This window comes from Schistocerca piceifrons, chromosome 2, assembly GCF_021461385.2.
Source record: "Schistocerca piceifrons isolate TAMUIC-IGC-003096 chromosome 2, iqSchPice1.1, whole genome shotgun sequence".
In the NCBI taxonomy this organism is placed as follows: Eukaryota; Metazoa; Arthropoda; class Insecta; order Orthoptera; family Acrididae; genus Schistocerca; species Schistocerca piceifrons.
The window spans coordinates 18,171,320-18,243,408 of NC_060139.1; positions in this window are offsets into that span (position 1 = coordinate 18,171,320).

Sequence of the window (72,089 nt, forward strand, 5' to 3'; positions counted from 1 at the left end):
GTAGGACACGATCGTACGAACATCTGTTGACAGTTTGTATGACCATATCTTCAATTAGACTCACGATGAGGACATTGTAGTTCATTGCTTTAATTTTATTCACCAGTGTAGGTACAAAAAAAGTAACTGCGAAGAAACCAACTGCAACAGAAGAAATACTTTGACTAATCGATGAAAGAAATGTTCAGGGAAATTCAGGAATACAGAAATAAAAGTCACTTAGAAATGAAATAAATAGGAAGGGCAGAAAACTAAACAGAAATGGCTGCAGTGAAAATGATTGTCACAAGGACTGACTCAACATACAGAAAAGTCGAAATAACATTCCGTGAAATTAAAAGCAAGGGTGGTATAACATTAAGAGTGCAGTGGAAACTCCACTGATAAATGCAGAGGAGAGAGCGGGCAGGTGGCAAGAGTACACTGAAGGCTTCTATGACGGGGAAAAATTGTCTGGTGTCGTAGAAGAAGAAACACGAGTTGATTTAGAAGAGATAGTGGATCCAGTATTAGAATCAGAATTTAAAACAGCTTTGGAAGACTTAACGATCGAATAGGGAAGAAGGGATAGATAACATTCCGTCAGAACTTCTAAAATCAGTGGGAGAAGCAATTAAAAAAGGCTATTCACCTTGGTGCGTAGAAGTCTAACGATATACCATCTGACTTTCGGAAAAGCATCATCCACACAAATCCGAAGATTGCAAGAGCCGACATGTGCGAGAATTATTGCACAATGAGCTTAACATCGAATGCATTCACGCTGCTGACAATAATAATATATAGAAGGATGAATATGAAAAGAGATGATGGTTAGATGACGATCAGTGTGGCTTTAAGAATGGTAATGGTAAGAGAGAGTCAGTTCTGACGTTGCGGTTCATAATGGAAGCAAGACTAAACAAAACACAAGACACGTTCATAGGATTTGTCGACCTGGAAAAAGGGTTCGACAGTGTCAAGTGGTGAAAGATGTTCGAAATTCTGAGAAAAATAGGGATAAGCTATAAGGAAAGACGGGTAAATATAATATGTATAAGAACCAAAAGAGGACAATAAGAGTGGATAACCAAGAACGAAGTGTTCAGGGTAAAAATGGTGTAATGCAGAAACATAGTCTTTCGCCCCTACCGTTAAAATTATACATCGAAGGAGCAACTGCGGAAAAAAAGAAAGGTTCAAGAGCGGAATTAAAATTCAAAGTCAGAGGATACCAATGATAAGATTCGCTGATGACATTACTATCCTGAGTGGAAGTGGAGAAGAGTTACATGTCTGATGAATGGAATGGACAGTCTAATGAGTACAGAATATGGACTGAGAGTAAATCGAAGAAAGACGAAAGTAATGGGAACTAGTAGAAATGAGAACAGCGAGAAACTTAACACGAGGATTGATGGTCACGCAGTAGATGAAGTTAAGGAATTCTGCTACCTAGGTAGCAAAATAACCAATGGCGGACGGAGCAAGGAGGACATCAAAAGCCGACTAGCACTGGCAAAAAACGGCATTCCTGGCCCAGAGAAGTCAACTAGTGTCAAACATAGGCCTTAATTTGAGGAAGAAATTTCTGAGAATATACGTTTTGAACACAGCTCTGTATGGTAGTGAAACATAGACTGTGGGAAAACCGGAACAGAAGAGAAGCGAAGCATTTGAAATATGGTGATACAGACGAATGTTGAAAATTAGGTGGACTGATAAGGTAACGAATGAGGAGGTTCTGCGCAGAATCGGAGAAATGGAAAGAAAAATGTGAAAACACTGACAAGAAGAAGAGACAGGTTGATAGGACATCTGTTAAGAAATGATGGTTCTAAAGGGAGCTGCAGAGGGCAAAAACTGTAGAGGAGGACAGAGATTGGAATATATCCAGGAAGTACTTGAGGACGCAGGTTGCAAACGCTACTCTGAAACGAAAAATTTGGTGCAGGAGAGGAGTTCGTTTCGGGGTGCATAAAAGCATCAAATGAATCACAAGACTGAGGACCAAAGAAAAGAGTAAGTTCTCAGATGCTCGTACAATTTCATATTGCTTTGTAACATTACGCCCATTTATTTATTTCAACGACATGACTGAGTCGAGCAGCACGATAGTAATGCTGTATTCGAAACATTATGGGTTGTTTTTCCTACTTATCTGCATTAACTTAATTTTCTCTTTACTTAGAGTTAACTGCCATTCATCACAGCAACCAAAAATTTTGTCTAGGTCATCTTGAATTCTCCTTTACTCCACGGCGACATCTTCCCATACATCACAGGACCATCAGCAAACAGGCGCAGTGCTATTAAAAACGTAAGCAGTGCTTTTACATCTCTCTCCTCTCAGGAGGGACATGTACAAGATGTGACCGTAGTATGTCGTATGGCGGCCTTACCACTTTACCTCTGGCCTGTAGTGACGCCACGGAAAAATATTTCTCTGATAGACATTTCGGATATTTAGCTGCTGTTTGGAAGTAATATTTACGTACAAGTCTTAGAACATTGCCCAACATGTGTACCAGTACCATACAGGATTCAAAGGTGCTGTTAAGCATATGCAAAGAATGGTGTTCCGAATGATCACACATTTCTTTGGCTCAGAAGAGAGGACCACACAAATATTGAAAAATCCTGGATTAGTGGAATCTTGAAGACAGATGCCAATTATCCCACGAAAGTCTACTTATATAATTTGAAGAACCAATAGTAAGAGACCAATCTATAGATATCCTTGAGCCGCCTATGTACCACTCCGTTTGGGACAGTGAAGGCAAAATTAGACTAATTACACTATGCACAGAGGCACTTATGCAGTAATTATTCCCATCCTCCATACGTGATGCGAACGGGAGTAAACCTAACATGCTTTTTTATCACGTCAGAGTGATTTTCAATGTATGTATTTAGGTGCTGATGTAGATGTGTAATAAATCCCGAGCTGGCATTGATTTTGTGTCGGCGACATACGTATCACTTCATTTAAAAATCTTGGACGTTTGGTGCTCCGCATTATGACCTGCACTTAAAATGTTTATTTTCCAAACCGGTATTCAGGTATACAACCCATGGTGAGAGCAGTTTATGGCGTGTTTGGCATATTGTGGTACATTTACAACGTACATACGCGTCAGTTGTAAATTACTAGGATGTTCAGCTTGAAGTGCATACAAAAACCAAACCACCATATGGCTACCTAGAGACCAACTAACTGCGTTCTAGGTATCCACATGGTTGTTTGCATTATAGATGCACACCAAGTGTACATCCTAAAGAATTTGCAACTGGCACGCACATCGTTGTTACAGAGATACATAACACGCCGCTGACGATGGATTATAAACACTAATACTGGTTTGCCAAATAAACATATCAAGTGCAGCTCATGGTGTTTACATAAACTTTAATAAGTGCCATTTCATTTTCCCATGTGGATGTAGAGCTTTTCAGCTGAAGGCAATTTGACTTTCATGTGATCGACAGCTTAATTAGTGTACTGCGGTGAAGTTATCTTGAACAATGATAAGTTATTGATCTTAAGTCCAGGCAGTCAGATGTATTTTCCTTCTGAACTTAATAAACAGTACAAACTTTAGTGACTTCAACTACCATTACTCCAGTTGTAAATGTTTCACAAAAGTCACTCGTATATTGGCATAATACCTAACTTTTCACAGTCCGTCTTGATTATCAATTAACTTCATCGCATCCAAGGACGGAATGAAATAATGTTTCCCAGATCAATCCCGAATAAGCCCCTTTCACCCGCCCTAAACTTCATCATTAGAATTTCGGCTACTTTCGTGCCACCCTAAAATATTACTGGCTCCACAACAAGCCGGAAATTGTTGTTCAAAACTTTTACATATCAATTAATTGTAACAGAATTGTCATAAGAAATGCATGAAGAGATTTGTTGTTTGATCCATATCTGTGGCGAATATTTAAGTTTTATTATCCAAGTATTTCGTTTCGCCACTTTCGCGAGATGCGAGTTACTATAGTAAAATCGGTGAAAGACGATCTCTGATAGTTCATGTTGACTCTTGAGGACTGCATCGCCCCTTTGCCTCAACATGTCACATGACGCAATTTCGTGTTCGTCACTCATAGTCTACTCTTGTTTTCGTTTGCTGCCGTTTGCACAGTGCTATACTGCAGCTCCGATCAAACGTCTCACTCTGACCACTGTCCTCATTGTATCGCTACCGTAACACCTACGGCAGAGGTGACGCCTGTGCATGTTGTCTGCGGAAATGGCCACTGGATGCTCCTCAGCTCCAACCCTGCTGGCATTCGTTACTCTTAAGACTTCAAAACGCTCTAACAAAACAATGAAATAGCATTTCGTGACGACAGCCATTACAGCAAGTACATTCAAATAAGCTATAAATCCTGACCACCAGTAACTAAAATTTCAGTAAATTAGCAAGCTACTGATGGTAGAGGAACACGTCTGGCCGAGAAACCCAAAGTAAGATGGCGTGCTGGAAACTACTGCCTCCGAATGTTTTATATGAAAATTCTTACCGCTCTTTAAATAAATCAGTTTTTTAACATGCTGCATCTTTAATATTCATCTACACATATTTATTTCTCAACACAGTTGCTCTGGTCACGAACCCACTTCCCCCATGAGAGACCAAATGTTAATATCGACTCTAAAGGATGTTTGTTGGACTTTACTGACGGAACTACAACCTCGCTTCTGCTTGCACAAGTTCATCACCGTCGAAGTGTAGTCCTCGAAGGTGTTCTTTAAGTTTTGGAATCAGATGAAAGTTGGAAGGGTCCAATTCGGGACTGTACGGAGTAACATCGATGACAGTCAACACAAAGCGACGGACTGTTGCAGATGTCGCCGCACTTGTGTGCGGTCTTTCATACTTCTATGAATTTCAATGGGAGGCACATTTTTGGAGGTCAGAAACTCGATTACAGCACTATGGACCGACATAGTTACATTTCAGTCCGCCATGTTGCATGCTGCAGTTCAAAGCCCTCTAGCATCAGAGGGTTGGAACTTGCGCCATCAAAGCGGGAAATTCGACCGAGTAATATGCCTGACACGTAATACATCAGCCGGTATAGAGAACGGAATGAAAAATTCGGAGGCAATACTTTTCAGCACGCCTCCGTAGCAAGAATTTGTGTGTTGCAATAGCAAGTGAGCCGAATACTGCAATTTGTTCCCCAAACACGGCTGCTTTCAGACCATCAAAAGTTGAAAGATGTTTGCTTCTCACTGTGTTAATTTTCTTCGCAATCCTCAGGCTAAAGTTATGAGGAACTGAAATTTTTTGTACGTGATACGTCTTTAAAAGAATGTAAACAGGAATCTGTGAACCTTCTTCATTGAACTGAGTGACGTAAAATGTTTATACGTGAATGACGAGGTAGATCTGAATATAGAGGAAACATACAAGAGATAAACTCTCGTTGCAAAAATTGGTGTTTATTCTTCGAATCGCAGCGTGCATCTGATGGCTGTTTTGTAAGTAAAGCTTTGGCAGCGTGTGTATGTACAAATTCGTAAAAACTTTAGGACCTTCCAAAACAGTAATCTATTCCAATAAAGTATGAGTTTGTGGGACGAAAATATTGTACACAATTTATGGAAACATTCCCTTGAATTGGTGTGGGGCAAATAAAATAAGTAGGTACGCTGTATGCAATATCACACACATTAGGAGAAGAATAGAAAGTGAAAACGTGGAAAACGAGCACTGTCAGGAGGATAGGATATCTGGATGCACATGTTTCTGGCGTTTGGAAACCTGTCCACTAGTATAAAGGTCAGCCGCATAATTTTATGAACTGAATCCGTTCGTTAACCCCTCACAAACTGCATTTACAGGCCAAAGGGGAGCAGCGAAGTTTGAGTGAGCAAAGAGAATTCGCAATGAGGCAGCTGTGTGCTGTGCGAGTGGCGTTGTAATTAGCAGATGTTACGCTTAATCAACATTTTATGAGTGTTTATTTCAACCGTCGAGATCACAAGAAGGTTCGTCGTTTGAGTTTAAATTAACATTTCGGTGGGACCACGGTATGCATATTTGAGAGGTCATGCAGCGTTTCGATATGCTGGTTCCGAATAGCCTCTCAGAGCATTATAACGACAGCAAAATTGAAAGGTTTCTACGTCAGTGAATAATGAACGTACATGCCGTATCACAAGTATAACATACTTTTAATGATGGACTTATTTCTGTATTATACAATAACAATTAAAACTTCCACGGTAAAACAATGGATGGCCCAGGAAGGACAGTAGTCGTTTGGGCGTTATGCGTAGTTGCTTGAAGTATTCAGTTATCTGTGGAAACAACATATACGAGCACATAACAGATCTGATTTTTTTTGTTAACAGTGCTGTGTTAATGATGATTTTCGTCAGGTAAGTCCCGCACTCTGACACGTTAAGACCCAAGTGTCATTGAATAGAAGATATGGTTCAGGTGACAAACTGAATATTAATTTAGATTTAACTACAGCAAACAGAAATACTTCAGTGTCTACTCTGATCGTTACAGTTAGTTTCATGTTCCATAGGTTGTTTGGACGATTCTTCCATCGAAATGATGTGCAACGAGTCTGTTTACAGAAATTATTGTGATTATTGTTTTTTTTTGTTTTTTTTTTTTTTTTTTTTTTTTTTTTTTTTTTTTTTTTTTTTTTGGTACTTTAAACATAGCTGCGCTATTACTTTATCCTTTGCAACTGGTCGGCTGTTCTTAGTCTGATTTTTTTTTTTTTTTTTGCAAATAATGATGAAGTTTTGTTGCTGTTTACTGAAGTCCTTTTGAGCCTATGAAAGGTTTAATAATGGGTAACACAGCGTTGTAGATGTGGATATCATTGTTCTTCTCAAATTGTGATTGGTTATTTATGACGAATGCCGTTAGCTAATAGATGTATTGTGAAGGTGCAGCTAAAATCCCTAACTCCTAGAATAGGTACCTACATCGCAACTGCCAACGAACATCACTTGTCATTTTTACTGGTCCCCTTTGTGAAATCAATACTTTCTTTCTAAGTAGTGAGTTACTCCAGGAAATTGTTCCATAAAACATTGAGTGAAAATATGCAAAACATATCAGGAGGTCGATCTGTTTGTTTCCAAGAATAGCAATTATACTAAGAACGAAATTAGCTAAAATTAACTACTTGAGAAGCTCAGTAATAAGCTTCTTCCAATTCAAGTTTCCATCAACATTCACATTTGGAACAATACATCCTGTTCCCTGACTCCTGCTCATGCGCTATATCTACGCTCATGGTATGACTATTTCTTGGAAGGAACTGAATCTGAACTCTGCACTTTCAGAGAATCGCTTAATAATTCTTTGAAAAACACAGTTAACAATCACTTTGTCGCTTTCTCTCTAACGGGATTTATTACAATGTCAGTATCATCTGCCGAAAGTACTAATTCTCCTTGTTCGTGTACGTGGAAGTTCATTTACATATATAAGAAATAGAAGTGGAATTATAATTGAAGCCTGTTGGGCTCCCTTTGTGATTTCTCCCCCCTCAAGAAAATGTTCTGCCCCTCCAACATTGTTCGAGTTGTTCAGCACAACGTTTTACATTCTGTTTGTTAAGTATGATTCAAACACGTTTTGTGCAAAGCCATCGATTCTAAGAAATTAGCATGATCTGCATAATCATCACCTTGGGAAGATCCCAAAAACTGCCAGCTGGCAATATTTTGTTACTGAAGATTTGTAATATTTGATAATTGGGTGTGTAAATAGCATTCTCAGTCCGGCAATTCTTGTAGAATCGAAACTGTGATCTGCTGAGTAAATGGTTTCTACTTAAATGTGAGACTGCTCTTGAGTACGTTTCTTTTTTGAATATCTTAGAAAAAATATGTTCGTAAGGAAACTGGAAGATAATTATTTACGTCTTTCTTGATATCTTTGTTTTGAAGAGATTCAATAATCGCATATTTTAATCTATCTGCAATAATTCGCCGTGCCAGTGATGCATTACACACATGACGAAATATTTCGTCAAATTAATAAGTTAGAACAGCTTCTAAATTCCATTAATACCGTATGAACTTTTGTTTTATAGAATTTTTATAACCCTATGAATTTCAGTGGAGGATGTTGAAGCTGCTTCGAGTTCCTTCATGTTTTTACTTAATCACGTAAATTTGATGTGGACTCAAAAGACAAGGTTCAGAGTTGAACCGTCACATACGGTGGTGGTCTTACGAGGTAACTCTCAATGCCTAATATGTTTCCTTCAATTACTTTAAGAAGTACCCTGAATTCGGTGGTTCGGCACGCTTTGTACATTGTAGATTAATTGTCAGAAATAATTGGACTTACGGTGCGTTATTACAACTGAAAATTTATATCATTACGTCGTGTGACTGATTCGTGTATCATAACTATAGATAAAAAAAATATTTTGGACACGGCATAAGATTTTCTTGTGTTTTTTCGGTTGTCCGGCAACATAACTAGGGCTGTAGAAAATTCGTTTGGCTTTAGCTTTTGACCGAGAGTAACACAGTCTGTTCAGGTACGCTGCGTATATGATTATTTCCTTAGAAAAAATGAGTATCCGACATGAGAAAGATATTTTGCGTTTTTGTTAGAAGTTGAGTTGCGTTCGCCTTTGGGATAGCAGCAACTGAAGAGGCCAGTAAGACCGGACGGTGCAAATGCTCATTCACGTTTGAAAGAATACGAGTATAAAGCCTACACCCACTATCGAGCCAATGACATTTAACAGCAGTGTGTGTGCACGCACGCACACACACACACACACACATTCAAAACTAATTTAAATTTTTCAGTGGGACTATTGTTAAAATCCTTCCAGAAATAGATTAGAATGGTTCCAGCCCCTCGATTCCAAGGTAGGTTTTTGTGGTGTCACCGCCAGACACCACACTTGCTAGGTGGTAGCCTTTAAATCGGCCGCGGTCCGGTAGTATACGTCGGACCCGCGTGTCGCCACTGTCAGTGATTGCAGACCGAGCGCCACCACACGGCAGGTCTAGAGAGAGACGTCCTAGCAGTCGCCCCAGTTGTACAGACGACTTTGCTAGCGATGCTACACTGTCAAATACGCTCTCATTTGCCGAGACGATAGTTAGCATAGCCTTCAACTACGTCATTTGCTACGACCTAGCAAGGCGCCACTACCAGTTTATATTGAGATTGTAATTATGTATCATCAAGAGCGATGTTCTCCAATTATGGATTAAAGTTAAGTGTTCCAGAAGCTATGTACTATTTTTGGCTACTATAATTACTTTACCTTGTTCCAGACCTCACGCCAGTCTGCGTGGGCTTAAACGCGTGCATTTCGGCTTCCTCCAAACTCCGTGAATCGGCTCCTGCCAATTCACAACAGTTTTTAGGAGGTTCCTCTCGATTGTCAAAGGACTGCCGGAATTGGAAATCTACTCCCAAAAATTTCCACTTGAAAATGTCACTCGCAGCCTACTGGAATGCTTGGATGGAAAATAGTACAAAGTTCTACATTAGCCTACTGAGATAGCATGAATAGGGAAAGGAAAAAAAAATTGAAATTAACATCTATCGTTCACCTCCACGCCTCTGATACCGATTTTGAGTAATCAAGCTTAGAATTTGGAGATATGTAGTTTCCTTGAATTCAGTATTCTGTTATGATTTTGTTGTGCTCCCTGTCGTCCGTAAAAAACAGAAATATTGAGTTGCGTATGTCAATATACATATTCCCGCTTCTGACAAACACATTATCAGCTGAGTAGTAATGGCGTAGTAATACGTGTTTATTGAATCTGAACGTGCACTGCGAGGGAAACCTGGTGCTGCCGGTTCAAGGAGGTTAGAAATGTACAGTCGTGGACAAAACTAGCGAGACCCCTCGCCTTTTCGTTATGCTGATCCGCACAGCTTTACAGTCTGCTACACAGCATACAAGGCAAGGAGACGAAGTGCTACCAACATACTATGCACAGGAGTTAAATTGAAAAACTATCCGAACTTTGTCAGACAGTTTTCAGTTACGTGTAAGACTATATTAATGCTGGTTACTGTGTTAAACAACATGTAAATAAAAGATATAAATGAAAGAAGAAACGCTAATTAGTTTGAACTGTACTAATAAAAGTGAATTTCAGCTTATCGAGATAACACAACTGTTTTAGTAAGACAAAGTACCCCAGATGGTTACGAATTAGCAAAATATTATGCGCATTCGGCCGCAAAACGATCTGTGTCAAAGTTCAGACCAGTCATACCGGATTACCGTTGCTGACCTACCATGAAAGTGTGCAGATTTAGTAAAAAAATTCAGTTAAAAGTCATTCAGTTCCACACTTAAGACAAGTCATTTATTGACAGAAGCGGAAAAAGTAAGCAGTAACAACTCTGAAATTCTAAAAGATTTCCATATTTACATCCACAGGGCGCCGGTACATAATAAAGGTAACAATAAAACGTATTGTGGGGACGAGAATTCCTTACAATTGCTTTACTGATAGTCTCTCTGCCTCCATTGAGATTAGAACCGAAAACAAACCTGACCTCCCTTGCAGTAGGAAACACCATTCACTACGCTAGCAGACAACCCAGGAAAGCAGCCCCCTATTATTACCCCACACACGAATAAGCAGGCACTTTCGCACTGAAAATGGCAAAATGATCCGCAGCTTCTGTTGCATAGAGCTTTCTGTACTCAAAAACATGAATTTTCTACCTTTATGTCACCGCTTATGTGACAATCATTCGGGCTGTTTGTCGAAATAACAAAATACTGTTATTAGCGAGTAAATTTAGTAGGATAATTCTGCACCACGCCAGGAAATAAACGGCTACATAGCTGCCAAACGTATTCTACAATGTTTCGAATTCTCCATTAGACTCGCCACAGGCAGAAAACGTTCATTACCCGAAGTGTTTCTTAAGCTAGCTAGCAATGGGAATGCTCGCACTTTTGAAACGCGGTGGCATTAATACTGGGATCTGAATTACCACATGTATAGGCAAATGGATTTTATTTGCTTTTCTGTAAACGTTATTTCGACCGAAAGCGTAGCTACGGTTAATATGCTGATGTATCGACTGCAACTAGAACATTTCGAATGATTAGTAGCGGGATTTATTTATGCGGCCCTCATCTTCATTAACTGCTGTAGCTATTTTCGTCGTTAGGATTTCGTCACCTAAATCGGTAAAAATGGAGCCCTACTAGTCTCACTTTCTTGACCGTCTGTCTGTCTACCCAACCCTTAAAACCCGTTTACCTCGAGTACAGGTAGACATAATTAGCGGAAATGTATCGCACTTCCTGCGGTATACGGTCCCTTGGTTGTGTAAAAAATTCATTTTTATTAGTGGAGTTCATACTAATTAGCGTTTCTTCTTTCATTTATATCTTATATTTACGTGTTGTTTAACACACTAACCAGCATTAATATAGTCTTACACGTGACTGAAAACTGTCTGACAAAGTTCGGACAGTTTTTCAGTTTCACTCCTGTGCATAGTATGTTGGTAGCACTTCGTATCCTTGCCTTGTATGCTGTGTAGCAGACTTTAAAGCTGTGCGGACCAGCATAACGAAAAGGCGAGGGCTCTCGCTCGTTTTGTCCACGACTGTACAAGCTTGGATTGTGAAGAAACAGACTGTCGGTCTACCTGAAGCTGTTCGAACCTGACAATATCAGTAACATTTCTGAAGTTTTATTTCAAGTAGTATTAAAGTGATAGGGAAATTGTTGAACACTCTTAACAATTAATTACATTTGCCAGTCCGAAAAAAGAATGCAGACAAAACGAATCTTGATTGTAATAAATCATTCAGATGTGAAGAGAGACTGTGAACGAAATTCTCTTGAAATCAGAGCCAGAAACTGATTCGCTGCGTTGGTTACTCGCTTCGGAAGCCTCTGCGGGATTTCTCCTTCAACTGCGGCGACGGGAGAAGTACTCCGACGGACCTCATTAATTCAATTTTAATGAAAAGCGCTGGTGCGGAGGAAAAGGGCAATTTCTCTGGGACAAAATGGAAAACAATCGTAATGTATTCCAGACCTTTTCAGAGCAGCTGTGCCCCAGCGCATACCACAAGAATCCGGTATTCTCACAGGTCCTAATTTCGTTAGACCTTAGTAAGAATCAATATTACACAACTAAATAGATCTATGCTATGCATAAAAGTTTCCAAATATATCTAAAGCATACTAGTTTGTGTTCCAGTTATGATTTATTAAATACCAGAAGGTGATTTAGCAACAGCTGAGCATATTCTAGGAAAGTGAGCACGAATACTCGTTGACGCTAACAAAGAAGGTTAATTTAATCGTCTCACGTAAAGACAGATTTTCCGTTAATCCGTTTATGTCTAGATTCTGCTAGACTGAACAAGACTGCACATTCTTCTTCCAAGCCGTCGATAGTCCGCAAATGCTTCAGTACACGATATAACGATATTTCTACGGATTTTAGTTTGGAATTTTCCCATGACTAACTTATCTCTCAAAGATTCTTACCTGTAATTACGCATTCTATTAACCCACTTCAACAGTCAAACGTTTCACGACAAAGAATGACTTTTTGATCACATTCCAACAATACTACGTAAACGAACATTCAGGAATATTTTATCACAAATTCGTGGACAGAAAGTGCCGAACGTGTTCACGTCTTACATTCTTATTATTTTATTTTTTCTCCGTGCACAGTTAATGAGAATATGATACATTGCAGTTACGATTGTGCAATCTAACCTGCTGAAACATACTTCTCTTTCATCTGCCAACATTTTCCATCCCTCTTTTTGGCAATGTTTCGTTGTGTATTCTCTGCACGTAGTGTAAGTGGGCTGTTTAGGTTTTTATGTTGGTAACACCATGTAGCGCTCTGTATGAAAATCACTGATTGTGCTGTGTGCAGTCTGTGACTGGTTGGCATTGTTGAAATATTAGCTATTGTAGTGCTGGACAGTTGGATGTGAAAAGCGCGTAGCGCTGCGCAGATGGAGGTGAGCCGCCAGCAGTGGATGTAGGGAAAGAGGTGACAGAATTTTGAGAGCGGACGATTTGGACGTGTGTCCATCAGAAAGAGTAAATTTGATATGAGGTTTGAATATTATTAAGTTAAATACATTGTTTGTTCTCTATCAAAATCTTTCATTTGCTAACTGTGCCTATTAGTAGTTAGTGCCTTCCGTAGTTTGAATCTTTTATTTAGGTGGCAGTATTGGCGCCCGCTGTATTGCAGTAGTTCGAGTAACGAAGATTTTTGTGAGGTGAGTGATTCATGAAAGATGTTGGTTATTTTTAGTCAGGGCCATTCTTTTGTAGGGATTATTGAAAGTCAGACTGCGTTGCGGTAAAAATATTGTATATCAGTTTAGTGTTGATCAGAATAAGTAAAGAGCGAAATGTCTGACTACGTTCAGTTCTGCTCAGCTGTTTGAAAATAAAATAACGTAAGAGGTTTACCAGCACAGTCATTTATAAATTTTCCTAAGGGGAGGTTTCAGTAGTTCCCGCACTCGTTTCAGTAATCAAAAATTTTTCTTCTAACGTCCGCATGTTTTATTGTTGCCCATGTTCACATTCATTATTCTCAAAAATTTGCAGCCTGCACTTCTTTTTATATCTTGCTTGTTCTCTAGAATTTCATCATTTTATCGTCCTCGATTTAATACTCTCATATTATCAATTTAGGTTACGCCACGCTGGTGTAGCCACGCTTTTCTGTCCCTCGCCGTCTGTATCATCAGTTGTTTTTTCATTCCTTTAGCTGCGCTAACTAGTTAAGAAGGTATGTGTGCAGGCTCTTTTCATGTGAACTGTCAGAGTGTTGGCATATAAACAGATCATAAATACACCTGCAAATTGAATTGTTCGTCACCGTTAAGACAAAAATCGCCCGTGTGGAATACGGAATATGTAGCAGTCTAACTTACGGGGAGGCCGATGACCTGAGTAATGGGACAGTGTACCTCCTCTTCAGATATGGTATCTCAGATTTTTTGCAGCAGGCACCAGCGAATTACTAAAAATATAGAGCGTGTAAACCACAAGGAAAGACAAACATAGAAATCTGTAGTACAGAGTGATGAATAATTTGTATTTTGTGAGTTTGCAAGGGTTCAGAGACAGGCGCAGAGCATAACGGAGGACACCAATAAGCAATCGTTAGCGACCAATTCAACGAAGACAAATACCCTCATGAGTAGTAGAATTAGGTATGGTAGCTAAGCTTAAAACAGATCACTTTTTTCGCTATAAAGTGTTGGGTTGATTCAAGTGGCGGGTGTCTTCAAACTGTCTTACAACAAAGTGATCAGCAGACTGCAAAAACGCCGTCACTGAACAATGGAAAGAAACCTGGGTTTAAGTCATGCCGATGGCATGAATATATGCAATTGTTGCCAGATGGACAACGTTCAGGCACATGAAAGAGCTATTCTTGAATGGAGATGTCTTCCGCACGGACATTGGGGTGTTTCCCCATGTCCTACGTCACCTGTCCTAAATACACTGCCTGACAACATAAATGAAAGGGAGGAGGAAACGAAATGAAACTTTTCGGGTTGTGAGGATATATGATATTATTGCAGTCATTACAAAATCGAGTCAGATTTGCAAAGAATTTGGCAGTATGAATCCACTTATCAGTTTAACGTTTCAACCCTTCTGGCCTAGGTAAATGCACTGAATCGTTTGGGAAGAGTGTCATAAATCAATTTTATCCTCTCCCAAGGCACGTTGACCCTCAACCGTTGTAACTGGTCCTTGAGCTCATGGATACTGGCACAGGTATGGAGTTGACGTCCGAGTTGATGCCACACATGTTCTACCGGGGACAGATCTGGAGATTCTGCCGGCCACGGCAATACCTCCACATCACACATCGCAGACACACATGTCATTTGTGAACAAACATTGTCCTGCTGAGAAATGGTGCGACGATACCATCAGGTGAGACGCAACACATACGGACGCAATATGTCCATTAGATATCGTTGTACCTTCAGAATTCCCTCAGTCACTAACAGCCGTGACTTGAAGCCATATTCGATGGCTCCTCACTCTGTGATGCCGGGGGCAGCACCACCGTGCCTCTCCAAATAATTGTAAGAATTGAACTTGTCCATCAGGTCGCCGCCATATTCTCCGACGATGGTCCTCCGGGGTTGTCAGAGCCACGATTTAACGCTGAGCACAGTGAGTCGCCATTCATGACTGGTCCACGCTTCACGGTCGTGGCACAACACCCAACAGAGCGGTTTGTGTTGCCGTGTTAACGGCGACCTATACTTGGTATGGAAATTCCCTAGTCCACCTGCTGCTAGCCTCTGGTCCAGGATTACCCATCCAAGAGCAATAGGCCTCATTACTTGGCAGCCGTAGATGTGAAGGGAGGCTACGATGTGCTTGATGTACAATGCGGCGAGTCTGCCTTGTGATGGGCAGGTGTGTTCGACTGGAGCCTTAACGACAGGATGCTCCTCTCACATTAAAATGCAACCAACATCTGCCCGGTGTCACATCCAGATAGCTCCCCCAAAGCTATTTACTGCGCGATTCGACCAGCCGGTCAAATGGAGACCGACAGTGAAGCCTGTAACGCCGGAAATGCATATCCTCCTATTTCCATCTATTGTACTATTATTTTTTTCCTTGTTTTGTCACCTCAAGATATGACATTTCTGTCTCTTTATATATTGTAATTGTTTTACTGTTTGTATATATATATTTATGCACTTATGTCGATGTATAATTGGTTTGTTTCGTAAATATTATTTGTATTTTTACGCAGGGTCTTGCCTAGGGAAAACTGCTATCGAACGATTACATCGATGGGTCGTGTGAAGAATCAAAGTGTGTAGGATCTTTGGCTGTGTTAACTCTGCCGCGTGGAGCGCGGGGAGAGGGGGTCTGGCTGGAGTAGCGAGTGGAGCAGGTGTGTTGTGTGTAGCTCCCGCGAGTTGCCGCGCTTTCGGGGTTTGGCAGCATGTAATTGCGCTCGACTTGCGATAATAGTTTCTGACATGGTGTCGCGGACGGGAAGCATTAGATGGCGCACATCAAGAGCCCGTTTCGTCTGGTGACCGTGTTGAGAAGAAGGCGCGCCAACATCCAGCTTATGCAACAGCGACGGCCGACAATGAGTGACTGTCGCCACCTCCTCGATCGACGGCTTCAAACCTTCAATCAACCAACAAGGAAGACTGGAAGCACGTAAAGTTTGAGAACTGTATGGCAGACCTCAGCTTTTCAAATTGTTCCATTTGCCTCGCAAAATTACAGCAACTTAGCATGAACCTTTGTTGCTCATTGTCCCAATTGCATTACCAAGCAGGGTCCCTTCCTTTTCCGAAATCAACCCGAGTGTCGTTGAAATTCAGATGCCAGCATTAAAGTACAATCATTCCATTTCACTGCTTTAATTTCAAAGTTCAGTTTAAGTATTCATAGCTGGCTACAATATTTAGATTACGCAAGCACAAATTAAGAGTGCGAGTTTAGTTACCGTATTTTAGCTTACCTGTGACTGCAGCTCAGCTTGGTACGTACTAAATCTTACTATTGTAAATTGTTCAGAATCATTCAATTCAAGTTCAAAGCTAAATCTCTTATTTCTAAATTGCGTAGATTCAAGTAGCTTTTGAAATGATTGTTGAGGTAGTCCAAGACTAACCGTATTTTACTGATTTTCGATGTGCTTAAGAAAGAAAGCTTCTTATTAATTTCAGTCACTAAATTAACTTTCAGTTTTCTGGTTTTATTAATTCTTTTGCTAAATTAAGTCAGAGTGCAGCGAAAGTTATTACTTCTGACAAACTTTCAGTTTTCACACTACACGTGTCAACCTTCAGTTGCCACGCTTCTAGTGCTAATTATATGTGTAATCACCTTTCTTTTTCAGTTACTATAGCAATTGTCCTTAGGACTGGCGACCGTAATTTCCCCCAAATCTCAAATATCTAATTACCGCTAGTTAATTGTTAACGTAACGGCCGCACATTTACTTTCTTCATTAACTTTACCCCTTTTCAAAATTAATTTCCACCAGTTTCATTTGCATTTTTCCTTTCATTTAGATGTAACCCTTTCCTCCCTCTTTACCGACAGATTAACTTTGGTGACGATTGCTTTTTCCCAAATTTCCATTAGGTACACGCAGTTTAATTTTTCACTGTCATTAAGGTCGATAAGTGAGGGGGAGGTTACACGTGGCGACCTGGTGACAGGACAATCTTCAGTTTTGAGGTTGTTCTGGACACGAATTTTCTATGGTGCAAATCTTGTAACAAAGTACTGGTTACGTACAGGGCGTTACGTCAGCGAGAATAAGTAGTGGGAGTAATCCTAATTATATTTGAGATTTGGCATTTATATTGAAAATTATTAAAATGAGTGAAGGCAACAATTGCCAAAATTTGGTAGACTTGGTTACGGAACAATCGGTCGAACAGTGGGAAACGCGCACCGCGGTACCCATTGTTCAGGGGCAGGCGGCTAGCATGAAAGACGTGACCGCCGAAACGCAACAAAGAGCAGAAATGGAATTCCAAACTTTAGAAAATGTTTCGGAATCGGAAGTGAAAATCAAATCTGAATCACTTGATGACGAATACGGGGGGGGACAATTAAAGAGGAAGCCGCTACGGAAGTAAAACCGGTAGTTTCCGGGAATTTAACTGATTTATTGAATGTTTTGATTAACGAAATCAAGAGTCAATCGGCCAAGCAAGAAGATCAGGCTGCCAAGCAAGAAGCTCAGGCTGCCAAACAAGAAGCTCAGGCTGCCAAGCAAGAAGCTCGGGCTGCCAAGCAAGAAGCTCAGTCTGAAAAATTTGAACGGATGCTAGACAATGAAAACAAAGCTATTAACGTTGTTATCAACAATGTTGGAGTTGTTAACACAAAAGTTGATAAAATCAAAGAAGATATTGTTGTAATTAATACCGAAATCGGTAATCTTAAACAGGAAATGATAGGCGTTCAGGCGGAAATTGCGAGCATAAATACTCGTTTTAATTCCGAAATTAGCAGAATCGAGAAAAGTGTAGGACAATCAGTTGCTCCGATCATCGAGAATAAGGTGACGGAACAAATTCAATTAGTGAAAAAAGAGGATCAAAAGAAGGTGGAAACTTTAAAGGCTTTAGTATCCGAAGTAGATACCAAAGTGACGAAGCTGGCTAATACCTGCGAAGAGAAAAAGAGGGAAGTGGAAACGCTTGCGACAACCACTTGCCAAGTAATTACGAGAGTGTCGGAATTAGAAAAGAAACTTGACGAAAAACAGAGCTACGTGCCAATCTATGCACATAGTTCGGAATTGTTGACGAAAGAGGAGCGGTTCGACCCCTTGAAAAAAGGCGGTATACACGCGACGGATTTCATTAAGAATTGTGAAAGTGTTTTACCCAGATCATGGACTGATGAGAGAAAAATTAATGCGATTATTGATGTGTTGGCTGGTGATGCCAAGCGTTGGGGCTTAAACCTCAACATTACGAACCTGACTTTTGACGAATTTAAAAATTTGTTTCTGGCTGAATACTGGTCAGAGCAAAAACAGCAAAGTGTCTGGCGCGAATTTGTCGTATCGAGGCCTTTCGATGCGAATTCGCGCGGTTCGATGAAGGAGTTTTGTGAGGGCTGGATCCGCAAGTTGGAATACTTGCGTGATCGCCTCACGGAATCCGAAATAGTCTGGGAACTCTACAAAAAGCTTCCAGATGATACAAAACGCTACGTAGGAAGCAATTACAGGACAATAAGTGATTTCGTGGAAAGAGTGGAGGACGAGGACAATTGGCGCAATAATCGCGACAGTGGTAGAGGCCGTGGTAACAACAACGGGTACCACAGTAACCACAACAACGATAACCATGGGAATAATGCATACCGCAACCATGGCAGCAATAACAATAATGGTTCGGACCGTAATAACAATCGGTACAATGCAAATAATAACAGGAATGACGGAAACCAGTATCATACTAACGTGATACGGGCTTCACAGAATAGTAATAACGCCAGAGGGTGTGATCAGCCGCCTCAGCAGCATCCGAGGAGCGTATCTGCTGGGACGAGACAGGGAAACCATTAGCCGCGCCGGTGAGGGGCCGACCGGGCGTGGAGAAATTTTGGCGGCCCAATAACAGGAGAAAACTCAGGTGTCGTCGTTATGAAAATTCCGTATGGAATAATCAACGGCGGGAGAGTGTGCCAGTGTTAAGAGAAAGGAGTGCGCCCACAAGTAGTAGATCAGCTGTAGACACGGCAGTAGAAAATACATTCACTGTCAGTGAGAACAATTTAAGTAGTGTTCCGGAAATCGATTATAAAGTGGCAGCTGTAATACCCACAGCGGAACTGGAGATTGAGTTTAAGAATGATTCGCAAGTGTTGAGAGAAGATCAGATGTCGGATAAAACGTCCGCCATCGAGCGAGGGGATGCAGAGAGGGATGAGGTCTGGTTAAGGCAGTTCGGTCTCTTATACGACGAACTGAGAGATTATAGGGGCCTGTATGGGAGAAGTGTTTATGGGGAGCACGTGCAGGATTTTCAGCGTCTCGTCCCACAGGAAGATAGTGTTTGTGAAATGATAGAAAGTTCTGGCCCTAACCGGCAGACTTTACTAGAAATAGTTGATGTTAATGGGGAGCACGAGCAAGATTCGTCGTGTCTCGTCCCACAAGAGTTGGATGTTGAAGTAATAACGGAAAGTTCTGGCCCTAACCGGCAGACCTTACCGAAAGTCGTAGTGGTAGAAGTAGCCAACCCATCCGACGCAAACCTCCAGTTTAAACATTGCAAGAGTATTAAGGAGAAAGATTACAAAAATTTTAGTGATAGCCGGACACGATTGGTAGAAAAGCACATAGATTACGGCGTGTATCAGGTTAGAGCTGACGTTATACGGTCAGAAGGTAGCAGTGTGGGTTGCGCAGATCCAGAGGAAGTAATTTCAGATGCGACTGGGCACATTCCTCCAGGTAGATTGGCAGATGAGATCAATCTGGCCAAAGAGGAATCAACAAAGGTGACAATTAGTGAATTGATAGCAAAGCAACACTCACTAGTTGACAAGTTACAGGAAAAGGTTTCGGTATTGGAGGCGAAGCTACAGACTAAGCCTCAGGACAAACGTGTTGAAATTAAAACTGTATGTCAACAGAGGCTGAAAAAATCGCCAGACAAGCCGAATTTAGGATCAAAGCCGGATGGTTTTTTCTGGAATGACCTAGATATAGACGGGGATTTACTGTGGGAAAATAATGAAACAGTCGAGGACAAGTGTGGACAGATAGTAGTGTCTGTTAATCTGCACGACCTACAACTAAACGTGTTGATTGACACCGGTGCAGAATTGAGTGCTGTATCTGGGAAAATATTTGAGTTACTGAAAGACAGACCCGGCATCGTAGTTATGCCAGTAACAGGAGTGAAAATTATCGGTGCTACTGGGAAGGCCAGTAAACCGGTCACAAAACAGATTTTTGTCAACTTCGAGATATGTGAGCCACGATTTGAGCAAGAGTTTGTCGTCGTGCCAGACTTAACTACGGAAGTAATTATCGGGTTAGATTGGCTATTAAAGTACCGTGCAGTGATTAATTGCGAAAGCAAAACTTTGACATGTACGTCCCAAGATAAAACAATAGTAGTTAGTTTTGACGAGGCAGGAGAAAGTATTGTAGACGGTGTGTCAAACGTAACACACGAACAAAGACGAGGCCTGTATGAAGTAATAATCAGGAATAAGAGTGTGTTTTCAGACAAACCGGGACTTGTGGAAGGATATAGATGCAAGTTGCATGTAATTCCGCACGAACCATTCTTCGTGAGACCGTATGCTATACCGCTGTCCAAAAAGGAAGCAGTGCAACGGGAGATAGATAAGATGATCGAATGGGGAGTGACTGAAAGAAGTACGAGTCCATACAATAACGGTTTGGTCATTGTAGCAAAACGGGATGGTAGTGTGCGTATTGTGATTGAAGCACGCACGTTGAATAGGGTCGTTCAACGCGACACAGACCAGAGAGTATGGAGGAGATTTTGCAACGTTTTCATGACGTTAAGTTCATGACTAGCCTCGATCTGACGGCTAGTTACTGGCAAATAGAACTCGAAGAAGAATCTAGGCCATACACCGCCTTCTTGTTTGCGGGCAGGTGTTATCAGTATAGAGTACTGCCGTTTGGACTTAATATATCTGTGTCCGTATTCATCAGGGCCCAAGATAAAGTGCTAGGACCGGCTTTGAGTTCAAGATTAACTGTATATGTTGACGACCTATTGTTGGCCAATGCCACTTGGCATGACCATTGTGACCTGTTAGATGAAGTTTTTAGAGCATTGCGCCATGGCGGAATGACTCTAAAGCTAAATAAATGCGAATTTGTGAAGCAGGAACTGAAATTTTAGGGCATGTAATTACCACTGCTGGTATTACGAAAGACCCAGAGAAACTAGAGGCAATAAGGAATTATCCTCCACCCAAGTCTAGGAAACAGTTAAAAAGTTTTCTAGGGCTCACAGGATTTTACCATAAATTTGTAAAAGGACAAGTGTTTAATGATGAAAATTTGAATAACCTCTTACGCAAAAATGTTCCGTTTGTGTGGACTGACGGGTGTCAGACCGCTTTCGAGAGATTAAAAGACGAGTTGTTAAGATCTAACATACTATTTCATCCTGATTTATCGCTACCCTTCCATCTGGGAACGGATTCGTCGAATTACGGGGTGGGGGTAGAACTGTTCCAAGAATTTGGTAAAGGAGAGGATAAGGAACACCGGACGATAGCGTTCGCGAGTCGAACTTGATCAAAAAGTGAGCGAAACTACACGATTTCTGAGAAAGAGTGTCTCGCTATCGTGTGGGGATTCAAGAAGTTCAAGGGTTACCTATGGGACCGTAAGGTGATTGTTCATACGGACCATAAGGCGCTCACTTATCTGACGGATTGTAAACTACTTCACGAAAGACTGACTAGGTGATCGTTGTATTTACAGCAATTTAACTATGACATCTGTTACGTAAAAGGGACCGACAATTGCGTAGCGGATGCGCTGTCGCGGTTGCCCGAGTCTAATCAAGGTCTATTGAAAGATGAGGCAGATGGAGTGGTCAAATTGTACTATTTTAAAGAAGTTGAGGGACGTAAATTAATAATGAACATCTGTAAGAATCTACGTCGTCATCAGAACGAGGATGGTTGTTTAAATATGGTGAAAACCCGATATGATGAAAAGAGTCCAGAAGGAGAGAAATTAAGGAAGTATTACAAGATATACGATCATATCTTGTACATACGTAAGGGTGAAGATAGTAATATTTGGCGGGTATGCTGGCCCACCAAATACGTCACGAAAATAATAGACTACTACCATTTGGCGTATGGTCACTGTGGACCAAAGAAATGTGCGGAAAAGCTGAGTGAAGTAGTGCATTTTAACAACATGTTAAAACGAGTTACTGACAGAGTGAAAACTTGCGATTTATGTCAGAAGGTGAAGGTTACCAACTGTACGAGTCGTGGTCCTATGCAAAGTATAAGGCCTAACGACACCTTTGAGTTACTGTGCGTGGACTTGTACGGACCTTTGCCCAAGTCATCAGGAAACTTTGCCTACATTTTAGTAGTGCTAGAAGCTTTTTCTAAGTTCATCAAACTATACCCGATTAGGAAAGCTACAGCCAAAGCGGTCTATAGCAAGCTTGTGAACGATTATTTTGTTCATATTGGTAAGCCCAAGGCGATTCTATCAGACAATGGGGCACAATTTACTTCTAAGTTGTGGAATGAAGGCATGGAAAGTAATTGGGTCGAGGTGATCCATATTTCAGCTTATTGTCCGGCTGGGAATCCCGCTGAGAGGTATATGCGCGAGCTAGGCCGACTTTGCCGTACCTATTGCCATCACAACCATAGGGCATGGGGCAAATATGTAGCAGTATTTGAGACAATTATGAACACCTTGAGACATGAATCTACGGGATTTTCTCCAGAGGAAATCCTATTGGATGACAGAAGTAAAAGTTTAGTGGAAGAGATAATCAAATTCCCTCCACGGATTGACATTAGTATTGGTGTGAAAAAGGATCGTTTGCGAGAAGTAATGAAGCTAAAAGCCGATGCTCGCATACGTCGTCATGACGCTAAAGTGCGTTTTGCTAAGTTTGCAATCGGAGACTTAGTACTTGTAAAAGCTCATGAGAAATCGAGCGAGTTAGACCATGAAATCTCTAAATTTAAGTTTGTTTATAATGGACCATATAAAGTCATTGGTATACCTCACACAAATGCTTATTGCTTAGAGTATCCAAGCTCTGGAAAACTATTAGGTATACGAAACATTGTAGACTTGAAATTGTACCAACCTAGAATCGATTAATACCACACAATGGGTAATTTATACAGTATGTAAAATAGAGTGTAAGATTTAACGATTTGCTAGATTGCCATGCTTTTGACTGAGCAAGGTCATTAAAGAAGTTGTAATTAATAAGTAATTAATTTTGATTAATCAATTTAATTTTAATCAATTTAATCATGATCTAATCAACTGAAAAATCCAAGCTGCTAGTTTAAGTTTTCAGCTGAGTCACAGTAGATTAAGGAATGTAAATATGATTTTGTAAATAGCTGTAAGATTTCATAAATATGTGATTTACTAGTCATTGCCGATGTACTTAGACGCTGTTTTAAGTTTCAGGCTAGTACATGCGAGTGATGGTGGACAGTGTTGAGTTATCCACTGTGATAGTGTTTATGGACTCCTTGAGATTACTCGGGAGTGAGTTTTTCCGAAAGAATTAAGTGAAACGGATGTTCTGGAAACGCTGTTACACAGGCGAGTGAGATCAAGCGTGCCGCACAGGCGGACGTAACAATACTGGCGAGGCGGAGTCGCTGTCGGCTCTTGTGCCGCTGTCGGCATTCTTTGTACTTGCGAGTACGGAAGGCGGAATTGTTTTTCTTCCTGGACAGCTGAAAGAATTCTGCTGTTAATATTTATGTTTTTGTCGATCTGCTGAACATTATTTTCTTGTTTAGCGTTAAATAGATTCTCGTGACGAGAATATTAATTATGAAAAGGTTATATAAAATGTGTAGTCTATTTAATTATTAATTTGCGTATTTTGATCTACCTGTTTTTATGACCATGCACTCTAATTAATTTTGGAAATAGTATTCCATTTCTCATAGTGTTACGAATTTTAATGATTTTGGAATAGCTAAACCATTTTCTATATTTTCTATGAATTTTAATATGTTGTCAACCTGTTTTATTTTGTGCAAGATGACAGAGTGGAATAAGATTAGGAGTGTCTCCACTCAATTATTATGGTCTAAAAATTGATTTATGGTTAATTAGACGAATGCTAAACTTTGTTGATGTTTTGAGCATATGCATTTCCGCTGTTTTTTTTTTTTTTTTGGGACATTTTCAGAGTCTCTTTACGTTACACGAACATCCTCAGACAATGTGGGGCACGTGTAACGCCGGAAATGCATATCCTCCTATTTCCATCTATTGTACTATTATTTTTTTCCTTGTTTTGTTACCTCAAGATATGACATTTCTGTCTCTTTGTATATTGTAATTGTTTTACTGTTTGTATATACATATTTATGCACTTATGTCGATGTATAATTGGTTTGTTTCGTAAATATTATTTGTATTTTTACGCTGGGTCTTGCCTTGGGAAAGCTGCTATCGAACGATTACATCGATGGGTCGTGTGAAGAATCAAAGTGTGTAGGATCTTTGGCAGTGTTAACTCTGCCGCGTGGAGCGCGGGCAGAGGGGGTCTGGCTGCAGTAGCGAGTGGAGCAGGTGTGTTGTGTGTAGCTCCCGCGAGTTGCCGCGCTTTCGGGGTTTGGCAGCATGTAATTGCGCTCGACTTGCGATAATAGTTTCTGACATGGTGTCGCGGACGGGAAGCATTAGCTGGCGCACATCAAGAGCCCGTTTCGTCTGGTGACCGTGTTGAGAAGAAGGCGCGCCAACATCCAGCTTCTGCAACAGCGACGGCCGACAATGAGTGACTGTCGCCACCTCCTCGATCGACGGCTTCAAACCTTCAATCAACCAACAAGGAAGACTGGAAGCACGTAAAGTTTGAGAACTGTATGGCAGACCTCAGCTTTTCAAATTGTTCCATTTGCCTCGCAAAATTACAGCAACTTAGTATGAACCTTTGTTGCTCATTGTCCCAATTGCATTACCAAGCAGGGTCCCTTCCTTTTCCGAAATCAACCCGAGTGTCGTTGAAATTCAGATGCCAGCATTAAAGTACAATCATTCCATTTCACTGCTTTAATTTCAAAGTTCAGTTTAAGTATTCATAGCTGGCTACAATATTTAGATTACGCAAGCACAAATTAAGAGTGCGAGTTTAGTTACCGTATTTTAGCTTACCTGTGACTGCAGCTCAGCTTGGTACGTACTAAATATTACTATTGTAAATTGTTCAGAATCATTTAATTCAAGTTCAAAGCTAAATCTCTTATTTCTAAATTGCGTAGATTCAAGTAGCTTTTGAAATGATTGTTGAGGTAGTCCAAGACTAACCGTATTTTACTGATTTTCGATGTGCTTAAGAAAGAAAGCTTCTTATTAATTTCAGTCACTAAATTAACTTTCAGTTTTCTGGTTTTATTAATTCTTTTGCTAAATTAAGTCAGAGTGCAGCGAAAGTTATTACTTCTGACAAACTTTCAGTTTTCACACTACATGTGTCAACCTTCAGTTGCCACGCTTCTAGTGCTAATTATATGTGTAATCACCTTTCTTTTTCAGTTACTATAGCAATTGTCCTTAGGACTGGCGACCGTAATTTCCCCCAAATCTCAAATATCTAATTACCGCTAGTTAATTGTTAACGTAACGGCCGCACATTTACTTTCTTCATTAACTTTACCCCTTTTCAAAATTAATTTCCACCAGTTTCATTTGCATTTTTCCTTTCATTTAGATGTAACCCTTTCCTCCCTCTTTACCGACAGATTAACTTCGGTGACGATTGCTTTTTCCCAAATTTCCATTAGGTACACGCGGTTTAATTTTTCACTGTCATTAAGGTCGATAAGTGAGGGGGAGGTTGCAAGCCCTTTGAAACGCTTTGTCACTACGTGTCCTTCACAGTGATAACTCAACATCTGAAATTATTCGCGCCCCTTATATAACCTACCAAAACGTAGTAACAGCATTAAACATAAACAACACCAAACCACTCTGTTGGCCGTTCTACCTGCCACAGAGAATTGCAGCTCCAGTGGTTTACATACCCCCCGATGGTGTGCACTTGTATGAAGTTAAATTGACATCCGACCATGTGTTCTGCGTGCCTCAGTTGTATTTGTCTGGCAGTGTATAACTGAGAATTATAACGTTATTGACTCATACGTGGAAAATGGTTACGACAGTTCCCTAGTCAAAATAGATTTGCAGAACGGCGTTGTTTACCAGAAGTATGTGGAGCCTGGAACTCCGGTTTTTGCACCTTGAAAGGAATCTGAGCTTCAGAGGGGGCGATGCAGTGGAAAGCGACCACAGGAAGCTGCTCCAGCGCGCAGAGCCAAACCACAAGAGCGGAGGTCGTGGCACTGGGAGTGGATACCTTACGCACCTCTGCGAGAGAAAGTCAATCCTACATAGTGTCAGCTTCACACCTCTTGAACTCTTACGCGCCTGGGGTTATTCAAGCAAGGTGATATTTTCACATGGTGGAGAAAATTAGAGTATTGTTGCGTCACAGGATATCCTGCAGAATATCGTATCTGCTAAACAGGAAAGAAACAGTATCAGTAGAAAAGTGTGATGCGTTAAACTACCAGTCCTCATCTCATCTAATTACATAGGGTTCGATATAACGGTCTTAACTTTTTCAATGTTTTTATTCACGACCTTTCAGCAGTGATACTATCAGATGTTTATTGTTTACAGATGATTAAAAGTTCTCATAAATTGTAAATTAACCGTAATTTAGAAAGATCTGGTCACTGTCTATACATTTAGAATAAGAAAAGGCACTTTGGTATGTGCACTTCAGAACCTGCAAGAGGTTTCCATCCAATGTACGCATAAAATAAAAGGACATGCAGACAGGAGAGGTTGGCAGTGATCAAGTATTGAGATTAAAACTTGACAGGAAATTCGATTGTGTGGAGCTTACAGCAGAACTGCTAGGAAGTCTGCACAAGTCTTCATCTGCAAAGTGGATGTTGTCAGATATTGTTCTTGTAAAATTGAAAGAGCTAGAATGTTTTCCTTTCGGTCACTCTATAATTTCATTCTTTATCATATTTTGGGATAACTCAATATGTCTAGCTTACGTTTTCTGATTCCAGTACGAACTATTTTCAGTGTGAATCCAAGGACATCTTTCAGAATCCATTTTAAGGAACTGGGTGTACTAACTAGTCAATTTATGTAATAATGGTGTTATAGTCCACTGATGACTTGTTTAGTAGAACTATAACAACTATTCCCTATGAAACAAAACAACACACTGCATTTTCAATGATTAATGTCAAATGTAACGATAATTTCATATATTTTGTATGTTCTTAAATCCATCACTTTAAATTTTTGATTCAAGTGCAAATGAAATTTAATGCATCCTATAAATCTGGTTTAATATTTCATATAGTTTTACTTGTATACAGTTTACACGTAAAGAATATTATTTCTGTTTTTAAGTGTACATGAAGTTTATAATTGTACCTGTATAGTTTTATTTGTATACAGTTCACATGTACAGAATATTATTTCTGTTTTTAAGTGTACATGAAGTTTATAATTTTACCGGTATTCATGTAAGAGTGAATGTGTGCATGTGTGACAGTAGCCTTGTATTGAATTACTTTAGCGAAACAGTGGCAAGCAAAGAGGTAGCATTCTGGGTGTTGGATACCGGTAGTGCAAGCAGATAGTCATTCTAGTGTACATCAGTATTACATGAACATACAGACGAAATAGTGCAGCGTCCTTAAGCAATTATTCAGTAATAGTACAACATAATATTACATTACTCTCCTATTTCGACCGTTGTTTTATTTGCTAACGACAGTGACAGGAACAGCAAAAGAGGTTCAGTGGTATTTCAATGTCGCTTCGTCCAGCTTTCTTCATATTATTTGGCCCTGTTGTTATTTAGGCAGACAGTAAATGCATATAATTTCAAGTAAGTATATCTACTTATTCAGCTTTTTTTAATCATTTTACAACTCTGATCTATATGTTTCCTTTTGACTTGCCTCTGGTACTAGTGATGTGGGATACGATCTAAAGTGAATTTCCAGCTGAGGGAGACAATGCGAATAATCTCGGGAACACTCAGGGCCACCCCCTGTGCATGGCTTCCTGTACTAGCGAACATAGAGCCTCCAGAAATCAGGCGATCACAGTTAGCCCTAAAAACCTACAGGAAAATTATAGACAACCCGAACCTTCCTATTCCACCAAGATCTGACACCGACAAACAGGCTTAAATCCAGATCACCCTTTTGGAAAATCGGTGAAGAACTACAAGCCTTTGAGCCGAGAACGGCCTGGAACGAAGTATGGTCGGCAAGTAAATTTAAGAACAAAAATTTAGTACACAATCCGAACAAGAAGATTGATGGCTTCGACCTACCAAGAAGAGTGTGGACAGCTCTAAACCGGGTCAGAACGAGTGTTGGGAGATGTAAACACCTGATGAACAAGTGGGGCCTGGCAGACAGCGCTGTATGTGAGTGCGGTGAAATACAGACAATGGACCATGTACTCGTGTGCAAAGTGTATGGCTATGGTGGTGAACTCATGGACATACATAGACTGGGTGACTCAGCCATAGAGTGGCTCAAAGACATATCTAATATAGTGTAGAATCATATTGTTCTCTTTTTTAGTATGTTGTTGTTGTTGTTGTGGTCTTCAGTCCTGAGACTGGTTTGATGCAGCTCTCCATGCTACTCTATCCTGTGCAAGCTTCTTCATCTCCCAATACCTACTGCAACCTACATCCTTCTGAATCTGCTTAGTGTATTCATCTCTTTGTCTCCCTCTACGATTTTTACCCTCCATGCTGCCCTCCAATGCTAAATTTGTGATCCCTTGATGCCTCAAAACATGCCCTACCAACCGATCCCTTCTTCTAGTCAAGTTGTGCCACCAACTTATCTTCTCCCCAATCCTATTCAATACCTCCTCATTAGTTACGTGATCTACCCACCTTATCTTCAGCATTCTTCTGTAGCACCACATTTCGAAAGCTTCTATTCTCTTCTTGTCCAAACTAGTTATCGTCCATGTTTCACTTCCATACATGGCTACACTCCATACAAATACTTCCAGAAACGACTTCCTGGCACTTAAATCTATACTCGATGTTAACAAATTTCTCTTCTTCAGAAACGATTTCCTTGCCATTGCCAGTCTACATTTTATATCCCCTCTACTTCGACCATCATCAGTTATTTTACTCCTTAAATAGCAAAACTCCTTTACTACTTTAAGTGTCGCACTTCCTAATCTAATTCCCTCATCATCACCCGACTTAATTCGACTACATTCCATTATCCTCGTTTTGCTTTTGTTGATGTCCATCTTATATCCTCCTTTCAGGACACTGTCCATTCCGTTCAACTGCTCTTCCGAGTCCTTTGCTGTCTCTGACAGAATTACAATGTCATCGGCGAACCTCAAAGTTTTTTCTTCTTCTCCATGAATTTTAATACCTACTCCGAATTTTTCTTTTGTTTCCTTTACTGCTTGCTCAATATACAGATTGAATAACATCGGGGAGAGGCTACAACCCTGTCTCACTCCTTTCCCAACCACTGCTCCCTTTCATGTCCCTCGACTCTTATAACTGCCATCTGGTTTCTGTACAAATTGTAAATAGCCTTTCGCTCCCTGTATTTTACCCCTGCCACCTTCAGAATTTGAAAGAGAGTATTCCAGTTAACATTGTCATAAGCTTTCTCTAAGTCTACAAATGCTAGAAATGTAGGTTTACCTTTTCTTAATCTTTCTTCTGAGATAAGTCGTAAGGTTAGTATTGCCTCACGTGTTCCAACATTTCTACGGAATCCAAACTGATCTTCCCCGAGGTCGGCTTCTGCCAGTTTTGCCATTCGTCTGTTAAGAATTCGCGTTAGTATTTTGCAGCTGTGACTGATTAAACTGATTGTTCGGTAATTTTCACATCTGTCAACACCTGCTTTCTTTGGGATTGGAATTATTATATTCTTCTTGAAGTCTGAGGGTATTTCGCCTGTCTCATACATCTTGCTCACCAGATGGTAGAGTTTTGTCATGACTGGCTCTCCCAAGGCCATCAGTAGTTCTAATGGAATGTTGTCTACTTCCGGGGCCTTGTTTCGACTCAGGTCTTTCAGTGCTCTGTCAAACTCTTCACGCAGTATCTTATCTCCCATTTCGTCTTTAGTATGTAGTGATAAGAATATCGTAAATTATGCCTCTGTGTTGCCGAACGAGTAAAAAAGTGGGATACGAGCCCTCCCTCGGGCATGGGTGTGTGTGTTTGTCCTTAGGATAATTTAGGTTAAGTAGGGACTGATGACCTTAGGAGTTAAGTCCCATAAGATTTCACACACATTTTTGAACATTTTTTTTTAACGTTCCCTAAGAATGGGAACTCACAATCATCCAGTGATTACCGACGAATTAGCATCTTGCCTGCCGTATCCAAGGCTCTGGAGTATATTCTTCACGTCAAAATTACTGAATGATTACGAAAATACAACTAAGTTGACGTATACCAGTCTAGTTTTCGTAAAGACATGAAATATACTCGCAACTGCGAATATGGGTCACAATCAGCTGTATATTGGATTGACAGCAATGAAAATTTCTGCCGGACCGGGACTCGAACGTAGATTTCCCGTTTTACGCGGGCGGTCGCCTGACAAACTTCGGCTATCCGTGCACGAATCACGGCCAGACGCAAACATCCTCATGTCATCGGCCATGTGTCACAACCTGTACTCGTGCTTTATGTATACTCTCGCACGACACAATGTTCCTTCGGAAATGCATGAATATCTGAAGGAACATTGCATCGTATTTCTTAATAAACAGGCACTGCTGTTTCGTGTTTCGTAAACACCGTAGCACGCACATTGGGTTGAGTAACGAAACTGATGACGTGAAATACGTGACGAAAAATCGTCAGGCCACAGTACTAATACCAACGCTATCAGTTTACAGTATAGCATTTGATAGCCTCAAGTTTGACATACCGCTCGGAAAAAGGCGGCTGTTAAAATTTTCAGATAGTATGCTCAAGTGGTTTCAACGGTCCTTGAAAAGTAAACAGCAAGATGTAGTCTGGGGGAATGAAGAGTCATCGTGGAAGCTTGCTCTCTCAAGAGTGACACCAGAGTTAATCTTGTTTTCTTCGTATGTAAACGGTACTTGAAAAGTAAACAGCAAGGTGTAGTCTGGGGGAATGAAGAGTCATCGTGAAAGCTTGCTCTCTCAAGAGTGACACCAGAGTTAATCTTGTTTTCTTCGTATGTAAACGGTATCTCGTCGGTTCTCTCCTGTAAATATCGCTTCTATGACGAAGACCTCCAGCTTCATCTAAGCTGGAGACTTGAGATATTAATAACGTGACCGTCCAGATTAACGATGATCTCTCTTTAGTTTAAGATAGGAACAATACCTGGCACTCAAATGAAACGCGATAGAGTCCCATGTAATCCTAGTATACCACTAGAAATAAATATGTGCAGAATCCACGCACAGATGCCTCTTGCTCTTCTCGACGGTGTTCCAGTATCATATCAAAAACTGTGAAGAACTTGGATGTAACCTCAGTTGAGCGTCTAAACTGGGCAAAGAATTCTGTCACCACGAACAGGAAGACTACCACTTGGCTCCAGACCTTCAAAAAGTTTCGGAACTTATTTCCACAGGATGTGGAGGATAAAATTGAACTATCATTTGTGCAAGCGAGTACGCATTGTAGTGATCTACTCCAACAGGACACGAGTAATGGTAACACTAGACGGTTAATACTAACTGACCATGAATGCTTGTGCGAGTTAAATCTTCGATATCTCTCTATATGACGATTTTGGTCCCTCATACGACCAGATATACTGATTGGGACTCATCCCGGTACCTGCAACTGTCTTCTCATCGCAATATAAACACAGGTCAAAAAATAACAGGTCAGAACGCTGTTGCAAAAGCAACTAAAATGTATGCCAAGATTAAAAGAACCCAAAATCTTAAACGCTTGGTGAGTTCTGCTGAATTTTGAAACTTAGTGGGAACTTCCATGTGAGATGCTTTTAATATTTTCCACAACGAAACTCTGTCTCGGAATCCGTCAGGAAATCCAAGGAGATTCTGGTCACACGTAAAGCACTCCAGCGCCAAGACACAATCAACACTTTCGGGAGCACAGTTATTCAAATACGCGTCAGGTCATCCAGGTTAAGGTTGTCTGTGATTTCCCTAAATCGTTTCAGGGCAATTCCGGGATAGTTTCTTTGAAAGGAGACGCCCGACTTTCTCCCCATCCTCGAATCATTTCGAGCTTGCGCTCCGTCTCTGATGACCTCAATGTTTACGGGATGTTAAAAAATAATTTTATTTTTACTTACATTTATACCTTCACTACGTGCCAGCAGTCGCAACGTTACCGGTGACGGTATCAGTAAAGCGGAGTTCCAAAAACAATTTTTCGAAATTTCTTCATCAAAGAAGACGATGTACATACTCCAGAATTAAAACGAAGAACGGCTTCCAAAACCAGTTGCTTAGAATTAGGTACCCTCAGCGTAGCGAGGCGGCTTAAATGATCTAATAAAAGCAAGTCTTCTGATTCAACGTTTGTATGACTTAGGTTTGTTTCAGAGTATGCTGATATAACAGCCCCATATTTAGCATTCATGTACAACTGCTCGCACGACGGAAGATCCGTACTTAAAGACTGGAATGTTACAAAGGTCACATCAATGCTTAAGAAAGATACAGGAGTAACACCCTAAATTACAGACACGTATCACTGATGTCAATTTGCAGTAGCGGTTTGGAAAATATACTGTGCTCGAACATCATGAATGGCTCTTCAGATAGGGCACAGTTCATGTAATCGACGGAAATTCATCGAGCAAAACAGAGGTGATATTTGGTGTTCCCCAAGAAAGTGTTATACGCCCTCAGCTGTTCGTTATCTAGTCGTATATACACGATTCAAGAGACAATCTTAGCAGTATTCTTAGATTGTCAGGAGATCTTGTTGTTATCCACCGTTTAGTAAAATCATCAGCAGATCATAAACAATTGCAAAATGACTTAGACAAGATATCTACGTAGTGAAATAAGTGGCTGTTGTCCCTAAAAAATGAAAGTATGGTGTCATTCACATAAAAACGAAAAGTAATCTGCTAAATTTCGGTTACACGATAGATCACACAAATCCAAACGCTGTAAATTCAACTGAATACCTAGGGATTACAATTACGAATAACTTAAACTCGATTACTTAGAAAATGATGTGGGGAAAGCAATCGAAAGACTGTGTTTTATTGGCAGAATACTGAGAAGGGGCAACGCGTCTACTAAAGCGACTGCCCACACTACCCATGTCCGTCCTCTTCTGCAATACTGATGTGCGGTGTGGGATCCGTACCAGACAGGATTGACGCAGGACATGGAAAAAGTTCAAAGAAAGGCAGTTGGATTTCTGTTATCGCGAAATATGGTGGAGAGTGTCTTGGATATGATGCACGAGTTGGGATGGCAATAATTAAAACGAAGGTGCTTTTCTTTGTCACACGACATTTTCATGAAATTGAAGTCACCAACTTTATCCTATAAATGCGCCCATCTCCGCAGGGAAAATGACCATGGTATTAAAATAATAGAAATTAGAGCTTGCACGGAAGGACGTAAGAGTTCGATTTTCCTGCTTGCTATTCCAAAAAGGAATGGTAGTGTAATAGTTTGGTTCGATGAACCCTATGCTTGCCACTTAACTGTGAATTGCAGAGTAGGCATGTAGATGATCTAGATAGTGTCTTAGCTCTTCACATCCATAAAACAGAAATGTTCACAACCTCCTCCTCTGTTGCTGCTGTCCTTCTCTCGAACACGTTATTATGCATTCTGCATTTAGTACCCTGTCGCTCTTTAGCAGAGTCCTTCTATAGCCGGCCGCAGTGGCCGAGCGGTTGTAGGCGCTTCAGTCTGGAACCGCTACGGTCGCAGGCTCGAATCCTGCCTTGGGGATGGATGTGTGTGATGTCCTTAGGTTATTTATGTTTAAGTAGTTCTAAGTCCTAGGAGACTGTGGACCTCAGATGTTAAGTCCCATAGTGAACCAATCCTTCTATCACATAAATTTTCACCAAACTTAACGTTTATGGCCGGTTTACCCTCTGTCAAACAACAAAGCAAATGTTTCCGTTTTTCCTGTCACGTTACTATTTTTTCCTCCCATGTTCATTAATTGTGTTCATATTTCTCTGCTTCTTCCATTTCTTTTTACACGTCTACTTCCGTGGGACCAAACTGAGAAGCAAATCTCCAGGGTCATGAAGCTTGTCAGTACATGAAATTACAACATAAAAGTAATAGCAGATAAAATAAAATGATTATGAACCCCAAAAAAGACAATCCGTAATAAGTTTATGTAAAGGCAAGCAATAATATAACACAGGAAGCAGCTTATGTTCTCAAGAAGAAAAGGAGCGACCCATGAAGAAACTCTTGAGTTTCGATTCAAAAGCCCGTGAATTACTACTAAGATTTTCAAATTCTTGTGTTAGCTTACTGAAAATGGATGCAGCAGTATACTTTCCGCTCAAGAGTCATGGAAGTGTGATCCAAGTTGATTTCTGCTTAGTATTAGTTGAATGGGTTCTGATAATTCTAGGAAATAAGTTGATATTGTTACGAAGAAACGACAGTAAAGAATATATATATTGAGAGGCCAATGTCAGAACACCCAGGCTAATGAACAGGGGTCGACAACAGGCTCGCGAACTGACACAACTTATTGCCCGAACCTCCCGTTTCTGAGCCAAGGACGGGAAGAGTTACCTCAGACTATAACGTCATACGTCGTAAGTGAATGAAAATAAGCAAAGCGAACTGCTTTTCGTGTCGAACAATTACTTACTTCGAATACCGTTCGAATAGGATAAATGGCAGCATTAAGTCTTTGAACAAGATACCGAACGTGGGCTTTCGAGGAAACTTTACTATTAGAACACCCAGAAATTTGAACCGTTCATTTTCGCTAATCATATGCCAGTTTTGTGAAGTTAAAATGTCGGGTTCTTATGGATTGTGTGTTAGAAGCTGTAAAAACTGAGTCTTACTGTGATTTAGCGTCAGCCATAAATTTATACCGTGAAGTGCTTTATTTGAAACAGTGCCAATGTTGCACACAACTTCCTTTACTGCCAAGCTTGTGTCATCAGCAAACAGAAACATTTTAGATCACCTGCAATACTGTTGTTGTTGTTGTGGTGGTCTTCAGTCCTGAGACTGGTTTGATGCAGCTCTCCATGCTACTCTATCCTGTGCAAGCTTCTTCATCTCCCAGTACCTACTGCAACCTACATCCTTCTGAATCTGCTTAGTGTATTCATCTCTTGGTCTCCCCCTACGATTTTTACCCTCCACGCTGCCCTCCAATACTAAATTGGTGATCCCTTGATGCCTCAGAACATGTCCTACTAACCGATCCCTTCTTCTGGTCAAGTTGTGCCACAAACTTCTCTTCTCCCCAATCCTATTCAATACTTCCTCATTAGTTACGTGATCTACCCATCTAATCTTCAGCATTCTTCTGTAGCACCACATTTCGAAAGCTTCTATTCTCTTCTTGTCCAAACTATTTACCGTCCATGTTTCACTTCCATACATGGCTACACTCCATACAAAACCTGCAATACTAGAGAGCTTTATTATTTATAAAAATAAGGAACATGAGTGGCCCCAGTTGTGTCCTTGGGGCACCTCCCATTTGACCGTACCCCACTCAGACCCTACATCATAGCCATACTCAAATGTCTTGCCCTTGCTTTAAATATACTTTACTGTAATTTGTATTCACTGTTGTAATTGTCATGACCGGAGGTAACATGTGCTTTTATGCATTATAGTAATTTCTAAATGTATTCTGTGTTAGATCATACGTTTGTATCGATAGAGCGGCATTCAATAACGCTGACGCGGCAGTTGCTTTTCCTGTTGGTGTGGTGAGAGAGCACGTGTCACGGAAACGACGATTCGAAGGCGGTGCGCGAATGCGAAAGGACCGGTTGGTTGTTGGAGGACGTCGGGAAGTGACGTCTTGAGAGCAGCCGCTGCCACGTGAACGCTACCACGCCCATGTTGACGTTGACGGATATGGACAGAACGCGAGGCTAACAGCCTGGAATCCGCGAGAGTTTTGCTCAAGCGTCCCGGGAGGGCACGGTGTGTTGTTGCTGGCCTGGAAGATCTTCGTGTGGGGGAGCAAGTACCGCATCGTGCTACGAATCTGTGGTGGGTGCCTTCATCCACACAATCTTTTCGGGGCGGGGGGGGGGGGGGGATCATTGATCGTGCATCGGCTTAATTGCGGTTGTTCGTGGAAGCTTATTCTTCGACCGAGGTACTAAACTGTACTATTTGTGCCTTGGCACTCCTCGTGGAATTAAATGTTAATACCTGACCTGCTAACGCATCAGTGCGTCGGTTTACATAAATGATATGTGAATACCGAACTGCAGGCATACGTCCTGTCACATGCGCGTTTTAATGTGAGCGGGTCGTGTTTCTGTTATGGTTTTACACTGAAGAGCCAAAGAAACTGGTACACCTTCCTAATATCCTGTAGGGGCACCGCGAGCACGCAAAACTGTCGCAACACGACGTGGTATGGACTCGACTAATGTCTAAAAGCCTGTAGAAGGAATTGACACCATGAATCATGCAGGCCCGTCCATAAATCCGTAAAAGTACGTGGAGGTGGAGATTTCTTCCGATAAGCACGTTGCAAGGCATCCAGAATATGCTCAATAATGTTCATGTCTGGGGAATTTGGCGGTCAGCGGAAGTGTTTAAACTCAGAAGAGTGCTCCCGAAACCACTCTGTAGCAATTCTGGGCGTGTGGGGTGTCGCATTGTCCTGCTGGAAGTCCATCGGAATGCAAAATGGCCATGAACGGATGCAGGTGACCAGACAGTATGTCACCTGTCAGAGTCGTATCTAGATGTATCAGGGATCCAATATCACTCCATCTGCACACGCCCCACAACATTACAGAGCCTCCACCAGCTTAAACAGTCCCCTGGTGACATGCAGGGTCCGAGAATTCTTTAGGATGTCTCCATACCCGTACACGTCCATTTGAAACGAGATTCGTCCGACCAAGCAACATCTTTCCAGTAATCAACAGTCCTGTGTCGGTGTTGGCGGGCTCAGGCGAGATGTAAAGCTTTGTGTCGTGGAGTCATTAAGGGTGCACTAGTGGGCCTTCGGCTCCGGTAGCTCATATCGATGATGTTTCGTTGAATGGTTCGCACGCTGACACTTGTTGATGACACAGAATTGAAATCTGCAGCAATTTGCAGAAGGGTTGCTCTTCTGTCCCGTTCAACGCTGCTCTTCAGTCGTCGTTGGTCCTGTTCTTGCGGGATATTTTTCTGGCCGCAGCGATGTCGGAGATATGATGTTTTTCCGAATTCTTGATATTCACGATGCACTCGTGAAAAGTTCGTAGGGGACAATCCCCACATCATCGCTACCTCGGAGATGCTGTGCCCCATCACTCGTACTCCGACTAATAACACCACGTTCAAACTCACTTAAGTCTTAATAACCTGCCATTGTAGAAGCAGTAACCGATATAATAGATAGTAGTTGTCTTATATAAGCGTTGCCGTATCCTGCCTGTTTACCTACCTCTGTATTTAAATACGCATGCCTATGCCAGTTTCTTTGGCGTTTCAGTGTATCAGTTCGCAGTGAGTCTTGTGGATTTTGTTAAGGAGTCCAAGTTAGGCTGGCAAGCGACCTGTTTGGACCAGTGTATTTTGTACCAATATAAGTGTTCCTGAATGTGTTGTAACGGTCAAGCGCCACTGGTCAAGCGCTTGTATTGTAAACAACTCAATGTGGAAAAAAATTGGCTCTCCCCTTTGTTAAAAGTTTTCTGTTATAAGATATATTTTGAACCGAAATTTTTACGTTTAGGTCATGTTTTGATTGTAATGTTCTAGTAACAGCCTGCTTTGAGATTTTTATTAATGCCTTGCTTGTATTCTAATCGTCAAGTGTTGTAGTGTTTGGCCGGGTTTAGTTAAAAATAGCTTACGCTTTTGGTCGTGCACCATTGTTCTTGAATTTGCCTGGTGTGGCATACTAACCGTTACCCAGGTAAATTGAAATAATTCAGTAATACGTGAAAATCTCTTTGTTTCCTGGTGCTTTTACAGGATTCAAGTTGTTCAGTGAAATGAACTATCTTCCCCTGTAAAACACATAGGACCGCCACTCGTTTGAAAATGCTTAAGTAATTAGTGAGTTTTTTTCTTTTTTGAGTACATGTGATTTTAAGAAACTGACTGTTGCTGGAAACACTCTGCTTTATAATTCTGTGAATGTGTGACAGCTGTCAGTCGTAATTTAAACAGTACCTTTGTAGTTGGGTTGTTATTTACGGTAAAATTTTAAAGGCTAGTAGCCATTGCTGTCTTCAGTATTCTCTTGAATATTTCAATTATAAAATATCAACTGACATTGCTTATGTTCTCCAAGTACCTACGTGTTGTACGTGGAACTGGTGTTAGCGAACAAAATCGTTTACTGTTATTTGATGAGTCTTGCCCAGTAGATTCGCACACCCAGAGCCTTGTGTCCTACCGAATGTATCACCGAAAAGACCTGACATTTCATGATATGTTACTTACAACATGCTTATCATAATATTCGTAATGTGAAATATGTATAATGCCTTGTTAGGTATAAGAGAAGACCTGAGGCCCTAATTTTGCCAGGTTAAAATAAACAAATGGGACAAGCAGACGTTTATCTCCTGCATCGAAAAACGTACGACCAATAGTAGATGAAAATCGAAATCAGTTTTCTACCTGCTGAACGTCATCAACATTCTCTCGCACCCTACAAAAGTGTTGAAAGAACATCGCTTTGAATCTGAAAGATGAATCTTTTACATATGATCGTAATTCAGTTTCCTGATTACAGCAGTGCTATTCTGCAAGGTGTTTCTAAGAAAAGCTCCTGAGTATTTGAGATGGTCAAGAACGACCGCGTACGACGTATATGTGACGTTCATCATACTGATCAAATTTACCATATTATTCTCATCTATACGTGCCGTTTTCTTTACGATCTTGTCCACGCATATAGCGCTTCCTATTTCTCCTCCATCTTGACACTTATCTGAACACTGTGAGAATACATGTTCTGAGTATGATAGTAATTATTTCAATGACAGTTCATGTTAATGTCTCTAACTGTTCCTGAAATTCCAGTATTCGTACCCAATCATCAGAGGTCCTAATTATTTCATAGGGAAGCTAGCGGAAAATGCTGTCACTCAACTAACGTCGGAGTAATAGTTCCTCTGCTGGCATCTTCAGCTCATTGAAAACTGAATAGTTAAAGTAAATGGTGTCGAATCGTTTGCACTGAAAACGTTGGAACAATTGATATGAGAAGACGAGTATCTTAGATTAATCCGCATATAATTACACGAAACACAAACATGATTTTATTACACAGGAATAAAATGTTTAAATAAATTGTGTTAAGGTCGTATGAAACTTACATAATAGGTGTGCTACGGAATAATCATTTTACGGGACACACTGATGGATCACGAAAGGTGAATGTAGTTTTAAGGAGCACGGTGAGTAAGAGAAAGAGCAAGCAGAAGTGAAAATTTTGACACACGGAAGAACGGCCGAATGTATCCACATAGGAGTATGGCGAGAACTCTGTACCAGAAACACGTGATTCACATGCGTAGTTACAGAGCCCTTTCTTGTGTGACTCTAAAGGTCAGCTGTTACGTCAAACTCATTCACTTCAAACGAAGTGACAACGTGAAAGCAAATAACAAAATTGCTTGTCAAGCTCAAAGAACGCAACAACAGCATGTCCTCTCAAAGGGACAGTACAATAAGTCTCTAGGAAAGAGGTTTGTTGTACCATGATATTCCAGCCCGAATGCTGAATTCTATTTCCAGTGAAATCCGCCTTTAAAAGTAATTTGAACGGAACGTCATTAGAATTTGTACCTATTTTTATATACATTTTCCGAAACTGACTATACAGTGCGTGGTGTCAGGTACCTCGCACTTATACTAGTGATTTCCACTTATACGCACAGTAAAAAAAAAAAGAAAAGCACTTCGGAGCAATTGTCTGAATGTGACGGAAATCGGCAGATGTGATGTACAGGTACAGACAAACAAATGATTATAATTTCAGAAAAATTGGGTGATTTAGTCTAGAGAAACGACTTCACAAACTGAGCAACTCAGAAATGCGGTGGTCCAACTCTGGCCCTTATGCAACCATATATTCGGCTTGATTGATGGAGTTGTTGGAAGTCCTCCTGAGTGATATCGTGACAAATTCTGTCCGACTGGCGAGTTAGATCGTCGAAATCCTGACCTGGCTGGAGGTCGTGCCCTTAACATTCCGAACGTTGTCAGTTGGGGAGAGATCTGACGACTTTGCTGCCCTACGAACGGTTTGGAAAGCACGAAGAAAGGGGTCGAAACTCTCACCGTCGGGCGGGCATTATTTTGCTGAAATGTAAGGCTACGATGACTTGCCATGAAGGGCACCGAAACAGAGTGTAGAAAACATCATCGACGTACCAGGGATGACAACCAAATAGGCGCTGCTGCGAATTGAAATGACACCCCAGACCATCACTCCCGGTCGCTGGGTCATATGGCGGCATTCAGTGAGGATGATCTCCCCCTGTGGCTGCGGCGTCTCCACACACGCCAGCCAGAAACCTAACAACAACGAATCTATGAGCTTTTATCTACATCAAGATGCATTAACACGGCTTGTCGTGGCCTGGGAAGAAAGCGCGAACGAGGCATCCCCTCTACAAGGAGCCAACTCCCCAGCACCGTCGGCCGGCCGCTGTGACCGAGCGGTTCTAGGCGCTTCAGCCCGGAACCGCGCGACTGCTACGGTCGCAGGTTCGAATCCTGCCTCGGGCATGGACGTGTGTGATGTCCTTACGTTGCTTAGGTTTAAGTAGTTCTAAGTCTAGGGGATTGATGACCTCAGATGTTAATTCCCATAGTGCTCAGAGCCATTTGAACCATTTAAACCTATTTTTGTCGTTTTAGAGCTCACTAACTTCCAGTTCTGACATTCTAGTGGGAATGATAAGCAGAAATTTTAAAACTGGGTGTAAAGAACACATATGAAGCTGGAAATATGAAAACTGCCATTCTGCCTTCACCGACACCTAATAAAGTATGTACGTGAACCATATAATGTACAATAGGATATGGAACTTCTTAGGATGAACAATTAGAAGAGAAAATTCCTAACATCATAGGAAAAGTCTCACATACAAACAGATACTGCTATGGAGAAGAAAGTAAATGATAACTGATTGATCACGTTAGCCACTGATTGATTATGTTAGCCCCTAAAACAATAGCAAACACAGATATAACATGTAATCAGACAAGATAATAACTTAATATAAAAAAGGCATATTCGCACACACATGCATGCACATAAACACACATTTAACAAACAAAATAATTTTAAGCTACATACGAACACCACAACACAAATAACAGACGAAACAAAAATATAGAGTGACAGTTGGCAACACAACACGCAGTAAGCGCGCCAAATAAAAACACAGTTAATAGTGAAAACCGGACGTGAAGTCGCAATGTGTTCGAAAAATGCCGAAAATCGGACGTCCTGGGCACACTCACCAGCTATATAGAACTTCAGGACGGCATATATTCACCAATAAGGTCAAAAAGCGTGAGTAAAAACAGAGATTTAACCTCACGAAACTTGTGCTACAAAAGTTGCTTCTTACCTCACAACTAAACAATAACAAAAACTGTAGTGTAATAGCGCATCTTGAATTGTTATGCAGAAGAATGCACTTCTTATATAAAAAACTTGCATTTATCATCAGCAATTGAAGATGTTTCACAATTAAAACGAAACGAATATGAACTACGAACAGCATATCATTCAGTTACATTTAATAAACCACATTTAAAAACAATATTGAAACAACTAAGGAAAGGCGGAAAACACAAAAAAAAGACGAGAAGTGGACTAGTTTGTATTGAAGAACAGAAGTCATATCTGTATCTATATTAATACTCTACATGCCACAGATAAGTGCGTGGCAGAAGGTACTTCCTACAGACCACGATTAGGGATTGTTTCTGTTACACTCACTTAACGAGCGCAGGAAGAATGACTAGTTCAGTACCCTTTCGGTTCGCGCTAACTAGCCGTATCGGTTCTTTGCGGTCCATACGGCATAGACACATGAGGGGCTATAGAGGACTTCTAGATTCCAGACTTACTACTGCTTCTTGAAACTTTGTAGGTGGGCTTTCACTGGATCTTCCAGTCTTTGTTATCTCAAGTTTTCCAGTATTTCCGTGACGCACTCCCGGGGATCAAACAAACCTGTGCCAAGCCGTCCACTCCTCTTTAATCTGCACCATGCAACCTCTTTGTCATACGATGGTGTATTGCTGCGTAGACCTCCACCAATTCAGCAAGGATTGTTGCAGCGTAATCGCGCTTCAGATGGAGGAAATTCTGAAACAGTCTAGCACAGCGTAGTCGCGCTACTGTTCCACTACATGCAGAGTACCCACATACGAGGTGGATATGTCAACTCTTCATCAGTAAACGTATCCAGACTGTTGTATTTAATTACCGAAAAACCACCTCGTCGTACTGTCACAGATTTATGGACAGGCCTGCAGGATTCGTGGTGTAAATTCCCTCAAGCACTACTCAGAGATTAGTCGAATCCATGTCACGTCGTGTTGCGGCACTTCTGCTTGCCCGCAGGGATCCTACGCGATATTAGGCAGGTATACCAGTTTCCTTGGGTCTTCAGTGTAAAAATGTATGTGTGTATGCATGTGTTTGTGTATATTCCACATATTGTCATGAACCACTGTGCCGATTTCAACCAAACTTGGTACTCATATACCTTATGCCTAGGTGACAATCTCTGTGGGTGTAACAACAACCTACCTATCAAAGGGGCTGGGATGGGGGTGAAAAAGTATCGTAGACCGCTACATGTGAATACCCTGACTTTATTCGTCCAGTATTTGGAAAATCACATAGTGACTTAAAATAGACTTTACACATAATTTCACATCTCTAACAATTTTTTTCTAGCTCACAACCCCTGCAAAATTATGAAAGAAAAAATGTTTATCACTACGTTTCATCAGTTACTGCGTCTCCTCTGTTCATACAGGAAAAGTACCGCATGAGGCATGACGTTATGATTTATTGCTTCTTTATTACTTATCGTATTGCGACATGTTTTACAAACAGTATCACATATAATACTAAATGAAAGTGCAGAACTACACACATCGAAAAGTTTTGCATCATCTCGGTTCTGAGAGTTCCGGAAGCTGTAAAGAAAATTGGAATAGACATCAACACAAACATTATTTCTGCCCTTCTTATTGCTCGTGGAAACCACACATTGCTTATTGTACCACCACACGGCGAGACCTTCAGAGGTGGTGGTCCAGATTTCTGTACGCACCGGTAGCTGTAATACCCAGTAGCACGTCCTCTTGCATTGATGCATGCCTGTATTCATCGTGGCATACTATCCACAAGTTTATCAAGGCACTGTCGGTCCAGATCGTCCCACTCCTCAATGGTGATTCGGCGTAGATCCCTCAGAGTGGTTGGTGGGTCACGTCGCCTATAAACAGCCCTCTTCAATCCATTCCAGGCATGTTATGTAGGGTTCATGTCTGGACAACATGCTGGCCACTCTAGTCGAGCGATGTCGTTATCCTGAAGGAAGTCATTCACAAGATGTGCACGATGAGGGCGCGAATTGTCGTCCATGAAGACGAATGCCTCGCCAATATGGTGCCGTTATGGTTGCACTATCGGTCGGTGGATGGCATTCACGTATCGTAAAGCCATTACGGCGCCTTCCATGACCACCAACGGCTTTCGTTGGCCCCACATAATGCCACTCCGAAACAGCTGGGAACCTCCACCTTGCTGCACTCGCTGTACAGCGTGTCTAAGGCGTTCAGCCTGACAGGGTTGCCTCCAAACACGTCTCCGAAAATTGTCTGGTTGAAGGCATATGCGACATTCATCGATGACGAGAACGTGATGCCAATCCTGAGCAGTCCATTTGGCATGTTGTTGGGCCCATCTGTACCGGGCCGTATGGTGTCGTGGTTGCAAAGATGGACGTCGCCATGGACGTCGGGAGTGAAGATACGCATCATGCAGCCTATTGCGCACAGTTTGAGTCGTAACACGAAGTCCTGTGGCTGCACGAAAAGCATTATTCAACATGGTGGTGTTGCTGGCAGCGTTCCCCGAGCCATAATCCGTAGGTAGAAGTCATCCACTGCTGTAGTAGCCCTTGGGCGGCCTGAGAGAGGCATGTCATCGACAGTTCCTGTCTCTCTGTGCCTCCTCCATGTCCGAACAACATCGCCTTTCCAGAGTGCAGAGTGCAGTACCTGCAGAACGTCGCGTAGATTAGATTAGGTTAATACTTGTTCCATAGATCATGAATACGACACTTCGTAATGATGTGGAACGTGTCAGGTTAATAAAAGATGTCTGTACAAGATATTACATTACACAAATTATTGCATGACACTAATGTTCAAGTTTTTTCCCTTATTTTATATCTAAAAATTCAGCCAATGAGTAGAAGGAGTTGTCATCTAGAAATTCTTTTAATTTATTTTTAAATGTTAGTTGGCTATCTGTCACGCTTTTGATGCTGTTTGGTAGTTGACCAAAGACTTTTGTGGCAGCATAATTTACCCCTTTCTGTGCCAAAGTCAGATTTAACCCTGCATGGAGAAGATCATCCTTTCTCCTGGTGTTATAGCTATGCACACTGCTATTACTTTTGAACTGGGTTGGATTATTAACAACATATTTCATAACTGAATATATACACTGTGAGGATCCCTAGATCGTTAAATAGATGTCTGCAGGATGACCGAGGGTGGGCTCCAGCAATTATTCTGACTACACGTTTTTGAGCAATGAATACTTTTCTACTCAACGATGAATTACCCCAGAATATGATGCCATACGAAAGCAGTGAATGAAAGTAGGCATAGTAAGCTAATTTACTGAGATTCTTACCACCAAAATTTGCAATAACCCTAACAGCATACGTAGCTGAACTTAGACGTTTCAGCAGACCATCAATGTGTTGCTTCCGGTTTAACCTCTCATCAATGGACACACCTAAAAATTTTGAAAATTCTACCTCAGCTACAGACTTCTGTTCAAAGTCTATATTTATTACTGGAGTTGTGCCATTTACTGTACGGAACTGTATATACTGTGTTTTATCAAAATTTAAAGAGAGTCCGTTTGCTGAGAACCACTTAATAATTTGGTGAAAAACATCATTTACAATTACATCACTTAGTTCTTGGTTTTTGGATGTTATTCCTATACTTGTATCATCAGCAAAAAGAACTATCTTTGCATCTTCATCAATGTGGAATGGTAAGTCATTAATGTATGTAAAGAACAGTAAAGGACCTAAGACCGAACCCTGTGGGACCCCGTACTTGATAGCCCCCCCCCCCCCCCCCCCCCCCCAGTTTGAGGCGTTTCTCCGCTAGTGTCACTGCAACCTTTTGTTTCGACTCAACCTTGTCGATTACGTCAGTAAAGGTTGAAGCGAATGTGTTAGAGAGATGACAAGTGAGTCTCTCTGACAACACATTTCGCACTTTGTAGAAATCTTTGGTAGTTGATTAGAGGCTATTCTTTATTATATTACTCACCTCATCTCTTAGCAAGGAACAAGATCATAGGCATGTTCCCTCTTTCCAGACGTATGGAGTCAGTATATCAAGCGCTGTGCGGCTGAACGCAGCAGCGGTGGTGCGTCTGAGTGAATAGCGGGACGGCTCTCGTGAAATGAGTAGCGGGGCCGGGCGGCTTGAGTATCACGGGCTTTCTCATTAAGCGCCGCCTGTCGGGGAACTGGAAGGCAGCCAAAAGTGCAATTTGGAGGGGGCGGGATCTGCCGCGTGCCCTGCGCAAGACGCGTCACACGCTGCGGGCCGAGGGGGAACTAATTAAAGGGCGAGGCCTGGGCGGGAGGTGGGAACTTCTTGACGAACGGACCGCGAGGGCTGCTGCGAGGACGGCCTTCAGTCCATCGTCTGGGTGGGAGCTCCGGTCTGTCTGTGGCGTCCAAGAAAGACCGACCCAATTCAATCAACAGTAGTTACAAATTATAGGGTCACACGAAAAGTGTTCTTCATCAACGCTGAAAATTAATACATAGTCTTACCGTTACCTCCAAGAAGGACTTTTTTTGCCTGTCACTGAAAGACTACGTTTCGAGCTAAAAATGCATTACATTTTCACTATGTTCACTCCGGTCTGTCTGTGGCGTCCAAGAAAGACCGACCCAATTCAATCAACAGTAGTTACAAATTATAGGGTCACACGAAAAGTGTTCTTCATCAACGCTGAAAATTAATACATAGTCTTACCGTTACCTCCAAGAAGGACTTTTTTTGCCTGTCACTGAAAGACTACGTTTCGAGCTAAAAATGCATTACATTTTCACTATGTTTTCCATTTTCTGGTTGTAGTGTCATTTTAGCTACGAGGGTCACTCCAAAAGAAATGCACGCTATTTCTTTAAAAATACAGTTCTCATTCTGCATGTGTGAAAGCTTTACAGTGTGTAGATACGTCTTTCCCGCTTGTTTTGAAACTTAGTGCAACCGGTTCCCGTGAGTGGCGCCGTCACAGCATGTCTTCGAGATGGCTGCTACACTTGACGTTCGTCAGAAGCAAAGTGAAGTCATAGAATTCCTGTGCTGTGAAAACGAGACAGTGGGAAACATCCACAAGAGGTTGATAAAGGTGTATGGAGATGCTGCTCTCGATCGCAGTACAGGCGAGCAGGTTACGTGATGAAAGCGAACACGGCAATATTGAGGGTTGTCCTCGCAGCGGCAGGCCTCGTACTGCGCACACTCCAGACAATGTGCAGAGAGTTAACGAATTGGTGACTGCTGACAGACGCATCACAGTGAACGAATTGTCACGCTACGTTGGGATAGGGGAAGGAAGTGTCTGCAGAGTACTGGTAGTGTTGGCGTTAGAAAAGGTTTGTGCGAGGTGGGTTCCCAGGATGTTGACAGTGGCTCACAAAATGGTTCAAATGGCTCTGAGCACTATGAGACTTAACTTCTGAGGCCATCAGTCCCCTAGAAGTTAGAACCACTTAAACCTAACTAACCTATGGACATCACACACATCCATTCCCGAGGCAGGATTCGAACCGGCGACCGTAGCGGTCACGCGGTTCCAGACTGTAGCGCCTAGAACCGCTCGGCCACTTCGGCCGGCTACAGTGGCTCACAAAGAAACAAGAAAAACGGTATTCAGCGAACTTTTTGAACAGTACGAGAATGGTGGAGATGAATTTCTTGGAAGAATTGTGATAGGTGATGAAACATGGCTCCATCATTTTTCACCAGAGACGAAGAGGCAATCAGTGGAGTGGCATCACGTAAATTCACCCAAGAAAAAAAAAAATCAAAAGCACACCTTCTGCTGGAAAAGTTATGGCTACGGTGTTTTTCGATTCCGAAGGACTCTTGTTTGTGGACGTCATGCCAAGTGGAACCACCATAAATTCTCATATACATGTGATGACACTGAAGAAACTTGAAGCTCGACTCAGTCGTGTTCGACCACATCGGTAAAAGCAGGATGTTTTGCTTTTGCACTACAATGCACGACCACATGTCAGTCAAAAAACCATGGAAGCGATCACAAAACTCGGATGGACGACACTGAAACACCCGCCTTAAAGTCCTGACATGGCTCCATGTGACTGTCATCTCTTTGGGAAACTGAAAGACTCTCTTCGTGGAACAAGGTTTGAAGATGATGACTCCCTTGTGCACGCTGCCAAACAGTGGCTCCAACAAGTTGGTCCAGAGTTTTACCGTGCGGGTATACCGGTGCTGGTTCCAAGATGGCGTAAGTCAGTTGAGAGGGATGGGAATTATGTGGAGAAATGAAAATATTGTTCCTAAAGGATGTATCTACACACTCTAAAACTTTCAAACACGCAGAATAAAAGATGAATTTGAAAAAAAAAATAGTGTTTATTTCTTTTGGAGTGGCTCTCGTACATAAAATATGCCAAATTCTTTCACATAAAGTATATTTTGACATAATTTACGTGGTTCTGGTGACATACAATGTGTCTACAGTATTGAAGTATTTTAACTATATTAGAAATGCTTCCACGGTACAAATTCCTTTACATGTGGCATAGCTGAAATAGATGGGTGCCACAGCTGGTGAACAGCGTGGGTATCCTGTAGTTCAATTTGTATAACGGGCATTAAATAACAAATGCAACTCGTTTCCTTTATGGGGGCAATTTCGGATGAAAAAATGTGCAATTTGTTGTGGGATACCATGGAACATTCCCACTTCGGCCTCTACAGTTTCATGGCGCCTGCAAGGGAGGTCCAGAGAGCTGTCAATGAGTTTCTTTTGGGGAAAACCAGAGCGCTGTAGATATTCACAGGCCCTTGCAGAATGTCTACGGAGACCTGGCAGTGAACAAAAGCACGGTGAGTCTTTGGGCGAGGCGTCTGTCATTGAAAATGTAGCAGGCAGTATGGGCTACCTTCTTCCACAGACTGTCAACTGATGAAAAACCAGTACACCACCTTTGCCCTCCTGGACCTGATTCATGGTGCAAATACCACAATGCCCAGTACTCAAACAGTTCATACAGCCATAAACATTCCATCCCAGCAGCAGTCATGGATATCATAAAACCTATTTACAGAGACCTCGAAAATCCTGAATTACTGAAGAAGTGTCTGCATGGTCAGACTCAAACTCCCAATAAGTCGTTCAATAATCTTACACGGACTCGCTTACCAAAAAACGTTTTTGCTGGAATGAGGACACTAATGTGTGTGTGTGGGGGGGGGGGGGGGGGAGGGTTAGTGATGCCGTTATTGCTTTTAATGATGGAAACGTTGGTAGGGTGAAAGTGCTACAGCATATGGGAATTGATCCTGAAGAAAACTTCATGAGAGAACTTGAACGGATGGACAAGGTTCGCGCTGATAAAGCAGAGTATGCAGCACAATTGGCCACTAAGGAGTCCAGAGAAAAGAAAAGAACAAAAAAACTTGGAAAAAGATCAAGAGAATGATATACAGTATGGTGCAGGGTGCTTCTGAGTGACTAAAAATAAATAAAAATTAAGCACATATTGAGTTACAGTGTTTTAAAACCTTATAAGCTGTGCCTCAAAAATTTGCATTTTCTGTTGCATTTTTCCCTAAATCTCAGAAACCACAACAAGTAGAGTATTAAAATTTTCTGGGAGTAATAACATACACATCCTGAGTTTACTGAACTAAAGAAGTACACGATATTTTAATCATGTAATTAAAAATTGTATTTCCGAAAGCAGTGTGCAGGGAAGCAGCCTACTCATGCCGTAATAAATTCACATCAGTCTTTCCATTGTGTGCCAGCCAGTCCGCTGTAACTAGCTCTGACGTCATAAATGTTGCGCAATACTTTAAAAATCAAGTAAATAACCTAAAATGTTTTTAGCATGTCAGGAGTAATACTAAATTAATATGTGTTGAATATCAGTTCCATAACCTTAACCATTTTCGAAATTTGGATGTTTTTCTGTAAAAATCATTGGCGCAACAGAAAAGAGCTAGAGACTTAAAAATTTATATTTAGATTCCTTTTTCATAATTATTTAACAGAAACAGTCTTCTGGATCTCACAAATTAAGATTTTAGTTGAAATTCATGATTTTCTGGTTTTTGTCTTAAAAATTAAGGAAGCAAGATAGATTAAGTAGGCTAATAAATAAGGCTAGGATGTTTATATTTAAGTAGAATGGAGATCCGCTATAACCACAAAGATGTGAGAAGTTTCATTTGAATAACTATAAAACTATAGCGATAGCGTATCTCCAAAGGGCAAGTTCAGAGCTCGTCTACTGCGTGCAGTGTAATTAAATTAATTCTCTCGCCCAAAATATTTAACTTAGCCACGTCAAACTTTTATTATGATTACTTACCTGTGTGTTGAATGCACATTTAAATTGAGATCTTTATCGGCCATCAGCAAAAGAAGCTATGATTTATTCAATAACTTAATGTGGTGCATTACTAGCCCAGCGGCTAGCCGGGAGAGACGATTTGATCAGGCGTTCCCTTAGCCGTCCGCACCGCGGCTTTATATATAAGAACGCTGCGTGAGGAAGCAAGGCCCCAGTTCTCTCCAGACGCTGAATAGCACACCATCTGTGTCGGGAGTCGCGTCGCGTCGGTATAATTGCTATAAACAGCCTCGGATGCCGTATTAAGTTACTCGGGATACGCGTAACCATGAAATCATTTTCGAGTGAAGTGTTAATTCTGGGTTGACTTCAATTATCGATCTTCAGTTTGCGTATGTCTTATTTTCATGTGCCGTCGCGGGACAGACATTCTACCATTATTAGCGTGGCGTTTGATGAACATTATCATCAAATTATGGCGAGCATTCACTTAAACATTTAATTTGGACAGTTATAGTTGCATCAGCGCATTAGACTCTGAACTGCTGTTAGTTAGATTGTGTGGATTCTTTTTTTTTGTGATCTGTGACTTTCAGAATATACTGAACTATTTTTAGAAAATCGTTTTGATTATGAATCCCAGACAATCTCCTAATTTCTCAGAGCTATAAGCTGTAGCTGTAAGTGTATTTCTCAGATGAAGTGGGCACTAGGAATTCTAATTACAGGCATCAAGTTTTGCTAATCACTTTCTGGTTGCCATAATTGTGGTTAGAGAGCCAGTGTTGAGAACGGCAAAACAACAGCATAAATAATAGGAATTAATTCCACCCGCCGCCCCACATATGGTTAAAACGGCAAGGAACGCATTTTTTCTACATTCAAACATTTATACAACAGTAAAAATTCCGCCCGCCGCCCCACAAGTGGCTGAAATGCAATTACTGTAGTTCAGTAGAATCAGAACATACAGTTTAATGTCCTGTAAAAGTTTCATGTCAATGGCTTCAGTGGTTCCTAAAATCAGGGAAACCAAGCCACTAAATTTAACATTGTCGGGATAGGGCGTTCGAACTCCCCTTGAATTAATATGCACAAATTCAAGAAACTAAACTATCAAAGTACACAGATAATATTATAAATTCACTCCATTTTAGGAACTCGTAAAAGTCACAAGATCGGTTACTTCCCTGTTGCTGCGTCTGTCTCTGCCGGCTGCTGCTGCCTGACATAAGTGGCCTGCATGTATCTATGTACATTTCCACAGAGAAAACACGGCTTTCTGCAAACTAGCTTATACACACTGCAACGTAGTTAGATATCCTGGACAACACCCGGAAATATAAGTAATTAAGTAATAACTTTTAACTTTTCCAAAACAGAAATCTCAGAATCAATTGAAGTGACGATAAATGTCACTTTGCGCATAGAAGTTACTGAACAGGTCCGTTTTTTATTACTGATGTAATCATTAAAATGACTAACTAGGTACCAAGCTGTAGCTGATATCATTAATCTATCAGACTAACATGAAAATCAACCTTGTAGACGAACTTTCTTTCAGTTATCTCGCGTGACTCGGAGGTTCAGTCCTTATGGTGAATACTTTAATTTCCGTAACTGCAACAGAGCTGAGGTGGGCCGACGAGGAGGCTGCAGTGGTGGGTAGTTTACACGGTGAGGCATAGTTCATAATTACCAAACTGTGCTGAAAAGCCCTAGTATTACCCCTAAGCCTTTCTACAGCGTTACCATATGAAACCAGTTCCAAAATGAATTTTCACTACGGAACGGAGAGTTTACTGATTTGAAACTTCCTGGCAGTTTAAAGCTTTATGCTGGGACCTTTGCCTTTCGTGGGAAAGTAATCTACCAGCTGAGCTATCCAAGCACAACTAACGAACCGCTCTCCCAGCTTTCCTTCCACAAAAAACTCTTACCTTATAAACTTCACAGAAGTTCTCCTGTAAACATTGCGGGACCAACGTCCCTGGAAGAAGGGATTTTACCGAGACATGACTTAGCTACAGGTTGTGTTATTGTACCCAGGATGAATTTTCACTCTGCACCGGAGTGTGCACTGATTTGAAACTTCCTGGTGGGATAACACTGTGGATCAGACCGGGACTCTAACCGGAGAGCTCGAGGACTTACTCGTTAAAGGCCTAAGATCCCCCGTTCAGTTCCCACTCCGGCAACCAATTTTGATCTGAAAGGATGTTTCATATGAAATTCTTGAACGAGACGTGATGTTTGACAATATTCCTAGGTGATATTTAAAATAGCACGCCAAATAAATTTTTGTCCCGAAGTAAAAAAAAAAAAAATTGTAAGAAGGAAATGTTTAGCTACAAGCAGCATTATTGACTTTGCTGTAACTTCGTCCGTTACGAAGAAATGAATGTCATGACGTCCTTTACAAATAGCACCCTATGTATTTAATTCGGTAATCCACTTCCTCCGCTCACGAGGTGTTCAAAAATGTACCACATTCACCACATTCATGTAAAGATGACATTATTAAAAAAGTAAGATTAAATTGACTTAGAGCATCCTGCATTATCACCCCAAAATCTGGGGGAAATCACATGTGATTTATGTCTTAAAACCTGGAAAATCGGTAGCTAAGCCAAGAAACTTCAGACCAATATTCTTGTTATGCCATCGTATCAAAATCTTGGATCAAATTTTGCTGAATCATTTAATTCATGTCGTAGAACTAGCTCTGAAACAAGAGGAAACAGGTTTCATATGAATAGATCAGGAAAAACTGTACAGCTCACTCCCCCATGATCTCGCTGTTGAATGAGGATGACTTTGAAAAAAAAAATGGCTCTGAGCACTATGGGACTTAACTGCTGTGGTCATCAGTCCCCTAGATCTTAGAACTGCTTAAACCTAACTTACCTAAAGACATCACACACATCCATGCCTGAGGCAGGATTCGAACCTGCGGCCGTAGCGGTCACGCGGTTCCAGACTGTAGCGCCTAGAACCGCACGGCCACTCCGGCCGGCTGACTTTGAAACTTGGAGGAATTATAGGACTAGCTTTCATCGAAATGACAACTATTTATCACACTGTCAGTCTCCGTGCATTGTCACAGAAGATTTACGGGATAACGAAACATTATGGTTTCACTGAAATTTAAAGTATACTCCAAAAAAGGAAATTTTATGCGAGCTTCCAGGGTCGGTATAGTCGATGGAGATGTCAAAGAAATGGCCTACCACAAGGCAGTCTTATTTCACCAATGTTAATTAACGACAGTATCAACGACCAACCACTTCTGGAGAAGACAAGGAGTTTCGTTTATGTCGATGATCTATCATTAGCAAGCCTAAGTCCATCATACAGACGCAGTGAGAGAGTTGAATGTCTATTACTCCAACAATTAACTTCGTCGAAACCCAGCTAAAACACAACTGTGTGTCTTTCATCTGAAGTACAGTCAGGCAAAGTATACAGTTAGTAAATAATACCCATCCAAAATATAAGAGTGTATGCGTGGATCGTACTATGACGTACATGCAGCAATGTGGCAATTCGAGAATGAAGTATGAACCCAGAAATAACGTCCTTGGTGAGGTCACTGGTAGAAAGTGCTGCTCTCCATCACAAAGCCTGAGAACGACAACATTAATAACATGTTACAGTTCTGCAGTGTATGCTTATCCAGTCTTGTACAAATACACACACTCAAACAGAGTTGACAAAGTGTTAAACGAAACGTGTAAGCTTATTACAAACTGTTTGAAACCTACGCCACCTGTGAAACTCTACCATCAGATGACCTTCGTGAAGTAGTTGCCAACAAATCAGGCTCATTAGGAAAACAATCCATTAACGTGGTCATATTCCGGCAGCCTAAAGGTTGAGATCCAGAAAAAGTTTACTCAAGAAACTTCAGTCTTGCAGTCAACAGCAGCTACAGCAAGGAAACAACTATGGATTTCTCGACTTGAGAGTAACTCTATCTGGGCTCTACCTTTGGAAATCCTCCCACCTGAGTCTGACCACAACTGGATCAGGTAGAGGTCACTCAACCGTCTTAGGTCTGGAATTAGAAGATCTAGAGCTGGCACTTCCCGTGGATAACACCGAATGTGACCACGCAGAGCTTGTTAGACTGACAACTATGCCCTGCATCCTTCTCAGTAGATCTTCAGCTTGCGACTCTAAGTGTAGCTGCAAGATTTTGGTTTAGGGTAGTGTATCTTGATAAATCTTTCTTTCACTTGTGTTAATGGTAGTTATCACGTAATGTTTTTGTTTTTGACTCAAAAACAGAACGTAATTTAGGTACCTAGAGTGATGAGAGTGTGTTTTCTTTGTTTTCATTTGTGTATTGCCACCTACAGTAAGTAACACGTTATGTTACTCTGTGTACCTGCGCTGTATGCTTGTAGAGGATAGCCAAAGTCAGCTTCGTGTTACATTTTTATAATGTCATGTTTTCACGAATACAGTTTTGACCACATGTTGGGGAGATGGAGTGGGTTACCAAATAAAATACAGGGCGCTGTTTTAAAAAGACGTACTGCTGTTCATGTATTCGTAAAGAGCAAAGTAACAAGGAAAGAAATCACGCAATTTAATGTCCCTCTGGTAGATAAACGACGTTTACACAATACAAGATGTGTTTTGATTGTGGCTATAAAGTTATTTTGTGTGGTCAAGACAAATGGTAACACATATTCTCTCCACAAAGAACGATATTTTCAAGTAAATAAATGAGCAACTTATGTGATACTAATGGCATTATTACCTATGTCAGTGCCACTAAAGTGGAGATGCTAAACATTGTTTCTCAATAGTTTTTCATGTAAGAAGACAATGTAAATATCCGAGAATTTGCATCAAGATCTACTGCCAAGATGAGTGTCATGGAAGTATATATCCTCGGCGTAGCGAAGCAGCTTAACTAACTCTCTAAAGGCAAACCCTTTGAATACACATTGTACTAGTTAGGTTCCTTTCGGACTACGCTGATACAACAGCTCCACACTTATCATGTATAACTTCTCGCTCGATGATAGATCCACACCTAAAGACTGGAAAGTTGCACGGTTGAAACCAGTACTCAAGAAAGGAAATAGCAGTAATCCGATGTATTACATATATTTGACGTCGATTTTTAGTAGGATTTTGGAACCCATGCTGTGTTCGAACACCATAAACTGACTCGAAGCGGTCTATTCACAAGTAGCACGGATTCAGGAAATATGGTTCTTGTGAAACACAGCGACTTCATTATTTGCATCAAGAAATAAATTATAACGACAGGGAATCTCAAATGGATTCAAATATTAATATGTTTCCAGAAGGCTTTTGACACTGTTCCTCCCAAGTAGCTTCTAACCACATTGCGGGCCTGTCGAGTATCATTGCAATTGGGCGACTAGATTCGTGATTTTCTGTCGTAGAGCTCACTGTTCGTAGTACCTGACTCAAAGACCGAAAATAGAAGTGAGGTCAGGCGTTCGCCAAGGAAGTGTTACAGGGATTCTGATATTCCGATATATGCTACGAGGGGGAGTAGGAAAATAAGTTTCCCTTGTCGACTGTGGGCAGAGTTGCGTGATTTGGGCGAAAGACGACAAGGCTGGTGAAAGCGCACGTGCAAGACACCGATACACCATTGGGTAGAGGTCGGCCGCGATCAAGCAGGTGCCGCTGTCGCAGTGCCTGCGCAAAGCGGAGGCCAGCCGCTCGGTCTTCTCCCGGAGCTATGGAGGGAAGGTGCGTTTTGGAGTCGTGGTCAAAGGCGGAAGTGAGAGCTGTTATCCGCTATCAATGGACACGTGGAGTATCAGGCACGAAAATTCATATCCGCTTTGTTGAGGTGTATGGGTCAGGTGTGATGTCGAGGCAAATGGTGATCAGTGATGGACGTCAGCAAGTGCAGGACATACCGAGACCTGGACGGACGCGCACGGCCACTACAGATGCAAATGTCAGGAAGGTGGATGATATGATTAAAGCGAACCGGCGTATCGCCATCGTCGGAGTAGCGGCAGAACTTGACATCATACATGAGCGAGCTCACAAGATCATCCACGACATTCTTAGATGCACGAAGGTATCAGCACTCTGGGTGCCACACCAACTGACCCCGACACACACGGAACAACGCTTGGCGTTCAGCCTGCAACAGCTCGTGCGTTACCATGAATCTGGCAACGACCTTCTGTTTCGGATTGTGACGGTAGATGAAAATTGGGTCCACCATTACACGCCCGAATCGAAGGCCACATCCAAGGAGTAGAAACATCCGTCAATACCTGTCCGAAAGGAGTCGAAAAGCACTCCGTCTGCAGGTAAAGTGCTACTCATCGTTTTCTGGGACGCCAAAGGAGTGTTGCTGCTGGACTTTCTGGAGGAAGCAACCATCAATGCTGCGCGGTACCGTGCCACTCTGTCGAAATTAAAAGAGGTGATTCGGAAAAAGCGGCGTGGCCTTCTCAGATCTGGCGTTTTGCTGTTGGATGACAATGCGAGACCATACACGGCGACGGCAACGCAAAACAATATTGCAACTCTTGGTTGGGAGCGCCTACACCATCCGCCTTACAGTCCGGATCTCGCACCAACTGACTTCCATCTGTTTCCCGCTTTGAAGAAGACTCTCGGCGGAAGGCGCTTTGGCAGCGATGCTGACGTCAGACAAGCCGTTCAACTCTTCTTCCGTATGCAACGCCCTGATTTTTTCCTGGAAGGCTTTTTGAAACTTATAAAGCGGTATGACAAATGTCTCAATGTGCTTGAAAATTGTGTAGAAAAATAATGATATGTCTTATATGTAATGTCTCATTCTCTTTTTTTCCCCTTTCACACACAACTCTGTCCACAGTCGACAGGGGAAACTTATTTTCCAACTCCCCCAGGTATATCAATAATTTTAGAGAGAACCTGAGCAGCCAACTTAGATTTGTTTGCAAATGATGGTGTCATCTACCATCAAGTCAAGTCATCGGAAGAGCAAAATCAGTTGCAAAATGATTTAGACAAGATATCTGTGTGGTGCAGAAAGTGGTAACCGACTCTAAATAAAGAAAAGCGTGAGGTCATTCACAAGGTTACCAAAAGGATTCTATTATATTTCAGAGAATCACATTGAGGCGTTACTTTCGTTTTGCCTCAGGCTACAATAGGAAGTAATTATGTTTTCTACACTCCTGGAAATGGAAAAAAGAACACATTGACACCGGTGTGTCAGACCCACCATACTTGCTCCGGACACTGCGAGAGGGCTGTACAAGCAATGATCACACGCACGGCACAGCGGACACACCAGGAACCGCGGTGTTGGCCGTCGAATGGCGCTAGCTGCGCAGCATTTGTGCACCGCCGCCGTCAGTGTCAGCCAGTTTGCCGTGGCATACGGAGCTCCATCGCAGTCTTTAACACTGGTAGCATGCCGCGACAGCGTGGACGTGAACCGTATGTGCAGTTGACGGACTTTGAGCGAGGGCGTATAGTGGGCATGCGGGAGGCCGGGTGGACGTACCGCCGAATTGCTCAACAAGTGGGGCGTGAGGTCTCCACAGTACATCGATGTTGTCGCCAGTGGTCGGCGGAAGGTGCACGTGCCCGTCGACCTGGGACCGAACCGCAGCGACGCACGGATGCACGCCAAGACCGTAGGATCCTACGCAGTGCCGTAGGGCACCGCACCGCCACTTCCCAGCAAATTAGGGACACTGTTGCTCCTGGGGTATCGACGAGGACCATTCGCAACCGTCTCCATGAAGCTGGACTACGGTCCCGCACACCGTTAGGCCGTCTTCCGCTCACGCCCCAACATCGTGCAGCCCGCCTCCAGTGGTGTCGCGACAGGCGTGAATGGAGGGACGAATGGAGACGTGTCGTCTTCAGCGATGAGAGTCGCTCCTGCCTTGGTGCCAATGATGGTCGTATGCGTGTTTGGCGCCGTGCAGGTGAGCGCCACAATCAGGACTGCATACGACCGAGGCACACAGGGCCAACACCCGGCATCATGGTGTGGGGAGCGATCTCCTACACTGGCCGTACACCACTGGTGATCGTCGAGGGGACACTGAATAGTGCACGGTACATCCAAACCGTCATCGAACCCATCGTTCTACCATTCCTAGACCGGCAAGGGAACTTGCTGTTCCAACAGGACAATGCACGTCCGCATGTATCACGTGCCACCCAACGTGCTCTAGAAGGTGTAAGTCAACTACCCTGGCCAGCAAGATCTCCGGATCTGTCCCCCATTGAGCATGTTTGGAACTGGATGAAGCGTCGTCTCACGCGGTCTGCACGTCCAGCACGAACGCTGGTCCAACTGAGGCGCCAGGTGGAAATGGCATGGCAAGCCGTTCCACAGGACTACATCCAGCATCTCTACGATCGTCTCCATGGGAGAATAGCAGCCTGCATTGCTGCGAAAGGTGGATATACACTGTACTAGTGCCGACATTGTGCATGCTCTGTTGCCTGTGTCCATGTGCCTGTGGTTCTGTCAGTGTTATCATGTGATGTATCTGACCCCAGGAATGTGTCAATAAAGTTTCCCCTTCCTGGGACAATGAATTCACGGTGTTCTTATTTCAATTTCCAGGAGTGTATATCGAGATATAAATTTTTCTTTGATTGCTAGCAGCTTCAATACTTCGCTGGTAGAAAGGAATATTCTACACATTTGTTTATTTCTTTTCATCATTTCACAAAGAGGTCACACGCCGTTTATATGTATACTCCTTGTTCCATCCTGTATGAGTGTGCATGGGTATGAATGGAAGTCAAAATGTAGCGGGAGCATGGGCCAAAGGGAACAGTTTAAGGGAATAGCAGTCATTGCCAACATTACAAGGATAACGGCATTTAGGCCAGAGCAGCAGGCAAAGATGAAAACAGGCACGAGGGTAGGTTACAAAGTTGGTGCGGGGGTGGGGTGAGTCTCCCCACCACCGCGTCTGAATAAGAACGTTGTTCGGATTTTGGCGCGTGGAGAGCACTGTGGGACCAGCCATGAGACGGACCGGACGCGGGAGCACAGCAGCTCGCGGATTTGGTGAGATAGAAATGAGGTAATATGGCTAAAAATTCACGACAGTGTATGCTCATAGCACGCATTCAACATACCTTCATCGGTACAGGTTACGGTTATAATTTATTTGCAATAGTTTTCTCTAAAATGTGTTTGTGAAATTTTGCTTTGTGGTAGTGAGCATGCAACAGGAAGCATCAGTTCATGTAGCTATTTCCCGATTTATAAGCTTCAGTTTTAGCTCAATGTGTGCAGATTGCGTATCGGATGGTTGATCGAGAAATTTCTGTCGCGAAATTTAATTATTTTTGGTGTTTGTGAGTTCAGTTCGCACTTCATTTTGGCGCCAACAGTACATCATTTTTGCCCAGAATCTTTTCTCTGATAGAGGTTATCTACCTTCAGCAGTGGCCCACCTTAAATTTCTAGTGGTGTAATTCATGCATGACGATAAGTGAGTCTTAAAGAATGAATGACGATTTTCCCTCTAAAGACGATGTGGCCCACTTATGTATTTTTTGTGTTATTATGAAATTATGTGTCATATTTTTTGTGTGATTATGAATTTATGTGTCATATATAAAATTATTCGTGTAGTGTTTTAGTTTTGTCATTGTCCTACCCATGAGAGGTAACGCTGATTCAGACATAAGTTTTGTAACTAAACAAAAATTGTAATGTGTCGGCTTCTAAAGTTTTCATCAAAGTAGAAAATAAATCTATTAAATGAGAGTCAGTATTTCAGTTAAGAAATATTCCCCCAGTCACCTGACACATGAAATGGGTAGGATGTATCTGATTCAGTTCGATTTTTTAAAGTTAATGAAAGACAGAAATAATCTGGAATGTGAATTTAGATAGGCTACCAGCTGCTATAGTGACGGCTTTGAGTTCAACCTCCCCAGGACGTGTTATCTTACAGAAACTCGCACCAGTTTCCGTTGCGCACATTTCAAAAATAATTACTTTGTTTATCAGGTTATTCAAATAAGGGTCACAATATAGACACCATTTCTTATGGGCCTGGTATATTAGCAGCCAGGACGCAAAGTCGAGTACAATTCTCTGTGGTAACGCGAGGAGATGGTCTCACAGAGTCAATATACGAGTATATACAGGGTGTTTCAAAAACGTACGGCCAAACTTTCAGGAAACATTCCTCACACACAAATAAAGAAAAGTTGTTATGTGGACATGTGTCCGGAAACGCTTAATTTCCATGTTAGAGCTCATTTTAGTTTCGTCCACCTACGCTCAATGGAGCACGTTATCATGATTTCATACGGGATACTCTACCTGTGCTGCTAGAACATGTGCCTTTACAAGTACGACACAACATGTCGTTCATGCACGATGGAGCTCCTGCACATTTCAGTCGAAGTGTTCGTACGCTTCTCAACAACAGACTCGGTGACCGATGGATTGGTAGAGGCGCACCAATTCCGTGGCCTCCACGCTTTCCTGACCTTAACCCTCTTGACTTTCATTTATGGGGGCATTTGAAAGCTCTTGTCTACGCAACCCCGGTACCAAATGTAGAGACTTTTCGTGCTCGTATTGTGGACGGCTGTGATACAATACGCCATTCTCCAGGGCTGCATCAGTGCATCAGGGATTCCACGCGGCGGAGGGTGGATGCAAGTATCCTCGCTAACGGAGGACATTTTGAACATTTCCTGTAACAAAGTGTTTGAAGTCACACTGGTACGTTCTGTTGCTGTGTGTTTCCATTCCATGATTAATGTGATTTGAAGAGAAGTAATAAAATGAGCCCTAACATGGAAAATAAGCGTTTCCGGTCACATGTCCACATAACATATTTTCTTTCTTTGTGTGGGAAGAATGTTTCCTGAATGTTTGGCCGTACCTTTCTGTAACACCCTGTATATATAAAGAACCAGCATACAGCCAACGATCAGTCCTATAGCAACATAAATCTAAAGGCATCCTGTGGTAAGTCATGTAGATGTAGATGTAATGCAACGACTTACATATCGCACAATACACTGCAGATCTGGGCGCATGTGTATACAGAACAAATGAGTGCGTGCTAACATTAACGCGGTTGCCAACCCCATTGTGAAAATTCATGCTGGTCCGTCAACATTTTTCGAGTGTACTTTCGACATGCTTCTGTACAGCAAGGTCAAACGCCGAGTACAGCATATGTCGCGGAGATAAGGTCAAGGTACGCCGCACGCACCGGAGAGGGCCCAACGCTTGCCGGCCACGCAATAATGAAATCGGCTGACGCAGCAATCAGTGCCGGCCAGCTGAAGCCTGATTGGGACCACCCTCCATCCCCTCCCCGCCTCTTGCCCCTCCTCCTGGTCCACGCCCGTCCTAAACCTCCCCTCTCCCCCTCCCCTCCCCCTCCCCCACTGCTTCCCTCCCCAAACGCTCCCTAATCCAGATGGCAGAGCCGGCGTCCTCGTGCCTATTACGCGGACGACGACAAAGGCGAAATTGTCAATCGTGTTCGACGAAAGTCATCAGTGAAAGCCAATCGGCAGCCTATTTCGCGACTGACTTGCAGCGCATCCACTCTGCGAAATGCGCCGGCGATGAGGGGTCCTGTCGGCACTTTGTGGCAGGACGTTCCTTGATGCACGTCCATTGAGAAGCGCCCGAGTATGCCAAGTGGTCCGGTGAGCAACGATCTGCTTATCCATCCAAGAACGAGGCAGCAACTGAGCGTGGCACTTCGCACAAGTGTAAGATCACGACGAACTCTGAATTTGTGAAACGCACTATAGTTCCAAAAATGATTACACAGGGCACCGAGCAGCGTGCGTACTAACGGATGCGTTACAATAATTATTTTTTGTGTACTAGTACGCCATGACAATTTTCAGACGAATATATATTATCGTAAGCAGGAATGGAAAATATAAACTAAGAAAGCATAATAATTATGTGGGCTGTCATGCTTTTGATATCTCCAGAAACGATTATGGAAATAGGTTTCCTCAGTTTTTTGGAAGCCGTTACTTCCTGCTTACTTTTCTTGTCTAATTATGTTCCAGCACTTCTGTGCCACCATCAGTATCTAATTTCGTTACACGTGTGAAAGAAGAAAGTATTTTATGTTGCAAGTGAATAATTATTTTTAAACTTTTGACGTGTCTACTACAATTTTTGTTTGTTACGTTAATTACTGCTGGGTTGTGTTTTGGAGAGCGTTCATGATATTTTTAACAAAAGTGGTCGGAAAATTAACAAAAATCATTTCCGCTGTAATTTATAGAGCGACAATGTTTCACTGGTACATACAATTATTGCCGACGTCTGAGCCCTGATGTGGATACGTACACTATTCCTCGTCGCAAGGAGGCATAAAAACATTGCACTTATTAGTCCTGTCAACGGCAACCCTAGTTCGGAGGCAATAAATTCAGTCGCACATTGTTTATTCTCATGCTCCATGCGAACATCCGACGAAGCAGTGATTCATATGCATGAGATACTCGTAGCCTGGAGAAATGCTTTGGAGATTTTGGAACATCATGACGGACGTTCACAATGCTTCTATTACTTTTAACATTACAGATACAACTAGGGATAGCTTAGTCCACTTGCAGATAGACTCCCTTGTATGTAGTTGTTTTTTACAACGCTATGCACTAAAGCAGCACATGAATACATCACTCGTTAAATAATTCGATTTTTCAAATTCAGTAACGCGGGCACTCTACCATTCGACATACCCGAAGAATTTCCTCTTGATGTTGGCACACCTGCAGGAGCTCTTTCATAAAGTCGTATAGCACTGCATGATTTCAATTTATACTTCGTTCTACTTGGCTATTCTTTAAAGCGAGAAATATAAATTGTGAACAGCTGTGAATTGGATTTTACACCATTCCTGGTGTAATTTTTTTACAAGCATTGGCGCACAATAATGCTCTTGCAGTTGCGTTCGTGCAACTACGAGGAAGTACGTATGTTCCTCAGGATTTTCGCTTTATTGATGTATAACATCGTTAGTTAATTGTATTCTTTGGACTTTGTGTTCTGTTTGTCATCAAAAAATAGGCATTTCTGCAAATAAATTTGGGAATATGCAGAAAATAAAGTGCCAAACAAGGAAATATCTCCAAAATATGCAAGCAGACGAGAGTTCCTGACGTGCACGAACGTCGGACATAAAATATCATCACTGATAATGTTTTACATGTACAAGACGAATTTTGTATCTCGTCAAGAAATGTATACGGTTTCAAAGCAGTGGGGGACTGGGAAGAAAACAACAGTGCCAGACGTGGGAATACATGCATAATGAGCAAGCAGACAGCATTTCCTGATGAAAATCACCAAGGGTGACATTTGATATCAATAATATGAAAGAAGTTTGCTGAGAAATAATTATTAAAATAGAAATTAATTTTGCTGTAACACGCTTTTAAAGCGGATTAAAACAAATAACGGATTCTTAGGCCCACTCAAATGGTCCTGAAAATTATGCTTGTGAATTTTTGATAGCTATGACCGTACTTCTAAGATTTAAAATGAAAAACGTGAACGTTTGAAACTCATGTCCGATACCTCAATGGTTCGCCTCGCAACAACTGTCTACAGCACGCACTCCATTTTTCTGCTCGAGGACATCCGCATTCAGAGAGCAACGCGGGAGTGAGGTTAAGTTCCTGGCAGAGTCACCTAAGCAACGCAGGTCAGTTGGCAAGGAATTAGAGACGAAGAGCAGTCCGTAACGTTAGGGACAGGGGAGAGGGGCTGTTAGGCGTACGCAAGAGACGATCCTCCTATAGGAGACAACCTTGATGAAAAACGGGAAAGCACACGATACAAAACTTGGAGAGAGCGACTGAAGGCAACCAACTGAGGGTGACAGCTCCGTAAGAAAAACAGGTGTTCAGGACACCTGAAGGATGCAGGCCCATCACATAGCAACCCTAGTTACAGGTCGGTACCCTGTACAGCGGGAATTATAACATTACTCACAAAAATCAAGTACAAAGACGGACTGATCTTTTCATGACGAAAAAAAAGAGAGGAGAATGATTAATAATAACCACATTTCATGTGGGTATTTTCAAACGTTTTAGAAAAATTTTGAAAACAGCTACATGAAATGTTAGAGGAATGAGCACTAACAACAGCTAAAGAGGGAGTTAAACACTGCAAAAAATTGATGTAATTGTAATATCGCAAGCAAGAGAGTCTTCATAAATTAATGGTTGTATTAAGCTACGAAATGGAGTCAGTAGAACTGGAAGAGAAAAACTAGATTTGCAGTTATGGTCAAAATGTTGTTGTTGTTGTGGTCTTCAGTCCTGAGACTGGTTTGATGCAGCTCTCCATGCTACTCTATCCTGTGCAAGCTTTTTCATCTCCCAGTACCTACTGCAACCTACATACTTCAGAATCTGCTTAGTGTGTTCATCTCTTGGTCTCCCTCTACGACTTTTACCCTCCACGCTGCCCTCCAATACTAAATTGGTGATCCCTTGATGCCTCAGAACATGTCCTACCAACCGATCCCTTCTTCTGGTCAAGTTGTGCCACAAACTTCTCTTCTCGCCAATCCTATTCAATACTTCCTCATTAGTTACGTGATCTACCCATCTAATCTTCAGCATTCTTCTGTAGCACCACATTTCGAAAGCTTCTATTCTCTTCTTGTCCAAACTAGTTATCGTCCATGTTTCACTTCCATACATGGCTACACTCCATACGAATACTTTCAGGAATGACTTCCTGACACTTAAATCAATACTGGATGTAAACAAATTTCTCTTCTTCAGAAACGCTTTCCTTGCCATTGCCAATCTACATTTTATATCCTCTCTACTTCGACCATCATCAGTTATTTTGCTCCCCAAGTAGCAAAACTCCTTTACTACTTTAAGTGCCTCATTTCCTAATCTAATTCCCTCAGCGTCACCCGACTTAATTAGACTACATTCCATTATCCTTGTTTTGCTTTTGTTGATGTTCATCTTATATCCTCCTTTCAAGACACTGTCCATTCCATTCAACTGCTCTTCCAAGTCGTTTGTTGTCTCTGACAGAATTACAATGTCATCGGCGAACCTCAAAGTTTTTATTTCTTCTCCGTGAATTTTAATACCTACTCCGAATTTTTCTTTTGTTTCCTTTAGTGTTTGCTCAATATACAGATTGAACAACATCGGGGAGAGGCTACAACCCTGTCTTACTCCCTTCCCAACCACTGCTTCCCTTTCATGTCCCTCGACTCTCATAACTGCCATCTGGTTTCTGCACAAATTGTAAATAGCCTTTCGGTCTCTGTATTTTACCCCTGCCACCTTCAGAATTTGAAAGAGAGTACTCCAGTCACCATTGTCAAAAGCTTTATCAAAGTCTACAAATGCTAGAAACGTAGGTTTGCCTTTCCTTAATCTTTCTTCTAAGATAAGTCGTAAGGTCAGTATTGCTTCACGTGTTCCAATGTTTCTACGGAATCCAAACTGATCTTCCCCGAGGTTGGCTTCTACTAGTTTTTCCATTCGTCTGTAAAGAATTCGTGTTAGTATTTTGCAGCTGTGACTTATTAAACTGATAGTTCGGTAATTTTCACATCTGTCAACATCTGCTTTCTTTGGGATTGGAATTATTATATTCTTCTTGAAGTCTGAGGGTATTTCGCCTGTTTCATACATCTTGCTCACCAGATGGTATAGTTTTGTCAGGACTGGCCCTCCCAAGGCCGTCAGTAGTTCCAATGGAATGTTGTCTACTCCGGGGGCCATGTTTCGACTCAGGTCTTTCAGTGCTCTGTCAAACTCTTCACGTAGCATCATATCTCCCATTTCATCTTCATCTACATCCTCTTCCATTTCCATAATATAGTCCTCAAGTACATCGCCCTTGTATAGGCCCTCTATATACTCCTTCCACCTTTCTGCTTTCCCTTCTTTGCTTAGAACTGGCTTTCCATCTGAGCTCTTGATATTCATACAAGTCATTCTCTTATCTCCAAAGGTCTCTTTAATTTTCCTTTAGGCAGTATCTATCTTACCTCTAGTGAGATAGGCCTCTACATCCTTACATTTGTCCTCTAGCCATCCCTGCTTAGCCATTTTGCACTTCCTGTCGATCTCATTTTTGAGACTTTTGTATTCCTTTTTGCCTGCTTCATTTACTGGATTTTTATATTTTCTCCTTTCATCAATTAAATTCAATATTTCTTCTGTTACCCAAGGATTTCTACTAGCTTTCGTCTTTTTACCTACTTGATCCTCTGCTGCCCTCGCTACTTCATCCCTCAAAGCTACCCATCATTCTTCTACTGTATTTCTTTCCCCCATTCCTGTCAATTGTTCCCTTATGCTCTCCTTGAAACTCTGTACAACATCTGGTTCTTTCAGTTTATCCAGGTCCCATCTCCTTAAATTCCCACCTTTTTGCAGTTTCTTCAGTTTTAATCTACAGGTCATAACCAATAGATTGTGGTCAGAGTCCACATCTGCCCCTGGAAATGTCTTACAATTTAAAACCTGGTTCCTAAATCCCTGTCTTACCATTATATAATCTATCTGATACCTTTTGGTATCTCCAGGGTTCTTCCATGTATACAACCTTCTTTCATGATTCTTAAACCAAGTGTTAGTTATGATTATGTTGTGCTCTGTGCAAAATTCTACCAGGCGGCTTCCTCTTTCATTTCTTAGCCCCAATACATATTCACCTACTATGTTTCCTTCTCTCCCTTTTCCTACACTCGAATTCCAGTCACCCATGACTTTTAAATTTTCGTCTCCCTTCACAATCTGAATAATTTCTTTTATTTCATCATACATTTCTTCAATTTCTTCGTCATCTGCAGAGCCAGTTGGCATATAAACTTGTACTACTGTAGTAGGTGTGGGCTTCGTATCTATCTTGGCCACAATAATGCGTTCACTATGCTGTTTGTAGTAGCTTACCCGCATTCCTATTTTCCTATTCATTATTAAACCTACTCCTGCATTACCCCAATTTGATTTTGTGTTTATAACCCTGCAGTCACCTGACCAGAAGTCTTGTTCCTCCTGCCACCGAACTTCACTAATTCCCACTATATCTAACTTCAACCTATCCATTTCCCTTTTTAAATTTTCTAACCTACCTGCCCGATTAAGGGATCCGACATTCCACTCTCCGATCCGTAGAACGCCAGTTTTATTTCTCCTGATAACGACATCCTCTTGAGTAGTCCCCGCCCGGAGATCCGAATGGGGGACTATTTTACCTCCGGAATATTTTACCGAAGAGGACGCCATCATCATTTAATCATATAGTAAAGCTGCATGCCCTCGGGAAAAATTACAGCTGTAGTTTCCCCTTGCTTTCAGCCGTTCGCAGTACCAGCACAGCAAGGCCGTTTTGGTTATTGTTACAAGGCCAGATCAGTCAATCATCCAGACTGTTGCCCTTGCAACTACTGAAAAGGCTGCTGCCCCTCTTCAGGAACCACACGTTTGTCTGGCCTCTCAACAGATACCCCTCCGTTGTGGTTGCACCTACGGTTCGGCTATCTGTATCGCTGACGCACGGTCAAAATATGAACAGCAAATGGTTGTAATCATATACGTGCGAAGGACTAATACATTTAAGGTTGAAGATATTTGGTCAGCTGATGAATGTAATTGGTGTATTTGCACAAGAGAAGGGGAAGAGACAAAAATGCATGGAACCTACGAATGCATGCAGATTACAATTAATGGAATACGTAAAGCAGAATACAAACACATTATAAAAATAGATACATGTATTTGTCTAAATTCCACATCTCCTCCTAAACACAGGGACAAATTTCAAATAAACGTCCTACACGTATCCCTTCTAGCACGCAACAATTGCCCTGGGCGTAAGAACCATCTATCAAGAACTTTCTATCACATTTCAGGAGACATGACAGGAGAGATGTCATCATAAACACTACGATGCGTGAAAAACTGCCACATTTTGTATGACGTTTAAATGCGTTACTTCTTTGCTACTAACCTAGTCGTAGAACATTAATGAAAGGTGGAAGGAATTAGTCAGAATAATACAAGGAGCTGCTGGCGAAGCTTTAGGGTAAAGAATGAAATATAGAAGCAAAATGTGACTCCCAATCTGGAACCGAGAGCTAGCAGATATCACAAATTATAAACAAAAGGCATACATGAAATATGTGCCATCAAGGAAACATGAAAACTACGAGGGAGCCGACCGGGGTGACCGAGCGGTTCTAGGCGCTTCAGTCTGGAACCGCGCGATCGCTACGGTCGCAGGTTCGAATCCTGCCTCGGGCATGGATGTGTGTGATGTCCTTAGGTTAGCTAGGTTTAAGTAACTGTAAGTTCTAGTGGACTGATGACCCCAGACGTTAAGTCCCATAGTGCTCAGAGCCATTTGAACCATTTTGAACTACGAGGGTTGTTGTTCATTTTTGGAACACAACCTACGACCAGCTTAGAGACTGATGTGATGACACTTTCTGCAGGACATGACCATCAATTTGCAGGACAATGGTCAAGCACGTACAGTGCAAGCTGTTACTAATTTGTGTGACTGATGGGGCTGCTAAGTGCTAGACCACATACTGCACTCCCCTGGCTTAAGCCCTCGTAAGTTCAGCCCGATTTCTAAATTGAAGGAAACACTTCACGGCATTCGCTTCAGAACTGCTGCAAATTTGTCCGGCAATAGACCGCGCCGCTCGAACTGTCAACACAACTGGCACTGCTAAGAGTATCCTACGACTTCCACATCGCTGGCAACGGGTTATACGCAATGCTGGTGACTACTTTGAAGGTCAGTAAAACTTGGAAACACGTTTATATTTTGTACGAACTGTAATTAAATAGTTGACACTATTACAGTTCCAACCCTCGTATATCGAATACAAGCGACACATAGCAGTGGTCAGAAGAAAAACAAGAAAAAATGAAACAACAAAGCTGGGAAAGTTTTCTGAGTGAAATGGAGCGTATTGTGTGTGGGAAATAAGTTAAACCTCTTAAGATCCTAAAACAATTAAATAAACATAGCTGGGTTATTTCCAAAGTTTATGGAGCGGTGTTGAGGAAAATCTGAAAACTGCAGTTAGTGAAGAGCATGTTGATGTTATAGCAATGGAAACATTAAAGTCTGAGTTAAAGACATTCAAAACGAAAAAATCCCCAAGGGAAGAAAACCCCAACTTGAAATTGTTTAAATAAGCTTTAGAATCATTAACGTTGCCAAAAATTTACTGGAAATACAGCAACATACCAGACATACTGCAGTTGTTATCAAATGGTTCAGATGGCTCTGAGCACTGTGGTACTTAACATTTGAGGTCCACAGTCCCCTAGAACTTAGAACTACTTACACATAACTAACCTAAGGACACCACACACATCTATGACCGAGGCAGTATTCGAACCTGTGACCGTAGCTGTCGCGCGGTTCCAGACTGAAGCGCCTAGAAGCGCTAGGCCACTGCGGCCGGCAACAGTTGTTATCCCATTATTGAAAACACGGGGCTGTAAGATGTGTGGCAGTTATTGAGATACTAGTCAATTAAACTGTGAGATCAAGATATACGCAAAATTAATAACAACAGACTGAAGATATTTTCGAGAACTTTCTTTAAAGAAGAACAGAATGGGTTTAGGATGGGAAGATCTTGCTTGGACAGTGTTTTTCCAGGCTGCTAAATTATTGAAAAACAAAGAGAATGGAATCATGCCACCTACAAAGCTTTTGTCGACAGTAAAAAAACTTGCGCCGAAGGTAACAAAGAAAAATTATGGCAAATTTTAGAAACGAACGCTATACCTCCGCATCTAATACGTGTAATTCAAAGTACTTACGTACACAAGAGAATCAAAATAGAAAGGGAAGTCCATTTGCGACAGCCATCTCTCAAGGAGCCAGATCAGAGTGTCGACTACCACCCACGTTATTTAAATTATAGACAGAAGAATTCATAACGACATGGCAGAATAAAGTAACGTACCATTATAATCTTAGTACAATTCTGTTTGCAGTTGATCAAATAACGTTAATATACTCGAAAGATAAATTAGGCAGAACAGTTTCGTATTTGTGCCATGTGGCAAATGTCTATAATATGACAATATCTGAGATATGCATTGTATGGTAAGGACCATTTAAGATCAAAATTAATAATACACAACAAACCAAGAGAACAAAATAAATACTTTTGAATACCTGCATCTTCATCTGTGTAAGAGAGTGCACATGAATTGCACACATTACCCCCCATTGCCTCTCTTTGTTGATCTCCTTAACTCCGCCCCCCCCCCCTTTCACTGTCAGCAGCTGTCCCCATCGACTCGCATAACTCCTGGAACACATTCCGATTCAATTCACAAAACACGTCGGTCTTGCAGGGCAGGCGAGACATCAGGTGTTACCAAACATTTTCACCCACACCCATCTACATCTACATATATACTCCGCTAGCCACCAATCGGTGTGTGGCGGAGGGCAGAATTCGTGGCAAAGTCATATTTTCCCGCGTCTGTTCCACTCGCGGATCGAGTCTGAACGCCTCAGTTCGTGCTCTTATTTCCCTTATCTTTGAATGATGATCATTACGCGATTTGAAAGTTGGAGGTAATAATATATGCTCTACATCCTAGGTGAAGATTGGATTTCGGAGTTTAGTGAGCAGCCCCTTCTGTTTAGCGCGTCGTCTATCTGCAAGTGTGTCCCACTTCAAACTTTCTATAAGATTTGTAACATTCTCGCGATGGCTAAATGTACCAGTCACGACTCTTGCCGCTCTTCTTTGGACCTTCTCAATCTCTTGAATCAGACCCAACTGGTAAGGGTCTCATACAGACGAACAATAGTCTAAGACTGGGCGAACTAAAGTATTCTAGGTTTTGCCTTACGCGTTACTTGTGTAATCTGATCGTTCCATTTGAGATCATTTCGAATAGTCACACCCAGATACTTGGACACTACCGCTTCCAAAGACTGGGCATTTGTTTTGTACTCGTACATCAGTGGGGATTTTCGCCTTGTTATACGCAGTAGGTTACACTTACTAATATTGAGAGATAACTGGCAGTCATTACACCACGCATTTATTTTCTGCGACTCCTCATTGATTTGTTCCCAACTTTCGTGTGATACTACTTTCCTGTAGACTACAGCAGATCGTTTATGTAAATCGTAAAAAGCAGAGGACCTATTACGCTGCCGTGGGGCACACCTGAAGTTACTCTTGTTTCTGTTGAAGTTACCCCGTTCAGGGCGACATACTGCTCCCTGTCTGTTGGAAAACAGACTGATAAGAAAGTGAGCTAATATTGCTTTGCCCCCCAGTTCTGAACTCTGCTTGAAATTTAAAGTAAAAAACAGAGGACCTATTACGCTGCCCTGTGGCACACTTGAAGTTACTCTTGTTTCTGTTGAAGTTACCCCGTTCAGGACGACATACTGCTCCCTGTCTGTTTGAAAACAGACTGATAAGTGAGCTAATATTGCTTTGTCACCCAGTTCTAAACTCTGCTTGAAATTTGAAGTCTGTAGCTCACTAGGAAGTTAGTTTAAAAGCTGTTAAATTTTTACCGAACAGATAGACACGAAAGGGGCATAATAAAAATACGATAACGATGTGTAGTTCCCCAAAGTTGCACGTATTGATTTAAAATATCTTTACTAATTTTAAAGCTACAGCGAACACTATGGTCACACTAGTGTAGGCGATACGAGTAAGTAGGTCAGCAGCGGCGCGTGTCGGGTGTGAGT